Source organism: Podarcis cretensis, assembly GCF_951804945.1.
Source record: "Podarcis cretensis genome assembly, chromosome: 7".
NCBI lineage: Eukaryota > Metazoa > Chordata > Lepidosauria > Squamata > Lacertidae > Podarcis > Podarcis cretensis.
In genome coordinates, this window is record NC_137176.1 from 8,999,963 (window position 1) to 9,070,345 (window position 70,383).

Here is a 70,383-nt window from a genome sequence, read left to right on the forward strand (position 1 = left end):
AGCATTGGCATCATTTTTGAGTCAATTGCCGAAAGTCAGAGTTTTGATGGCATTGTGACCCCGGGGCTTAGGGATTTTTTCAAAAAAATATTTTTCTGCCGGTTAAGTTGTGGAGCGCTGATTTCTTTTCCTGTGATGAAAAGCATTCTGTTTCGACCGCAAAACCTTTCAGGGGAGCATTTGCAATTGTTTTGCACCATTTTTGAGTCAATTGGAGAAAGTCATATTTTTTATGAAACTGTGACCCCCCGCGGGGCTTAGGGATTTTTTCAAAAAAATCTTTTTTTGCCGGTTAAGTTGTCGAGGGCTGATTTCTTTTTCTGTGATAAAAAGCCTTCTGCTTCGACCGCCAAACCTTTCAGGGGAGCCTTTGCAAGTGTTTTGCACCATTTTTGAGTCAATTGGAGAAAGTCATATTTTTGCTGAAATTGTGACCCCGGGGCTTAGGGATTTTTTCAAAAAAATATTTTTCTGCCGGTTAAGTTGTGGAGGGCTGATTTCTTTTCCTGTGATAAAAAGGCTTCTGTTTCGACCGCCAAACCTTTCAGGGGAGCATTGGCATCATTTTTGAGTCAATTGCCGAAAGTCAGAGTTTTGATGACATTGTGACCCCGGGGCTTAGGGATTTTTTCAAAAAAATATTTTTCTGCCGGTTAAGTTGTGGAGCGCTGATTTCTTTTCGTGTGATGAAAAGCATTCTGTTTCGACCGCAAAACCTTTCAGGGGAGCATTTGCAACCGTTTGGCACCATTTTTGAGTCAATTGCCGAAAGTCAGAGTTTTGATGAAATTGTGACCCCGGGGCTTAGGGATTTTTTCAAAAAAATCTTTTTTTGCCGGTTAAGTTGTCGAGGGCTGATTTCCTTTCCTGTGATAAAAAGCCTTCTGCTTAGACCGCCAAACCTTTCAGAGGAGCCTTTGCAATGGTTTCCACCATTTTTGAGTCAATTGCCGAAAGTCAGAGTTTTGATGAATTTGTGACCCCGGGGCTTAGGGATTTTTTCAAAAAAATCTTTTTCTGCCGGTTAAGTTGTGGAGGGCTGATTTCTTTTCCTGTGATAAAAAGGCTTCTGTTTCGACCGCCAAACCTTTCAGGGGAGCATTTGCAACCGTTTGGCACCATTTTTGAGTCAATTGGAGAAAGTCATATTTTTGCTGAAATTGTGACTCCGGGGCTTTGGGATTTTTTTCAAAATAATCTTTTTCTCCCGGTTAAGTTGTCGAGGGCTGATTTCTTTTCCTGTGATGAAAAGCCTTCTCTTTCGACCGCCAAACCTTTCAGGGGAGCATTTGCAACCGTTTGGCACCATTTTTGAGTCAATTGCCGAAAGTCAGAGTTTTGATGACATTGTTACCCAGGGCCTTAGGGATTTTTTCAAAAAAATATTTTTCTGCCGGTGAAGTTTTCGACGGCTGATTTCTTTTCCTGTGATAAAAAGGCTTCTGTTTCGACCGCCAAACCTTTCAGGGGAGCATTGGCATCATTTCTGAGTCAATTGCCGAAAGTCAGGTTTTTGATGACATTGTGACCCCGGGGCTTAGGGATTTTTTCAAAAAAATATTTTTCTGCCGGTTAAGTTGTGGAGCGCTGATTTCTTTTCCTGTGATGAAAAGCATTCTGTTTCGACCGCAAAACCTTTCAGGGGAGCATTTGCAACCGTTTGGCACCATTTTTGAGTCAATTGGAGAAACTCATATTTTTTATGAAACTGTGACCCCAGGGATTAGGGATTTTTTCAAAAAAATCTTTTTTTGCCCGTTAAGTTGTCGAGGGCTGATTTCTTTTTCTGTGATAAAAAGCCTTCTGTTTCGACCGCAAAACCTTTCAGGGGAGCATTTGCAACCGTTTGGCACCATTTTTGAGTCAATTGGAGAAAGTCATATTTTTGCTGTAATTGTGACCCCGGGGCTTAGGGATTTTTTCAAAAAAATATTTTTCTGCCGGTTAAGCTGTGGAGTGCTGATTTCTTTTCCTGTGATAAATAGGCTTCTGTTTCGACCGCCAAACCTTTCAGGGGAGCATTGGCATCATTTTTGAGTCAATTGCCGAAAGTCAGAGTTTTGATGACATTGTGACCCCGGGGCTTAGGGATTTTTTCAAAAAAATATTTTTCTGCCGGTTATGTTGTGGAGCGCTGATTTCTTTTCCTGTGATGAAAAGCATTCTGTTTCGACCGCAAAACCTTTCAGGGGAGCATTTGCAACCGTTTGGCACCATTTTTTAGTCAATTGCCGAAAGTCAGAGTTTTGATGACATTGTGACCCCAGGGCTTAGGGATTTTTTCAAAAAAATCTTTTTTTGCCGGTTTAGTTGTGGAGCGCTGATTTCTTTTCCTGTGATGAAAAGCATTCTGTTTAGACCGCAAAACCATTCAGGGGAACATTTGCAATGGTTTGGCACCATTTTTGAGTCAATTGGAGAAAGTCATATTTTTTATGAAACTGTGACCCCCCGCGGGGCTTAGGGATTTTTTCAAAAAAATCTTTTTTTGCCGGTTAAGTTGTCGAGGGCTGATTTCTTTTCCTGTGATAAAAAGGCTTCTGTTTCGACCGCCAAACCTTTCCGGGGAGCATTGGCATCATTTTTGAGTCAATTGCCGAAAGTCAGAGTTTTGATGACATTGTGACCCCGGGGCTTAGGGATTTTTTCACAAAAATCTTTTTTTGCCGGTGAAGTTTTCGACGGCTGATTTCTTTTCCTGTGATAAAAAGCCTTCTCTTTCGACCGCCAAACCTTTCAGGGGAGCATTGGCATCATTTTTGAGTCAATTGCCGAAAGTCAGATTTTTGATGACATTGTGACCCCGGGGCTTAGGGATTTTTTCAAAAAATTATTTTTCTGCCGGTTAAGTTGTGGAGCGCTGATTTCTTTTCCTGTGATGAAAAGCCTTCTCTTTCGACCGCCAAACCTTTCAGGGGAGCAGCCGTTTGGCACCATTTTTGAGTCAATTGCCGAAAGTCAGAGTTTTGATGAAATTGTGACCCCGGGGCTTAGGGATTTTTTCAAAAAAATCTTTTTCTGCCGGTTAAGTTGTGGAGGGCTGATTTCTTTTCCTGTGATAAAAAGGCTTCTGTTTCGACCGCCAAACCTTTCAGGGGAGCATTGGCATCATTTTTGAGTCAATTGCCGAAAGTCAGAGTTTTGATGACATTGTGACCCCGGGGCTTAGGGATTTTTTCAAAAAAATATTTTTCTCCCCGTTAAGTTGTCGAGGGCTGATATATTTTCCTGTGAGGAAAAGCCTTCTGCTTAGACCGCCAAAACTTTCAGAGGAGCCTTTGCAAGTGTTTGGCACCATTTTTGAGTCAATTGCCGAAAGTCAGAGTTTTTATGAAATTGTGACCCTGGGGATTAGGGATTTTTTCAAAAAAATATTTTTCTGCCGGTTAAGTTGTGGAGGGCTGATTTCTTTTCCTGTGATGAAAAGCCTTCTGTTTCGACCGCCAAACCTTTCAGGGGAGCATTAGCAACCATTTGGCACCATTTTTGCGTCAATTGCCAAAAGTCAGAGTTTTGATGCAATTGTGACCCCGGGGCTTAGGAATTTTTTCAAAAAAATATTTTTCTGCCGGTTAAGTTGTCGAGGGCTGATTTCTTGTCCTGTGATAAAAAGGCTTCTGTTTCGCAACCAAACCTTTCAGGGGAGCATTTGCAACCATTTGGCACCATTTTTTAATTAATTGCCGAAAGTCAGATTTTTGATGAAATTGTGACCCCGGGGCTTAGGGATTTTTTCAAAACAATCTTTTTCTGCCGGTTAAGTTGTCGAAGGGCTGATTTCTTGTCCTTTGATAAAAAGCCTTCTGTTTCGACCGCCAAACCTTTCAGGGGAGCATTTGCAACCGTTTGGCACTATTTTTGAGTGAATTGCCGAAAGTCAGAGTTTTGATGAAATTGTGACCCCGGGGCTTAGGGATTTTTTCAAAACAATCTTTTTCTGCCGGTTAAGTTGTTGAAGGGCTGATTTCTTGTCCTTTGATAAAAAGCCTTCTGTTTCGACCGCCAAACCTTTCAGGGGAGAATTTGCAACCGTTTGGCACTATTTTTGAGTGAATTGCCGAAAGTCAGAGTTTAGATGACATTGTGACCCCGGGGCTTAGGGATTTTTTCAAAAAAATCTTTTTCTGCCGGTTAAGTTGTGGAGGGAGATTTCTTTTCCCGTGAGGAAAAGCCTTCTGCTTAGAGCGCCAAACCTTTCAGAGGAGCCTTTGCAAGTGTTTGGCACCATTTTTGAGTCAATTGCCGAAAGTCAGAGTTTTGATGAAATTGTGACCCCGGGGCTTAGGGATTTTTTGAAAAAAATATTTTTCAGCCGGTTAAGTTGTGGAGGGCTGATTTCTTTTCCTGTGATAAAAAGGCTTCTGTTTCGACCGCCAAACCTTTCAGGGGAGCATTTGCAACCGTTTGGCACCATTTTTGAGTCAATTGGAGAAAGTCAGAGTTTTGCTGAAATTGTGACCCCGGGGCTTAGGGATTTTTTTCAAAAAAATCTTTTTCTCCCGGTTAAGTTGTCGAGGGCTGATTTCTTTTCCTGTGATAAAAAGGCTTCTCTTTCGACCGCCAAACCTTTCAGGGGAGCATTTGCAACCGTTTGGCACCATTTTTGAGTCAATTGCCGAAAGTCAGAGTTTTGATGAAATTGTGACCCCGGGGCTTAGGGATTTTTTCAAAAAAATATTTTTCTGCCGGTTAGGTTGTGGAGGGCTGATTTCTTTTCCTGTGATAAAAAGGCTTCTGTTTCGACCGCCAAACCTTTCAGGGGAGCATTGGCATCATTTTTGAGTCAATTGCCGAAAGTCAGATTTTTGATGACATTGTGACCCCGGGGCTTAGGGATTTTTTCAAAAAAATATTTTTCTCCCCGTTAAGTTGTCGAGGGCTGATAAATTTTCCTGTGAGGAAAAGCCTTCTGCTTAGACCGCCAAAACTTTCAGAGGAGCCTTTGCAAGTGTTTGGCACCATTTTTGAGTCAATTGCCGAAAGTCAGAGTTTTTATGAAATTGTGACCCCGGGGATTAGGGATTTTTTCAAAAAAATATTTTTCTGCCGGTTAAGTTGTGGAGGGCTGATTTCTTTTCCTGTGATGAAAAGCCTTCTGTTTCGACCGCCAAACCTTTCAGGGGAGCATTAGCAACCATTTGGCACCATTTTTGCGTCAATTGCCAAGAGTCAGAGTTTTGATGCAATTGTGACCCCGGGGCTTAGGAATTTTTTCAAAAAAATATTTTTCTGCCGGTTAAGTTGTCGAGGGCTGATTTCTTGTCCTGTGATAAAAAGGCTTCTGTTTCGCAACCAAACCTTTCAGGGGAGCATTTGCAACCATTTGGCACCATTTTTTAATTAATTGCCGAAAGTCAGATTTTTGATGAAATTGTGACCCCGGGGCTTAGGGATTTTTTCAAAACAATCTTTTTCTGCCGGTTAAGTTGTCGAAGGGCTGATTTCTTGTCCTTTGATAAAAAGCCTTCTGTTTCGACCGCCAAACCTTTCAGGGGAGCATTTGCAACCGTTTGGCACTATTTTTGAGTGAATTGCCGAAAGTCAGAGTTTTGATGAAATTGTGACCCCGGGGCTTAGGGATTTTTTCAAAACAATCTTTTTCTGCCGGTTAAGTTGTTGAAGGGCTGATTTCTTGTCCTTTGATAAAAAGCCTTCTGTTTCGACCGCCAAACCTTTCAGGGGAGAATTTGCAACCGTTTGGCACTATTTTTGAGTGAATTGCCGAAAGTCAGAGTTTAGATGACATTGTGACCCCGGGGCTTAGGGATTTTTTCAAAAAAATCTTTTTCTGCCGGTTAAGTTGTGGAGGGAGATTTCTTTTCCCGTGAGGAAAAGCCTTCTGCTTAGAGCGCCAAACCTTTCAGAGGAGCCTTTGCAAGTGTTTGGCACCATTTTTGAGTCAATTGCCGAAAGTCAGAGTTTTGATGAAATTGTGACCCCGGGGCTTAGGGATTTTTTGAAAAAAATATTTTTCAGCCGGTTAAGTTGTGGAGGGCTGATTTCTTTTCCTGTGATAAAAAGGCTTCTGTTTCGACCGCCAAACCTTTCAGGGGAGCATTTGCAACCGTTTGGCACCATTTTTGAGTCAATTGGAGAAAGTCAGAGTTTTGCTGAAATTGTGACCCCGGGGCTTAGGGATTTTTTTCAAAAAAATCTTTTTCTCCCGGTTAAGTTGTCGAGGGCTGATTTCTTTTCCTGTGATAAAAAGGCTTCTCTTTCGACCGCCAAACCTTTCAGGGGAGCATTTGCAACCGTTTGGCACCATTTTTGAGTCAATTGCCGAAAGTCAGAGTTTTGATGAAATTGTGACCCCGGGGCTTAGGGATTTTTTCAAAAAAATATTTTTCTGCCGGTTAGGTTGTGGAGGGCTGATTTCTTTTCCTGTGATAAAAAGGCTTCTGTTTCGACCGCCAAACCTTTCAGGGGAGCATTTGCAACCGTTTGGCACCATTTTTGAGTCAATTGGAGAAAGTCAGAGTTTTGCTGAAATTGTGACCCCGGGGCTTAGGGATTTTTTTCAAAAAAATCTTTTTCTCCCGGTTAAGTTGTCGAGGGCTGATTTCTTTTCCTGTGATGAAAAGCATTCTGTTTCGACCGCAAAACCTTTCAGGGGAGCATTTGCAACCGTTTGGCACCATTTTTGAGTCAATTGCCGAAAGTCAGAGTTTTGATGAAATTGTGACCCCGGGGCTTAGGGATTTTTTTTTTAAAAAATTATTTTTTGCCAGTGTAGTTTTCGACGGCTGATTTCTTTTCCTGTGATGAAAAGCATTCTGTTTCGACCGCAAAACCTTTCAGGGGAGCATTTGCAACCGTTTGACACCATTTTTGAGTCAATTGAAGAAAGTCATATTTTTTATGAAACTGTGACCCTGGGGCTTAGGGATTTTTTCAAAAAAATCTTTTTCTGCCGGTTAAGTTGTGGAGGGCTGATTTCTTTTCCTGTGATAAAAAGGCTTCTGTTTCGACCGCCAAACCTTTCAGGGGATCATTTGCAACTGTTTGGCATCATTTTTGAGTGAATTTCCAAAAGTCAGATTTTTGCTGAAATTGTGATCCCGGGGCTTAGGGATTTTTTTCAAAAAAATCTTTTTCTCCCGGTTAAGTTGTCGAGGGCTGATTTCTTTTCCTGTGAGGAAAAGCCTTCTGCTTAGACCGCCAAACCTTTCAGAGGAGCCTTTGCAAGTGTTTGGCACCATTTTTGAGTCAATTGCCGAAAGTCAGAGTTTTGATGAAATTGTGACCCCGGGGCTTAGGGATTTTTTCAAAAAAATCTTTTTCTGCCAATTAAGTTGTAGAGAGCTGATTTCTTTTTCTGTGATAAAAAGCCTTCTGTTTCGACCGCCAAAACTTTCAGGGGAGCGTTGGCACTATTTTTGAATCAATTGCCAAAAGTCAGAGTTTTGATGAAATTGTGACCCCGGGGCTTAGGAATTTTTTCAAAAAAATATTTTTCTGCCGGTTAAGTTGTCGAGGGCTGATTTCTTGTCCTGTGATAAAAAGGCTTCTGTTTCGCAACCAAACCTTTCAGGGGAGCATTTGCAACCATTTGGCACCATTTTTTAATTAATTGCCGAAAGTCAGATTTTTGATGAAATTGTGACCCCGGGGCTTAGGGATTTTTTCAAAACAATCTTTTTCTGCCGGTTAAGTTGTCGAAGGGCTGATTTCTTGTCCTTTGATAAAAGGCCTTCTGTTTCGACAGCCAAACCTTTCAGGGGAGCATTTGCAACCGTTTGGAACTATTTTTGAGTCAATTGCCGAAAGTCAGAGTTTTGATGAAATTGTGACCCCGGGGTTTAGGGATTTTTTGAAAAAAATATTTGTCTGCCGGTTAAGTTGTGGAGGGCTGATTTCTTTTCCTGTGATAAAAAGGCTTCTGTTTCGACCGCCAAACCTTTCAGGGGAGCATTTGCAACCGTTTGGCACCATTTTTGAGTCAATTGGAGAAAGTCAGAGTTTTGATGAAGTTGTGACCCCGGGGCTTAGGGATTTTTTCAAAAAAATATTTTTCTGCCGGTTAAGTTGTGGAGCGCTGATTTCTTTTCCTGTGATAAAAAGCCTTCTCTTTCAACCGCCAAACCTTTCAGGGGAGCATTTGCAACCGTTTGACACCATTTTTGAGTCAATTGAAGAAAGTCATATTTTTTATGAAACTGTGTCCCTGGGGCTTAGGGATTTTTTCAAAAAAATCTTTTTCTGCCGGTTAAGTTGTGGAGGGCTGATTTCTTTTCCTGTGATGAAAAGCCTTCTGTTTCGACCGCCAAACCTTTCAGGGGAGCATTTGCAACTGTTTGGCATCATTTTTGAGTGAATTTCCGAAAGTCAGATTTTTGCTGAAATTGTGATCCCGGGTCTTATTGATTTTTTTCAAAAAATATTTTTCTGCCGGTTAAGTTGTCGAGGGCTAATTTCTTTTCCTGTGAGGAAAAGCCTTCTGCTTAGACCGCCAAACCTTTCAGAGGAGCCTTTGCAAGTGTTTGGCACCATTTTTGAGTCAATTGCCGAAAGTCAGAGTTTTGATGACATTGTGACCCCGGGGCTTAGGGATTTTTTCAAAAAAATCTTTTTCTGCCGGTTAAGTTGTGGAGGGCTGATTTCTTTTCCTGTGATGAAAAGCATTCTGTTTCGACCGCAAAACCTTTCAGGGGAGCATTTGCAACCGTTTGGCACCATTTTTGAGTCAATTGCCGAAAGTCAGAGTTTTGATGACATTGTGACCCCGGGGCTTAGGGATTTTTTTGAAAAAAAATCTTTTTCTGCCGGTTAAGTTGTGGAGGGCTGATTTCTTTTCCTGTGATAAAAAGGCTTCTGTTTCGACCGCCAAACCTTTCCGGGGAGCATTGGCATCATTTTTGAGTCAATTGCCGAAAGTCAGAGTTTTGATGACATTGTGACCCCGGGGCTTAGGGATTTTTTCAAAAAAATATTTTTCTGCCGGTTAAGTTGTGGAGCGCTGATTTCTTTTCCTGTGATGAAAAGCATTCTGTTTCGACCGCAAAACCTTTCAGGGGAGCATTTGCAACCGTTTGGCACCATTTTTGAGTCAATTGCCGAAAGTCAGAGTTTTGATGAAATTGTGACCCCGGGGCTTAGGGATTTTTTCAAAAAAATCTTTTTTTGCCGGTTAAGTTTTCGAGGGCTGATTTCTTTTCCTGTGATGAAAAGCCTTCTGTTTCGACCGCCAAACCTTTCAGGGGAGCATTAGCAACCGTTTGGCACCATTTTAGAGTCAATTGCCAAAAGTCAGATATTTGAGGAAATTGTGACCCCGGGGCTTTGGTATTTTTTCAAAAAAATCTTTTTCTGCCGGTTAAGTTGTTGAGGGCTGATTTCTTTTCCTGTGATAAAAAGCCTTCTGTTTCGACCGCCAAACCTTTCAGGGGAGCATTTGCAACCGTTTGGCACCATTTTTGAGTGAATTTCCGAAAGTCAGATTTTTGCTGAAATTGTGATCCCGGGACTTATTGATTTTTTTCAAAAAATATTTTTCTGCCGGTTAAGTTGTCGAGGGCTAATTTCTTTTCCTGTGAGGAAAAGCCTTCTGCTTAGACCGCCAAACCTTTCAGAGGAGCCTTTGCAAGTGTTTGGCACCATTTTTGAGTCAATTGCCGAAAGTCATAGTTTTGATGACATTGTGACCCCGGGGCTTAGGGATTTTTTTCAAAAAAATCTTTTTCTCCCGGTTAAGTTGTCGAGGGCTGATTTCTTTTCCTGTGATAAAAAGCCATCTCTTTCGACCGCCAAACCTTTCAGGGGAGCATTTGCAACCATTTGGCACCATTTCTGAGTCAATTGCCGAAAGTCAGAGTTTTGATGAAATTGTGACCCCGGGGTTTAGGGATTTTTTTCAAAAAAATCTTTTTCTCCCGGTTAAGTTGTCGAGGGCTGATTTCTTTTCCTGTGATAAAAAGCCATCTCTTTCGACCGCCAAACCTTTCAGGGGAGCATTTGCAACCGTTTGGCACCATTTTGAGTCAATTGCCGAAAGTCAGAGTTTTGATGAAATTGTGACCCCGGGGCTTAGGGATTTTTTCAAAAAAATATTTTTCTGCCGGTTAAGTTGTGGAGCGCTGATTTCTTTTCCTGTGATAAAAAGCCTTCTCTTTCGACCGCCAAACCTTTCAGGGGAGCATTTGCAACCGTTTGACACCATTTTTGAGTCAATTGAAGAAAGTCATATTTTTTATGAAACTGTGTCCCTGGGGCTTAGGGATTTTTTCAAAAAAATCTTTTTCTGCCGGTTAAGTTGTGGAGGGCTGATTTCTTTTCCTGTGATGAAAAGCCTTCTGTTTCGACCGCCAAACCTTTCAGGGGAGCATTTGCAACTGTTTGGCATCATTTTTGAGTGAATTTCCGAAAGTCAGATTTTTGCTGAAATTGTGATCCCGGGACTTATTGATTTTTTTCAAAAAATATTTTTCTGCCGGTTAAGTTGTTGAGGGCTAATTTCTTTTCCTGTGAGGAAAAGCCTTCTGCTTAGACCGCCAAACCTTTCAGAGGAGCCTTTGCAAGTGTTTGGCACCATTTTTGAGTCAATTGCCGAAAGTCAGAGTTTTGATGACATTGTGACCCCGGGGCTTAGGGATTTTTTCAAAAAAATCTTTTTCTGCCGGTTAAGTTGTGGAGGGCAGATTTCTTTTCCTGTGATAAAAAGGCTTCTGTTTCGACCGCCAAACCTTTCCGGGGAGCATTGGCATCATTTTTGAGTCAATTGCCGAAAGTCAGAGTTTTGATGACATTGTGACCCCGGGGCTTAGGGATTTTTTCAAAAAAATATTTTTCTGCCGGTTAAGTTGTGGAGCGCTGATTTCTTTTCCTGTGATGAAAAGCATTCTGTTTCGACCGCAAAACCTTTCAGGGGAGCATTTGCAACCGTTTGGCACCATTTTTGAGTCAATTGCCGAAAGTCAGAGTTTTGAGGAAATTGTGACCCCGGGGCTTAGGGATTTTTTCAAAAAAATCTTTTTTTGCCGGTTAAGTTTTCGAGGGCTGATTTCTTTTCCTGTGATGAAAAGCCTTCTGTTTCGACCGCCAAACCTTTCAGGGGAGCATTAGCAACCGTTTGGCACCATTTTAGAGTCAATTGCCAAAAGTCAGATATTTGAGGAAATTGTGACCCCGGGGCTTTGGTATTTTTTCAAAAAAATCTTTTTCTGCCGGTTAAGTTGTTGAGGGCTGAATTCTTTTCCTGTGATAAAAGGCCTTCTGTTTAGACCGCCAAACCTTTCAGGGGAGCATTTGCAACCGTTTGGCACCATTTTTGAGTGAATTTCCGAAAGTCAGATTTTTGCTGAAATTGTGATCCCGGGACTTATTGATTTTTTTCAAAAAATATTTTTCTGCCGGTTAAGTTGTCGAGGGCTAATTTCTTTTCCTGTGAGGAAAAGCCTTCTGCTTAGACCGCCAAACCTTTCAGAGGAGCCTTTGCAAGTGTTTGGCACCATTTTTGAGTCAATTGCCGAAAGTCAGAGTTTTGATGACATTGTGACCCCGGGGCTTAGGGATTTTTTCAAAAAAATCTTTTTCTGCCGGTTAAGTTGTGGAGGGCAGATTTCTTTTCCTGTGATAAAAAGGCTTCTGTTTCGACCGCCATACCATTCAGGGGAGCATTGGCACCATTTTTGAGTCAATTGCCGAAAGTCAGAGTTTTGATGACATTGTGACCCCGGGGCTTAGGGATTTTTTCAAAAAAATATTTTTCTCCCGGTTAAGTTGTGGAGCGCTGATTTCTTTTCCTGTGATGAAAAGCATTCTCTTTCGACCGCAAAACCTTTCAGGGGAGCATTTGCAACCGTTTGGCACCATTTTTGAGTCAATTGGAGAAAGTCATTTATTTATGAAACTGTGACCCCGGGGCTTAGGGATTTTTTCAAAAAAATCTTTTTTTGCCGGTTAAGTTGTCGAGGGCTGATTTCTTTTTCTGTGATAAAAAGCCTTCTGCTTCGACCGCCAAACCTTTCAGGGGAGCATTTGCAACCGTTTGGCACCATTTTTGAGTCAATTGGAGAAAGTCATATTTTTGCTGAAATTGTGACCCCGGGGCTTAGGGATTTTTTTCAAAAAAATATTTTTCTGCCGGTTAAGTTGTCGAGGGCTGATTTCTTTTCCTGTGAGGAAAAGCCTTTTGCTTAGACCGCCAAACCTTTCAGGGGAGCATTTGCAACCTTTTGGCACCATTTTTGAGTCAATTGAAGAAAGTCATATATTTTATGAAACTGTGACCCCGGGGCTTAGGGATTTTTTCAAAAAAATATTTTTCTGTCGGTTAAGTTGTGGAGCGCTGATTTCTTTTCCTGTGATGAAAAGCATTCTGTTTCGACCGCAAAACCTTTCAGGGAAGCATTTGCAACCGTTTGGCACCATTTTTGAGTCAATTGGAGAAAGTCATTTATTTATGAAACTGTGACCCCGGGGCTTAGGGATTTTTTCAAAAAAATCTTTTTTTGCCGGTTAAGTTGTCGAGGGCTGATTTCTTTTTCTGTGATAAAAAGCCTTCTGCTTAGACCGCCAAACCTTTCAGGGGAGCATTTGCAACCGTTTGGCACCATTTTTGAGTCAATTGGAGAAAGTCTTATTTTTGCTGAAATTGTGACCCCGGGGCTTAGGGATTTTTTCAGAAAAATCTTTTTTGGCCGGTTAAGTTGTGGAGGGCTGATTTCTTTTCCTGTGATAAAAAGCCTTCTCTTTCGACCGCCAAACCTTTCAGGGGAGCATTTGCAACCGTTTGGCACCATTTTTGAGTCAATTGAAGAAAGTCATATTTTTTATGAAACTGTGACCTCGGGGCTTAGGGATTTTTTCAAAAAAATATTTTTCTGCCGGTTAAGTTGTGGAGGGCTGATTTCTTTTCCTGTAAGGAGAAGCCTTCTGTTTCGACCGCCAAACCTTTCAGGGGAGCCTTTGCAAGTGTTTTGCACCATTTTTGAGTCAATTGGAGAAAGTCATATTTTTGCTGAAATTGTGACCCCGGGGCTTAGGGATTTTTTCAAGAAAATATTTTTCTCCCGGTTAAGTTGTGGAGCGCTGATTTCTTTTCCTGTGATAAAAAGGCTTCTGTTTCGACCGCCAGACCTTTCAGGGGAGCATTGGCATCATTTTTGAGTCAATTGCCGAAAGTCAGAGTTTTGATGACTTATGGATTTTTTCAAAAAAATCTTTTTCTGCCGGTTAAGTTGTGGAGGGCTGATTTCTTTTCCTGTGATAAAAAGGCTTCTGTTTCGACCGCCAAAACTTTCAGGGGAGCATTGGCATCATTTTTGAGTCAATTGCCGAAAGTCAGAGTTTTGATGACATTGTGACCCCGGGGATTAGGGATTTTTTCAAAAAAATATTTTTCTGCCGGTTAAGTTGTCGAGCGCTGATTTCTTTTCCTGTGATGAAAAGCATTCTGTTTCGACCGCAAAACCTTTCAGGGGAGCATTTGCAACCGTTTGGCACCATTTTTGAGTCAATTGAAGAAAGTCATATTTTTTATGAAACTGTGACCCCGGGGCTTAGGGATTTTTTCAAAAAAATCTTTTTTTGCCGGTTAAGTTGTCGAGGGCTGATTTCTTTTTCTGTGATAAAAAGCCTTCTGTTTCGACCGCCAAACCTTTCAGGGGAGCATTTGCAACTGTTTGGCATCATTTTTGAGTGAATTTCCGAAAGTCAGATTTTTGCTGAAACTGTGACCCCGGGGCTTAGGGATTTTTTTCAAAAAAATATTTTTCTGCCGGTTAAGTTGTCGAGGGCTGATTTCTTTTCCTGTGATGAAAAGCCTTCTGCTTAGACCGCCAAACCTTTCAGAGGAGCCTTTGCAAGTGTTTGGCACCATTTTTGAGTCAATTGCCGAAAGTCAGATTTTTGATGACATTGTGACGCCGGGGCTTAGGGATTTTTTCAAAAAAATCTTTTTCTGCCCGTTAAGTTGTGGAGGGCTGATTTCTTTTCCTGTGAGGAAAAGCCTTCTGTTTCGACCGCCAAACCTTTCAGGGGAGCATTTGCAACTGTTTGGCATCATTTTTGAGTGAATTTCCGAAAGTCAGATTTTTTGCTGAAATTGTGACCCCGGGGCTTAGGGATTTTTTCAAAAAAATATTTTTTTGCCCGTTAAGTTGTGGAGGGCTGATTTCTTTTCCTGTGAGGAAACGCCTTCTGTTTCGAACGCCAAACCTTTCAGGGGAGCATCTGCAACTGTTTGGCATCATTTTTGAGTGAATTTCCGAAAGTCAGATTTTTGCTGAAATTGTGACCCCGGGGCTTAGGGATTTTTTCAAAAAAATGTTTTTCTGCCGTTTAAGTTGTGGAGGGCTGATTTCTTTTCCTGTGATAAAAAGCCTTCTGTTTCGACCGCCAAACCTTTCAGGGGAGCATTTGCAACCGTTTGGCACCATTTTTGAGTCAATTGGAGAAAGTCATATTTTTGCTGAAATTGTGACCCCGGGGCTTAGGAATTTTTTTCAAAAAAATCTTTTTCTCCTGGTTAAGTTGTCTAGGGCTGATTTCTTTTCCTGTGATAAAAAGCCTTCTCTTTCGACCGCCAAACCTTTCAGGGGAGCCTTTGCAAGTGTTTTGCACCATTTTTGAGTCAATTGGAGAAAGTCATATTTTTGCTGAAATTGTGACCCCGGGGCTTAGGAATTTTTTTCAAAAAAATCTTTTTCTGCCGGTTAAGTTGTGGAGGGCTGATTTCTTTTCCTGTGATAAAAAGGCTTCTGTTTCGACCGCCAAACCTTTCAGGGGAGCATTGGCATCATTTTTGAGTCAATTACCGAAAGTCAGAGTTTTGATGACATTGTGACCCCGGGTTTTAGGGATTTTTTCAAAAAAAATATTTTTCTGCCGGTTAAGTTGTGGAGCGCTGATTTCTTTTCCTGTGATGAAAAGCCTTCTGTTTCGACCGCCAAACCTTTCAGGGGAGCATTTGCAACCGTTTGGCACCATTTTTGAGTCAATTGGAGAAAGTCATATTTTTTATGAAACTGTGACCCCAGGGCTTAGGGATTTTTTCAAAAAAATCTTTTTTTGCCGGTGAAGTTGTCGAGGGCTGATTTCTTTTTCTGTGATAAAAAGCCTTCTGTTTCGACCGCAAAACATTTCAGGGGAGCATTTGCAACCGTTTGGCACCATTTTTGAGTCAATTGGAGAAAGTCATATTTTTTATGAAACTGTGACCACGGGGCTTAGGGATTTTTTCAAAAAAATATTTTTCTACCGGTTAAGTTGTGGAGGGCTGATTTCTTTTCCTGTGATAAAAAGGCTTCTGTTTCGACTGCCAAACCTTTCAGGGGAGCATTGGCATCATTTTTGAGTCAATTGCCGAAAGTCAGAGTTTTGATGACATTGTGACCCCGGGGCTTAGGAATTTTTTCAAAAAAATATTTTTCTGCCGGTTAAGTTGTGGAGGGCTGATTTCTTTTCCTGTGATAAAAAGGCTTCTGTTTCGACCGCCAAACCTTTCAGGGGAGCATTGGCATCATTTTTGAGTCAATTGCCGAAAGTCAGAGTTTTGATGAAATTGTGACCCCGGGGCTTAGGGATTTTTTCAAAAAAATATTTTTCTGCCGGTTAAGTTGTGGAGGGCTGATTTCTTTTCCTGTGATAAAAAGGCTTCTGTTTCGACCGCCAAAACTTTCAGGGGAGCATTTGCAACCGTTTGGCACCATTTTTGAGTCAATTGGAGAAAGTCATATTTTTGCTGAAATTGTGACCCCGGGGCTTAGGGATTTTTTTCAAAAAAATCTTTTTCTCCCGGTTAAGTTGTCGAGGGCTGATTTCTTTTTCTGTGATAAAAAGCCTTCTGTTTCGACCGCAAAACCTTTCAGGGGAGCATTTGCAAGTGTTTTGCACCATTTTTGAGTCAATTGGAGAAAGTCATATTTTTGCTGAAATTGTGACCCCGGGGCTTAGGGATGTTTTCAAAAAAATATTTTTCTACCGGTTAAGTTGTGGAGGGCTGATTTCTTTTCCTGTGATAAAAAGGCTTCTGTTTCGACCGCCAAACCTTTCAGGGGAGCATTGGCATCATTTTTGAGTCAATTGCCGAAAGTCAGAGTTTTGATGACATTGTGACGCCGGGGCTTAGGGATTTTTTCAAAAAAATATTTTTCTGCCGGTTAAGTTGCGGAGCGCTGATTTCTTTTCCTGTGATGAAAAGCATTCTGTTTCGACCGCAAAACCTTTCAGGGGAGCATTTGCAACCGTTTGGCACCATTTTTGAGTCAATTGGAGAAAGTCATATTTTTTATGAAACTGTGACCCCGGGGCTTAGGGATTTTTTCAAAAAAATCTTTTTTTGCCGGTTAAGTTGTCGAAGGCTGATTTCTTTTTCTATGATAAAAAGCCTTCTGCTTCGACCGCAAAACCTTTCAGGGGAGCATTTGCAACCGTTTGGCACCATTTTTGAGTCAATTGGGGAAAGTCATATTTTTTATGAAACTGTGACCCCGGGGCTTAGGGATTTTTTCTCAAAAAAATCTTTTTTTGCCGGTTAAGTTGTCGAGGGCTGATTTCTTTTTCTGTGATAAAAAGCCTTCTGCATCGACGGCCAAACCTTTCAGGGGAGCATTTGCAACCGTTTGGCACCATTTTTGAGTCAATTGGAGAAAGTCATATTTTTGCTGAAATTGTGACCCCGGGGCTTAGGGATTTTTTCTCAAAAAAATATTTTTCTGCCGGTTAAGTTGTGGAGGGCTGATTTCTTTTCCTGTGAGGAAAAGCCTTTTGCTTAGACCGCCAAACCTTTCAGAGGAGCCTTTGCAATGGTTTGGCACCATTTTTGAGTCAATTGCCGAAAGTCAGAGTTTTGATGAAATTGTGACCCCGGGGCTTAGGGATTTTTTCAAAAAAATATTTTTCTGCCCGTTAAGTTGTGGAGGGCTGATTTCTTTTCCTGTGATAAAAAGGCTTCTGTTTCGACCGCCAAACCTTTCAGGGGAGCATTGGCATCATTTTTGAGTCAATTGCCGAAAGTCAGATTTTTGATGACATTGTGACCCCGGGGCTTAGGGATTTTTTCAAAAAAATATTTTTCTGCCCGTTAAGTTGTGGAGCGCTGATTTCTTTTCCTGTGATGAAAAGCATTCTGTTTCGACCGCAAAACCTTTCAGGGGAGCATTTGCAACCGTTTGGCACCATTTTTGAGTCAATTGGAGAAAGTCATATTTTTTATGAAACTGTGACCCCGGGGCTTAGGGATTTTTTCAAAAAAATCTTTTTTTGCCGGTTAAGTTGTCGAGGGCTGATTTCTTTTTCTGTGATAAAAAGCCTTCTGTTTCGACCGCCAAACCTTTCAGGGGAGCATTTGCAACCGTTTGGCACCATTTTTGAGTCAATTGAAGAAAGTCATATTTTTTATGAAACTGTGACCCCGGGGCTTAGGGATTTTTTCAAAAAAATCTTTTTCTGCCGGTTAAGTTGTGGAGGGCTGATTTCTTTTCCTGTGAGGAAAAGCCTTCTGTTTCGACCGCCAAACATTTCAGGGGAGCATTTGCAACTGTTTGGCATCATTTTTGAGTGAATTTCCGAAAGTCAGATTTTTGCTGAAATTGTGACCCCGGGGCTTAGGGATTTTTTACAAAAAAATATTTTTCTGCCGGTTAAGTTGTCGAGGGCTGATTTCTTTTCCTGTGATGAAAAGCCTTCTGCTTAGACCGCCAAACCTTTCAGAGGAGCCTTTGCAAGTGTTTGGCACCATTTTTGAGTCAATTGCCGAAAGTCAGATTTTTGATGACATTGTGACCCCGGGGGTTAGGGATTTTTTCAAAAAAATCTTTTTCTGCCCGTTAAGTTGTGGAGGGCTGATTTCTTTTCCTGTGAGGAAAAGCCTTCTGTTTCGACCGCCAAACCTTTCAGGGGAGCATTTGCAACTGTTTGGCATCATTTTTGAGTGAATTTCTGAAAGTCAGATTTTTTGCTGAAATTGTGACCCCGGGGCTTAGGGATTTTTTTCAAAAAAATCTTTTTCTCCCGGTTAAGTTGTCGAGGGCTGATTTCTTTTCCTGTGATAAAAAGCCTTCTCTTTCGACCGCCAAACCTTTCAGGGGAGCCTTTGCAAGTGTTTTGCACCATTTTTGAGTCAATTGGAGAAAGTCATATTTTTGCTGAAATTGTGACCCCGGGGCTTAGGGATTTTTTCAAAAAAATATTTTTTTGCCCGTTAAGTTGTGGAGGGCTGATTTCTTTTCCTGTGAGGAAACGCCTTCTGTTTCGAACGCCAAACCTTTCAGGGGAGCATTTGCAACTGTTTGGCATCATTTTTGAGTGAATTTCCGAAAGTCAGATTTTTGCTGAAATTGTGACCCCGGGGCTTAGGGATTTTTTTCAAAAAAATATTTTTCTGCCGGTTAAGTTGTCGAGGGCTGATTTCTTTTCCTGTGATAAAAAGGCTTCTGTTTCGACCGCCAAACTTTTCAGGGGAGCCTTTGCAAGTGTTTGGCATCATTTTTGAGTGAATTTCCGAAAGTCAGATTTTTGCTGAAATTGTGACCCCGGGGCTTAGGGATTTTTTCAAAAAAATATTTTTCTGCCGGTTAAGTTGTGGAGGGCTGATTTCTTTTCCTGTGATAAAAAGGCTTCTTTTTCGACCGCCAGACCTTTCAGGGTAGCATTGGCATCATTTTTGAGTCAATTGCCGAAAGTCAGAGTTTTGTTGACATTGTGACCCCGGGGCTTAGGGATTTTTTCAAAAAAATACTTTTCTGCCGGTTAAGTTGTGGAGCGCTGATTTCTTTTCGTGTGATGAAAAGCATTCTGTTTCGACCGCAAAACCTTTCAGGGGAGCATTCGCAACTGTTTGGCACCATTTTTGAGTCAATTGCCGAAAGTCAGAGTTTTGATGAATTTGTGACCCCGGGGCTTAGGGATTTTTTCAAAAAAATCTTTTTTTGCCGGTGAAGTTTTCGACGGCTGATTTCTTTTCCTGTGATAAAAAGCCTTCTGTTTCGACCGCCAAACCTTTCAGGGGAGCATTTGCAACCGTTTGGCACCATTTTTGAGTCAATTGAAGAAAGTCATATTTTTTATGAAACTGTGACCCCGGGGCTTAGGGATTTTTTCAAAAAAATCTTTTTTTTCCGGTTAAGTTGTCGAAGGCTGATTTCTTTTTCTGTGATAAAAAGCCTTCTGCTTCGACCGCCAAACTTTTCAGGGGAGCATTTGCAACCGTTTGGCACCATTTTTGAGTCAATTGGAGAAAGTCATATTTTTGCTGAAATTGTGACCCCGGGGCTTAGGGATTTTTTCAAAAAAATATTTTTTTGCCCGTTATGTTTTCGAGGGCTGATTTCTTTTCCTGTGAGGAAAAGCCTTCTGTTTCGACCGCCAAACCTTTCAGGGGAGCATTTGCAACTGTTTGGCACCATTTTTGAGTGAATTTCCGAAAGTCAGATTTTTGCTGAAATTGTGACCCCGGGGCTTAGGGATTTTTTACAAAAAAATATTTTTCTGCCGGTTAAGTTGTCGAGGGCTGATTTCTTTTCCTGTGATGAAAAGCCTTCTGCTTAGACCGCCAAACCTTTCAGAGGAGCCTTTGCAAGTGTTTGGCACCATTTTTGAGTCAATTGCCGAAAGTCAGATTTTTGATGACATTGTGACCCCGGGGGTTAGGGATTTTTTCAAAAAAATCTTTTTCTGCCCGTTAAGTTGTGGAGGGCTGATTTCTTTTCCTGTGAGGAAAAGCCTTCTGTTTCGACCGCCAAACCTTTCAGGGGAGCATTTGCAACTGTTTGGCATCATTTTTGAGTGAATTTCTGAAAGTCAGATTTTTTGCTGAAATTGTGACCCCGGGGCTTAGGGATTTTTTTCAAAAAAATCTTTTTCTCCCGGTTAAGTTGTCGAGGGCTGATTTCTTTTCCTGTGATAAAAAGCCTTCTCTTTCGACCGCCAAACCTTTCAGGGGAGCCTTTGCAAGTGTTTTGCACTATTTTTGAGTCAATTGGAGAAAGTCATATTTTTGCTGAAATTGTGACCCCGGGGCTTAGGGATTTTTTCAAAAAAATATTTTTTTGCCCGTTAACTTTTCGAGGGCTGATTTCTTTTCCTGTGAGGAAAAGCCTTCTGTTTCGACCGCCAAACCTTTCAGGGGAGCATTTGCACCTGTTTGGCATCATTTTTGAGTGAATTTCCGAAAGTCAGATTTTTGCTGAAATTGTGACCCCGGGGCTTAGGGATTTTTTTCAAAAAAATCTTTCTCTCCCGGTTAAGTTGTCGAGGGCTGATTTCTTTTCCTGTGATAAAAAGCCTTCTCTTTCGACCGCCAAACCTTTCAGGGGAGCCTTTGCAAGTGTTTTGCACCATTTTTGAGTCAATTGGAGAAAGTCATATTTTTGCTGAAATTGTGACCCCGGGGCTTAGGGATTTTTTCAAAAAAATATTTTTTTGCCTGTTAAGTTGTGGAGGGCTGATTTCTTTTCCTTTGAGGAAACGCCTTCTGTTTCGAACGCCAAACCTTTCAGGGGAGCATTTGCAACTGTTTGGCATCATTTTTGAGTGAATTTCCGAAAGTCAGATTTTTGCTGAAATTGTGACCCCGGGGCTTAGGGATTTTTTCAAAAAAATATTTTTCTGCCGGTTAAGTTGTGGAGGGCTGATTTCTTTTCCTGTGATAAAAAGGCTTCTTTTTCGACCGCCAGACCTTTCAGGGTAGCATTGGCATCATTTTTGTGTCAATTGCCGAAAGTCAGAGTTTTGTTGACATTGTGACCCCGGGGCTTAGGGATTTTTTCAAAAAAATATTTTTCTGCCGGTTAAGTTGTGGAGCGCTGATTTCTTTTCGTGTGATGAAAAGCCTTCTCTTTCGACCGCCAAACCTTTCAGGGGAGCATTTGCAACCGTTTGGCACCATTTTTGAGTCAATTGAAGAAAGTCATATTTTTTATGAAACTGTGACCCCGGGGCTTATGGATTTTTTCAAAAAAATCTTTTTTTTCCGGTTAAGTTGTCGAAGGCTGATTTCTTTTTCTGTGATAAAAAGCCTTCTGCTTCGACCGCCAAACTTTTCAGGGGAGCATTTGCAACCGTTTGGCACCATTTTTGAGTCAATTGGAGAAAGTCATATTTTTGCTGAAATTGTGACCCCGGGGCTTAGGGATTTTTTCAAAAAAATATTTTTTTGCCCGTTATGTTTTCGAGGGCTGATTTCTTTTCCTGTGAGGAAAAGCCTTCTGTTTCGACCGCCAAACCTTTCAGGGGAGCATTTGCAACTGTTTGGCACCATTTTTGAGTGAATTTCCGAAAGTCAGATTTTTGCTGAAATTGTGACCCCGGGGCTTAGGGATTTTTTCTCAAAAAAATATTTTTCTGCCGGTTAAGTTGTCGAGGGCTGATTTCTTTTCCTGTGAGGAAAAGCCTTTTGCTTAGACCGCCAAACCTTTCAGAGGAGCCTTTGCAATGGTTTGGCACCATTTTTGAGTCTATTGCCGAAAGTCAGAGTTTTGGTGAAATTGTGACCCCGGGGCTTAGGGATTTTTTCAAAAAAATATTTTTCTGCCGGTTAAGTTGTGGAGGGCTGATTTCTTTTCCTGTGATAAAAAGGCTTCTGTTTCGACCGCCAAACCTTTCAGGGGAGCATTGGCATCATTTTTGAGTCAATTACCGAAAGTCAGAGTTTTGATGACATTGTGACCCCGGGGCTTAGGGATTTTTTCAAAAAAATATTTTTCTGCCGGTTAAGTTGTGGAGCGCTGATTTCTTTTCGTGTGATGAAAAGGATTCTGTTTCGACCGCAAAACCTTTCAGGGGAGCATTTGCAACCGTTTGGCACCATTTTTGAGTCAATTGGAGAAAGTCAGATTTTTGCTGAAATTGTGACCCCGGGGCTTAGGGATTTTTTTTCAAAAAAATCTTTTTCTCCCGGTTAAGTTGTCGAGGGCTGATTTCTTTTCCTGTGATAAAAAGCCTTCTCTTTCGACCGCCAAACCTTTCAGGGGAGCCTTTGCAAGTGTTTTGCACCATTTTTGAGTCAATTGGAGAAAGTCATATTTTTGCTGAAATTGTGACCCCGGGGCTTAGGGATTTTTTCAAAAAAATATTTTTTTGCCCGTTAAGTTGTGGAGGGCTGATTTCTTTTCCTTTGAGGAAACGCCTTCTGTTTCGAACGCCAAACCTTTCAGAGGAGCATTTGCAACTGTTTGGCATCATTTTTGAGTGAATTTCCGAAAGTCAGATTTTTGCTGAAATTGTGACCCCGGGGCTTAGGGATTTTTTTCAAAAAAATATTTTTCTGCCGGTTAAGTTGTCGAGGGCTGATTTCTTTTCCTGTGAGGAAAAGCCTTTTGCTTAGACCGCCAAACCTTTCAGAGGAGCCTTTGCAATGGTTTGGCACCATTTTTGAGTCTATTGCCGAAAGTCAGAGTTTTGATGAATTTGTGACCCCGGGGCTTAGGGATTTTTTCAAAAAAATCTTTTTCTGCCGGTTAAGTTGTGGAGGGCTGATTTCTTTTCCTGTGATAAAAAGGCTTCTGTTTCGACCGCCAGACCTTTCAGGGTAGCATTGGCATCATTTTTGAGTCAATTGCCGAAAGTCAGAGTTTTGATGACATTGTGACCCCGGGGCTTAGGGATTTTTTCAAAAAAATATTTTTCTGCCGGTTAAGTTGTGGAGCGCTGATTTCTTTTCGTGTGATGAAAAGCATTCTGTTTCGACCGCAAAACCTTTCAGGGGAGCATTCGCAACTGTTTGGCACCATTTTTGAGTCAATTGCCGAAAGTCAGAGTTTTGATGAAATTGTGACCCCGGGGCTTAGGGATTTTTTCAAAAAAATCTTTTTTTGCCGGTGAAGTTTTCGACGGCTGATTTCTTTTCCTGTGATAAAAAGCCTTCTCTTTCGACCGCCAAACCTTTCAGGGGAGCATTTGCAACCGTTTGGCACCATTTTTGAGTCAATTGAAGAAAGTCATATTTTTTATGAAACTGTGACCCCGGGGCTTAGGGATTTTTTCAAAAAAATCTTTTTTTTCAGGTTAAGTTGTCGAAGGCTGATTTCTTTTTCTGTGATAAAAAGCCTTCTGCTTCGACCGCCAAACTTTTCAGGGGAGCATTTGAAACCGTTTGGCACCATTTTTGAGTCAATTGGAGAAAGTCATATTTTTGCTGAAATTGTGACCCCGGGGCTTAGGGATTTTTTCAAAAAAATATTTTTTTGCCCGTTATGTTTTCGAGGGCTGATTTCTTTTCCTGTGAGGAAAAGCCTTCTGTTTCGACCGCCAAACCTTTCAGGGGAGCATTTGCAACTGTTTGGCACCATTTTTGAGTGAATTTCCGAAAGTCAGATTTTTGCTGAAATTGTGACCCCGGGGCTTAGGGATTTTTTCTCAAAAAAATATTTTTCTGCCGGTTAAGTTGTCGAGGGCTGATTTCTTTTCCTGTGAGGAAAAGCCTTTTGCTTAGACCGCCAAACCTTTCAGAGGAGCCTTTGCAATGGTTTGGCACCATTTTTGAGTCTATTGCCGAAAGTCAGAGTTTTGATGAAATTGTGACCCCGGGGCTTAGGGATTTTTACAAAAAAATATTTTTCTGCCGTTTAAGTTGTGGAGGGCTGATTTCTTTTCCTGTGATAAAAAGCCTTCTGTTTCGACCGCCAAACCTTTCAGGGGAGCATTTGCAACCGTTTGGCACCATTTTTGAGTCAATTGGAGAAAGTCATATTTTTGCTGAAATTGTGACCCCGGGGCTTAGGAATTTTTTAAAAAAAATATTTTTCTGCCGGTTAAGTTGTGGAGGGCTGATTTCTTTTCCTGTGATAAAAAGGCTTCTGTTTCGACCGCCAAACCTTTCAGGGGAGCATTGGCATCATTTTTGAGTCAATTACCGAAAGTCATATTTTTTATGAAACTGTGACCCCGGGGCTTAGGGATTTTTTCAAAAAAATCTTTTTTTGCCGGTTAAGTTGTCGAGGGCTGATTTCTTTTTCTGTGATAAAAAGCCTTCTGTTTCGACCGCAAAACATTTCAGGGGAGCATTTGCAACCGTTTGGCACCATTTTTGAGTCAATTGGAGAAAGTCATATTTTTGCTGAAATTGTGACCCCGGGGCTTAGGGATTTTTTCAAAAAAATATTTTTCTACCGGTTAAGTTGTGGAGGGCTGATTTCTTTTCCTGTGATAAAAAGGCTTCTGTTTCGACTGCCAAACCTTTCAGGGGAGCATTGGCATCATTTTTGAGTCAATTGCCGGAAGTCAGAATTTTGATGAAATTGTGACCCCGGGGCTTAGGGATTTTTTCAAAAAAATATTTTTCTGCCGGTTAAGTTGTGGAGGGCTGATTTCTTTTCCTGTGATAAAAAGGCTTCTGTTTCGACCGCCAAATCTTTCAGGGGAGCATAGGCATCATTTTTGAGTCAATTGCCGGAAGTCAGAGATTTGATGACATTGTGACGCCGGGGCTTAGGGATTTTTTCAAAAAAATATTTTTCTGCCGGTTAAGTTGTGGAGCACTGATTTCTATTCCTGTGAAAAAAAGCCTTCTGTTTCGACCGCCAAACCTTTCAGGGGAGCATTTGCAACCGTTTGGCACCATTTTTGAGTCAATTGGAGAAAGTCATATTTTTGCTGAAATTGTGACCCCGGGGCTTAGGGATTTTTTTCAAAAAAATCTTTTTCTCCCAGTTAAGTTGTCGAGGGCTGATTTCTTTTTCTGTGATAAAAAGCCTTCTGTTTCGACCGCAAAACCTTTCAGGGGAGCATTTGCAAGTGTTTTGCACCATTTTTGAGTCAATTGGAGAAAGTCATATTTTTGCTGAAATTGTGACCCCGGGGCTTAGGGATTTTTTCAAAAAAATATTTTTCTACCGGTTAAGTTGTGGAGGGCTGATTTTTTTTCCTGTGATAAAAAGGCTTCTCTTTCGACCGCCAAACCTTTCAGGGGAGCCTTTGCAAGTGTTTTGCACCATTTTTGAGTGAATTTCCGAAAGTCAGATTTTTGCTGAAATTGTGACCCCGGGGCTTAGGGATTTTTTCAAAAAAATATTTTTCTGCCGGTTAAGTTGTGGAGGGCTGATTTCTTTTCCTGTGATAAAAAGGCTTCTGTTTCGACCGCCAAACCTTTCAGGGGAGCATTTGCAACCGTTTGGCACCATTTTTGAGTCAATTGCCGAAAGTCAGAGTTTTGATGACATTGTGACCCCGGGGCTTAGGGATTTTTTTCAAAAAAATATTTTTCTGCCGGTTAAGTTGTGGAGCGCTGATTTCTTTTCCTGTGATGAAAAGCATTCTGTTTCGACCGCAAAACCTTTCAGGGGAGCATTTGCAACCGTTTGGCACCATTTTTGAGTCAATTGGAGAAAGTCATATTTTTTATGAAACCGTGACCCCGGGGCTTTGGGATTTTTTCAAAAAAATCTTTTTCTGCCGGTTAAGTTGTGGAGGGCTGATTTCTTTTCCTGTGATAAAAAGGCTTCTGTTTCGACTGCCAAACCTTTCAGGGGAGCATTGGCATCATTTTTGAGTCAATTGCCGAAAGTCAGAGTTTTGATGACATTGTGACCGCGGGGCTTAGGAATTTTTTTCAAAAAAATCTTTTTTTGCCGGTTAAGTTGTTGAGGGCTGATTTCTTTTCCTGTGATAAAAAGCCTTCTGCTTCGACCGCCAAACCTTTCAGGGGAGCATTTGCAACCGTTTGGCACCATTTTTGAGTCAATTGCCGAAAGTCAGAGTTTTGATGAAATTGTGACCCCGGGGCTTAGGGATTTTTTCAAAAAAATCTTTTTTTGCCGGTTAAGTTGTCGAAGGCTGATTTCTTTTTCTATGATAAAAAGCCTTCTGCTTCGACCGCAAAACCTTTCAGGGGAGCATTTGCAACCGTTTGGCACCATTTTTGAGTCAATTGGAGAAAGTCATATTTTTTATGAAACTGTGTCCCCGGGGCTTAGGGATTTTTTCAAAAAAGTCTTTTTTTGCCGGTTAAGTTGTCGAGGGCTGATTTCTTTTTCTGTGATAAAAAGCCTTCTGCATCGACGGCCAAACCTTTCAGGGGAGCATTTGCAACCGTTTGGCACCATTTTTGAGTCAATTGGAGAAAGTCATATTTTTGATGAAATTGTGACCCCGGGGCTTAGGGATTTTTTCTCAAAAAAATATTTTTCTGCCGGTTAAGTTGTGGAGGGCTGATTTCTTTTCCTGTGAGGAAAAGCCTTTTGCTTAGACCGCCAAACCTTTCAGAGGAGCCTTTGCAATGGTTTGGCACCATTTTTGAGTCTATTGCCGAAAGTCAGAGTTTTGATGACATTGTGATGCCGGGGCTTAGGGATTTTTTCAAAAAAATATTTTTCTGCCGGTTAAGTTGTGGAGCGCTGATTTCTATTCCTGTGATAAAAAGCCTTCTGTTTCGACCGCCAAACCTTTCAGGGGAGCCTTTGCAACCGTTTGGCACCATTTTTGAGTCAATTGGAGAAAGTCATATTTTTGCTGAAATTGTGACGCCGGGGCTTAGGGATTTTTTTCAAAAAAATATTTTTCTGCCGGTTAAGTTGTCGAGCGCTGATTTCTTTTCCTGTGAGGAAAAGCCTTTTGCTTAGACCGCCAAACCTTTCAGAGGAGCCTTTGCAATGGTTTGGCACCATTTTTGAGTCTATTGCCGAAAGTCAGAGTTTTGATGAATTTGTGACCCCGGGGCTTAGGGATTTTTTCAAAAAAATCTTTTTCTGCCGGTTAAGTTGTGGAGGGCTGATTTCTTTTCCTGTGATGAAAAGCATTCTGTTTAGACCGCCAAACCTTTCAGGGGAGCATTTGCAACCGTTTGGCACCATTTTTGAGTCAATTGCCGAAAGTCAGATTTTTGATGACATTGTGACCCCGGGGCTTAGGGATTTTTTCAAAAAAATATTTTTTTGCCCGTTATGTTTTCGAGGGCTGATTTCTTTTCCTGTGAGGAAAAGCCTTTTGCTTAGACCGCCAAACCTTTCAGAGGAGCCTTTGCAATGGTTTGGCACCATTTTTGAGTCTATTGCCGAAAGTCAGAGTTTTGATTAATTTGTGACCCCGGGGCTTAGGATTTTTTCAAAAAAATATTTTTCTGCCGGTTAAGTTGTGGAGGGCTGATTTCTTTTCCTGTGATAAAAAGGCTTCTGTTTCGACCGCCAAACCTTTCAGGGGAGCATTTGCAACCGTTTGGCAGCATTTTTGAGTCAATTGGAGAAAGTCATATTTTTGCTGAAATTGTGACCCCGGGGCTTAGGGATTTTTTCAAAAAAATATTTTTCTGCCGGTTAAGTTGTGGAGCGCTGATTTCTATTCCTGTGATAAAAAGCCTTCTGTTTCGACCGCCAAACCTTTCAGGGGAGCATTTGCAACCGTTTGGCACCATTTTTGAGTCAATTGGAGAAAGTCATTTTTTTTATGAAACTGTGACCCCGGGGCTTAGGGATTTTTTTCAAAAAAATCTTTTTTTGCCGGTTAAGTTGTCGAGGGCTGATTTCTTTTTCTGTGATAAAAAGCCTTCTGCTTCGACCGCCAAACCTTTCAGGGGAGCATTTGCAACCGTTTGGCACCATTTTTGAGTCAATTGGAGAAAGTCATATTTTTGCTGAAATTGTGACCCCGGGGCTTAGGGATTTTTTCAAAAAAATATTTTTCTACCGGTTAAGTTGTGGAGGGCTGATTTTTTTTCCTGTGATAAAAAGGCTTCTCTTTCGACCGCCAAACCTTTCAGGGGAGCCTTTGCAAGTGTTTTGTACCATTTTTGAGTCAATTTCCGAAAGTCAGATTTTTGCTGAAATTGTGACCCCGGGGCTTAGGGATTTTTTCAAAAAAATCTTTTTTTGCCGGTTAAGTTGTCGAGGGCTGATTTCTTTTTCTGTGATAAAAAGCCTTCTGCTTCGACCGCCAAACCTTTCAGGGGAGCATTTGCAACCGTTTGGCACCATTTTTGAGTCAATTGCCGAAAGTCAGAGTTTTGATGAAATTGTGACCCCGGGGCTTAGGGATTTTTTCAAAAAAATCTTTTTTTGCCGGTTAAGTTGTCAAAGGCTGATTTCTTTTTCTATGATAAAAAGCCTTCTGCTTCGACCGCAAAACCTTTCAGGGGAGCATTTGCAACCGTTTGGCACCATTTTTGAGTCAATTGGAGAAAGTCATATTTTTTATGAAACTGTGACCCCGGGGCTTAGGGATTTTTTCAAAAAAATCTTTTTTTGCCTGTTAAGTTGTCGAGGGCTGATTTCTTTTTCTGTGATAAAAAGCCTTCTGCATCGACGGCCAAACCTTTCAGGGGAGCATTTGCAACCGTTTGGCACCATTTTTGAGTCAATTGGAGAAAGTCATATTTTTGATGAAATTGTGACCCCGGGGCTTAGGGATTTTTTCTCAAAAAAATATTTTTCTGCCGGTTAAGTTGTGGAGGGCTGATTTCTTTTCCTGTGAGGAAAAGCCTTTTGCTTAGACCGCCAAACCTTTCAGAGGAGCCTTTGCAATGGTTTGGCACCATTTTTGAGTCTATTGCCGAAAGTCAAAGTTTTCATGAATTTGTGACCCCGGGGCTTAGGATTTTTTCCAAAAAATCTTTTTTTGCCGGTTAAGTTGTGGAGGGCTAATTTCTTTTCCTGTGATAAAAAGGCTTCTGTTTCGACCGCCAAACCTTTCAGGGGAGCATTTGCAACCGTTTGGCACCATTTTTGAGTCAATTGGAGAAAGTCATTTTTTTTATGAAACTGTGACCCCGGGGCTTAGGGATTTTTTTCAAAAAAATCTTTTTTTGCCGGTTAAGTTGTCGAGGGCTGATTTCTTTTTCTGTGATAAAAAGCCTTCTGCTTCGACCGCCACACCTTTCAGGGGAGCATTTGCAACCGTTTGACACCATTTTTGAGTCAATTGGAGAAAGTCATATTTTTGCTGAAATTGTGACTCCGGGGCTTAGGGATTTTTTTCAAAATAATCTTTTTCTCCCGGTTAAGTTGTCGAGGGCTGATTTCTTTTCCTGTGATAAAAAGTCTTCTGTTTTGACCGCCAAAACTTTCAGGGGAGCATTGGCATCATTTTTGAGTCAATTGCCGAAAGTCAGAGTTTTGATGACATTGTGATGCCGGGGCTTAGGGATTTTTTCAAAAAAATCTTTTTTTGCCGGTTAAGTTGTCGAGGGCTGATTTCTATTCCTGTGATAAAAAGCATTCTGTTTAGACCGCCAAACCTTTCAGGGGAGCATTTGCAACCGTTTGGCACCATTTTTGAGTCAATTGCCGAAAGTCAGATTTTTGATGACATTGTGACCCCGGGGCTTAGGGATTTTTTCAAAAAAATATTTTTTTGCCCGTTATGTTTTCGAGGGCTGATTTCTTTTCCTGTGAGGAAAAGCCTTTTGCTTAGACCGCCAAACCTTTCAGAGGAGCCTTTGCAATGGTTTGGCACCATTTTTGAGTCTATTGCCGAAAGTCAGAGTTTTGATTAATTTGTGACCCCGGGGCTTAGGATTTTTTCAAAAAAATATTTTTCTGCCGGTTAAGTTGTGGAGGGCTGATTTCTTTTCCTGTGATAAAAAGGCTTCTGTTTCGACCGCCAAACCTTTCAGGGGAGCATTTGCAACCGTTTGGCAGCATTTTTGAGTCAATTGGAGAAAGTCATATTTTTGCTGAAATTGTGACCCCGGGGCTTAGGGATTTTTTCAAAAAAATATTTTTCTGCCGGTTAAGTTGTGGAGCGCTGATTTCTATTCCTGTGATAAAAAGCCTTCTGTTTCGACCGCCAAACCTTTCAGGGGAGCATTTGCAACCGTTTGGCACCATTTTTGAGTCAATTGGAGAAAGTCATTTTTTTTATGAAACTGTGACCCCGGGGCTTAGGGATTTTTTTCAAAAAAATCTTTTTTTGCCGGTTAAGTTGTCGAGGGCTGATTTCTTTTTCTGTGATAAAAAGCCTTCTGCTTCGACCGCCAAACCTTTCAGGGGAGCATTTGCAACCGTTTGGCACCATTTTTGAGTCAATTGGAGAAAGTCATTTTTTTAATGAAACTGTGACCCCGGGGCTTAGGGATTTTTTTCAAAAAAATATTTTTCTGCCGGTTAAGTTGTGGAGGGCTGATTTCTTTTCCTGTGATAAAAAGGCTTCTGCTTCGACTGCCAAACCTTTCAGGGGAGCCTTTGAAGTGTTTGGCACCATTTTTGAGTCAATTGCCGAAAGTCAGAGTTTTGATGAAATTGTGACCCCGGGGCTTAGGGATTTTTTCAAAAAAATATTTTTCTGCCGGTTAAGTTGTGGAGCGCTGATTTCTATTCCTGTGATAAAAAGCCTTCTGTTTCGACCGCCAAACCTTTCAGGGGAGCATTTGCAACCGTTTGGCACCATTTTTGAGTCAATTGGAGAAAGTCATTTTTTTTATGAAACTGTGACCCCGGGGCTTAGGGATTTTTTTCAAAAAAATCTTTTTCTCCCGGTTAAGTTGTCGAGGGCTGATTTCTTTTTCTGTGATAAAAAGCCTTCTGTTTCGACCGCAAAACCTTTCAGGGGAGCATTTGCAAGTGTTTTGCACCATTTTTGAGTCAATTGGAGAAAGTCATATTTTTGCTGAAATTGTGACCCCGGGGCTTAGGGATTTTTTCAAAAAAATATTTTTCTACCGGTTAAGTTGTGGAGGGCTGATTTTTTTCCCTGTGATAAAAAGGCTTCTCTTTCGACCGCCAAACCTTTCAGGGGAGCCTTTGCAAGTGTTTTGTACCATTTTTGAGTCAATTTCCGAAAGTCAGATTTTTGCTGAAATTGTGACCCCGGGGCTTAGGGATTTTTTCAAAAAAATCTTTTTCTGCCGGTTAAGTTGTGGAGCGCTGATTTCTTTTCCTGTGATGAAAAGCATTCTGTTTCGACCGCAAAACCTTTCAGGGGAGCATTTGCAACCGTTTGGCACCATTTTTGAGTCAATTGGAGAAAGTCATATTTTTTATGAAACTGTGACGCCGGGGCTTAGGGATTTTTTCAAAAAAAACTTTTTTTGCCGGTTAAGTTGTCGAGGGCTGATTTCTTTTTCTGTGATAAAAAGCCTTCTGTTTCGACCGCAAAACATTTCAGGGGAGCATTTGCAACCGTTTGGCACCATTTTTGAGTCAATTGGAGAAAGTCATATTTTTTATGAAACCGTGACCCCGGGGCTTTGGGATTTTTTCAAAAAAATCTTTTTCTCCCGGTTAAGTTGTGGAGGGCTGATTTCTTTTCCTGTGATAAAAAGGCTTCTGTTTCGACTGCCAAACCTTTCAGGGGAGCATTGGCATCATTTTTGAGTCAATTGCCGAAAGTCAGAGTTTTGATGACATTGTGACCCCGGGGCTTAGGAATTTTTTTCAAAAAAATCTTTTTCTCCCGGTTAAGTTGTCGAGGGCTGATTTCTTTTCCTGTGATAAAAAGCCTTCTGCTGCGACCGCCAAACCTTTCAGGGGAGCATTTGCAACCGTTTGGCACCATTTTTGAGTCAATTGCCGAAAGTCAGAGTTTTGATGAAATTGTGACCCCGGGGCTTAGGGATTTTTTCAAAAAAATATTTTTCTGCCGGTTAAGTTGTGGAGGGCTGATTTCTTTTCCTGTGATAAAAAGTCTTCTGTTTCGACCGCCAAATCTTTCAGGGGAGCATAGGCATCATTTTTGAGTCAATTGCCGGAAGTCAGAGATTTGATGACATTGTGACGCCGGGGCTTAGGGATTTTTTCAAAAAAATATTTTTCTGCCGGTTAAGTTGTGGAGCACTGATTTCTATTCCTGTGAAAAAAAGCCTTCTGTTTCGACCGCCAAACCTTTCAGGGGAGCATTTGCAACCGTTTGGCATCATTTTTGAGTCAATTGCCGAAAGTCAGAGTTTTGATGACATTGTGACGCCGGGGCTTAGGGATTTTTTCAAAAAAAAAAATATTTTTCTGCCGGTTAAGTTGTGGAGCGCTGATTTCTTTTCCTGTGATGAAAAGCATTCTGTTTCGACCGCAAAACCTTTCAGGGGAGCATTTGCAACCGTTTGGCACCATTTTTGAGTCAATTGGAGAAAGTCATATTTTTTATGAAACTGTGACCCCGGGGCTTAGGGATTTTTTCAAAAAAATCTTTTTTTGCCGGTTAAGTTGTCGAAGGCTGATTTCTTTTTCTATGATAAAAAGCCTTCTGCTTCGACCGCAAAACCTTTCAGGGGAGTATTTGCAACCGTTTGGCACCATTTTTGAGTCAATTGCCGAAAGTCATATTTTTTATGAAACTGTGACCCCGGGGCTTAGGGATTTTTTCAAAAAAATCTTTTTTTGCCGGTTAAGTTGTCGAGGGCTGATTTCTTTTTCTGTGATAAAAAGCCTTCTGCATCGACGGCCAAACCTTTCAGGGGAGCATTTGCAACCGTTTGGCACCATTATTGAGACAATTGGAGAAAGTCATATTTTTGATGAAATTGTGACCCCGGGGCTTAGGGATTTTTTCTCAAAAAAATATTTTTCTGCCGGTTAAGTTGTGGAGGGCTGATTTCTTTTCCTGTGATAAAACGGCTTCTGTTTCGACCGCCAAACCTTTCAGGGGAGCATTTGCAACCGTTTGGCAGCATTTTTGAGTCAATTGGAGAAAGTCATATTTTTGCTGAAATTGTGACCCCGGGGCTTAGGGATTTTTTCAAAAAAATATTTTTCTGCCGGTTAAGTTGTGGAGCGCTGATTTCTATTCCTGTGATAAAAAGCCTTCTGCTTCGACCGCCAAACCTTTCAGGGGAGCATTGGCATCATTTTTGAGTCAATTGCCGAAAGTCAGATTTTTGATGACATTGTGACCCCTGGGCTTAGGGATTTTTTCAAAAAAATATTTTTCTGCCGGTTAAGTTGTGGAGCGCTGATTTCTTTTCCTGTGATGAAAAGCATTCTGTTTCGACCGCAAAACCTTTCAGAGGAGAATTTGCAACCGTTTGGCACCATTTTTGAGTCAATTGGAGAAAGTCATATTTTTGCTGAAATTGTGACCCCGGGGCTTAGGGATTTTTTTGAAAAAAATATTTTTCTGCCGGTTAAGTTGTGGAGGGCTGATTTCTTTTCCTGTGATAAAAAGGCTTCTGTTTCGACCGCCAAACCTTTCAGGGGAGCATTGGCATCATTTTTGAGTCAATTGCCGAAAGTCAGAGTTTTGATGACATTGTGATGCCGGGGCTTAGGGATTTTTTCAAAAAAATCTTTTTCTGCCGGTTAAGTTGTGGAGCGCTGATTTCTATTCCTGTGATAAAAAGCCTTCTGTTTCGACCGCAAAACCTTTCAGAGGAGCATTTGCAACCGTTTGGCACCACTTTTGAGTCAATTGGAGAAAGTCATATTTTTGCTGAAATTGTGACCCCGGGGCTTAGGGATTTTTTTCAAAAAAATCTTTTTTTGCTGGTTAAGTTGTCGAGGGCTGATTTCTTTTCCTGTGATAAAAAGCCTTCTCTTTCGACCGCCAAACCTTTCAGGGGAGCCTTTGCAAGTGTTTTGCACCATTTTTGAGTCAATTGGAGAAAGTCATATTTTTGCTGAAATTGTGACGCCGGGGCTTAGGGATTTTTTTCAAAAAAATCTTTTTCTCCCGGTTAAGTTGTCGAGGGCTGATTTCTTTTCCTGTGATAAAAAGCATTCTGTTTCGACCGCCAAACCTTTCAGGGGAGCCTTTGCAACCGTTTGGCACCATTTTTGAGTCAATTGGAGAAAGTCATATTTTTTATGAAACCGTGACCCCGGGGCTTTGGGATTTTTTCAAAAAAATCTTTTTTTGCCGGTTAAGTTGTCGAGGGCTGATTTCTTTTTCTGTGATAAAAAGCCTTCTCTTTCGACCGCCAAACCTTTCAGGGGAGCCTTTGCAAGTGTTTTGCACCATTTTTGAGTCAATTGGAGAAAGTCATATTTTTGCTGAAATTGTGACGCCGGGGCTTAGGGATTTTTTTCAAAAAAATATTTTTCTGCCGGTTAAGTTGTGGAGCGCTGATTTCTTTTCCTGTGATGAAAAGCATTCTGTTTCGACCGCAAAACCTTTCAGGGGAGCATTTGCAACCGTTTGGCACCATTTTTGAGTCAATTGGAGAAAGTCATATTTTTTATGAAACCGTGACCCCGGGGCTTTGGGATTTTTTCAAAAAAATCTTTTTTTGCCGGTTAAGTTGTGGAGGGCTGATTTCTTTTTCTGTGATAAAAAGCATTCTGCTTCGACCGCCAAACCTTTCAGGGGAGCATTTGCAACCGTTTGGCACCATTTTTGAGTCAATTGGAGAAAGTCATATTTTTGCTGAAATTGTGACCCCGGGGCTTAGGGATTTTTTCAAAAAAATATTTTTCTGCCGGTTAAGTTGTGGAGGGCTGATTTCTTTTCCTGTGATAAAAAGGCTTCTGTTTCGACCGCCAAACCTTTCAGGGGAGCATTGGCATCATTTTTGAGTCAATTGCCGAAAGTCAGATTTTTGATGACATTGTGACCCCGGGGGTTAGGGATTTTTTCAAAAAAATATTTTTCGGCCGGTTAAGTTGTGGAGCGCTGATTTCTTTTCCTGTGATGAAAAGCCTTCTCTTTCGACCGCCAAACCTTTCAGGGGAGCCTTTGCAAGTGTTTTGCACCATTTTTGAGTCAATTGGAGAAAGTAATATTTTTGCTGAAACTGTGACCCCGGGGCTTAGGGATTTTTTCAAAAAAATCTTTTTTTGCCCGTTAAGTTGTGGAGGGCTGATTTCTTTTCCTGTGAGGAAACGCCTTCTGTTTCGATCGCCAAACCTTTCAGGGGAGCATTTACAACTGTTTGGCATCATTTTTGAGTGAATTTCCGAAAGTCAGATTTTTGCTGAAATTGTGACCCCGGGGCTTAGGGATTTTTTCAAAAAAATCTTTTTCTGCCGGTTAAGTTGGGGAGGGCTGATTTCTTTTCCTGTGATAAAAAGCCTTCTCTTTCGACCGCCAAACCTTTCAGGGGAGCCTTTGAAATGTTTGGCACCATTTTTGAGTCAATTTCCGAAAGTCAGAGTTTTGATGAAATTGTGACCCCGGGGCTTAGGGATTTTTTCAAAAAAATATTTTTCTGCCGGTTAAGTTGTGGAGGGCTGATTTCTTTTCCTGTGATAAAAAGGCTTCTGTTTCGACCGCAAAACCTTTCAGGGGAGAATTTGCAACCGTTTGGCACCATTTTTGAGTCAATTGGAGAAAGTCATATTTTTGCAGAAATTGTGACCCCGGGGCTTAGGGATTTTTTCAAAAAAATATTTTTTTGCCCGTTAAGTTGTGGAGCGCTGATTTCTTTTCCTGTGAGGAAAAGCCTTCTGTTTCGACCGCCAAACCTTTCAGGGGAGCATTTGCAACTGTTTGGCATCATTTTTGAGTGAATTTCCGAAAGTCAGATTTTTGCTGAAATTGTGACCCCGGGGCTTAGGGATTTTTTCTCAAAAAAATATTTTTCTGCCGGTTAAGTTGTCGAGGGCTGATTTCTTTTCCTGTGAGGAAAAGCCTTTTGCTTAGACCGCCAAACCTTTCAGAGGAGCCTTTGCAATGGTTTGGCACCATTTTTGAGTCTATTGCCGAAAGTCAGAGTTTTGATGAATTTGTGACCCCGGGGCTTAGGGATTTTTTCAAAAAAATCTTTTTCTCCCGCTTAAGTTGTCGAGGGCTGATTTCTTTTCCTGTGATGAAAAGCATTCTGTTTCGACCGCAAAACCTTTCAGGGGAGCATTTGCAACCGTTTGGCACCATTTTTTAGTCAATTGCCGAAAGTCAGAGTTTTGATGAAATTGTGACCCCGGGGCTTAGGGATTTTTTCAAAAAAATATTTTTCTGCCGGTTAAGTTGTGGAGCGCTGATTTCTTTTCCTGTGATGAAAAGCATTCTGTTTCGACCGCAAAACCTTTCAGAGGAGCATTTGCAACCGTTTGGCACCATTTTTGAGTCAATTGGAGAAAGTCATATTTTTGCTGAAATTGTGACCCCGGGGCTTAGGGATTTTTTCAAAAAAATCTTTTTTTGCCTGTTAAGTTGTCGAGGGCTGATTTCTTTTTCTGTGATAAAAAGCCTTCTCTTTTGACCGCCAAACCTTTCAGGGGAGCCTTTGCAAGTGTTTTGCACCATTTTTGAGTCAATTGGAGAAAGTCATATTTTTGCTGAAATTGTGACCCCGGGGCTTAGGGATTTTTTCAAAAAAATATTTTTCTGCCGTTTCAGTTGTGGAGGACTGATTTCTTTTCCTGTGAGGAAAAGCCTTCTGTTTCGACCGCAAAACCTTTCAGGGGAGCATTTGCAACCGTTTGGCACCATTTTTGAGTCAATTGGAGAGAGTCATATTTTTGCTGAAATTGTGACCCCGGGGCTTAGGGATTTTTTCAAAAAAATATTTTTCTGCCGATTAAGTTGTGGAGGGCTGATTTCTTTTCCTGTGATAAAAAGGCTTCTGTTTCGACCGCCAAACCTTTCAGGGGAGCATTGGCATCATTTTTGAGTCAATTGCCGAAAGTCAGATTTTTGATGACATTGTGACCCCGGGGCTTAGGGATTTTTTCAAAAAAATATTTTTTTGCCCGTTATGTTTTCGAGGGCTGATTTCTTTTCCTGTGAGGAAAAGCCTTTTGCTTAGACCGCCAAACCTTTCAGAGGAGCCTTTGCAATGGTTTGGCACCATTTTTGAGTCTATTGCCGAAAGTCAGAGTTTTGAATAATTTGTGACCCCGGGGCTTAGGATTTTTTCAAAAAAATATTTTTCTGCCGGTTAAGTTGTGGAGGGCTGATTTCTTTTCCTGTGATAAAAAGGCTTCTGTTTCGACCGCCAAACCTTTCAGGGGAGCATTTGCAACCGTTTGGCAGCATTTTTGAGTCAATTGGAGAAAGTCATATTTTTGCTGAAATTGTGACCCCGGGGCTTAGGGATTTTTTCAAAAAAATATTTTTCTGCCGGTTAAGTTGTGGAGCGCTGATTTCTATTCCTGTGATAAAAAGCCTTCTGTTTCGACCGCCAAACCTTTCAGGGGAGCATTTGCAACCGTTTGGCACCATTTTTGAGTCAATTGGAGAAAGTCATTTTTTTTATGAAACTGTGACCCCGGGGCTTAGGGATTTTTTTCAAAAAAATCTTTTTTTGCCGGTTAAGTTGTCGAGGGCTGATTTCTTTTTCTGTGATAAAAAGCCTTCTGCTTCGACCGCCAAACCTTTCAGGGGAGCATTTGCAACCGTTTGGCACCATTTTTGAGTCAATTGGAGAAAGTCATATTTTTGCTGAAATTGTGACCCCGGGGCTTAGGGATTTTTTCAAAAAAATATTTTTCTACCGGTTAAGTTGTGGAGGGCTGATTTTTTTTCCTGTGATAAAAAGGCTTCTCTTTCGACCGCCAAACCTTTCAGGGGAGCCTTTGCAAGTGTTTTGTACCATTTTTGAGTCAATTTCCGAAAGTCAGATTTTTGCTGAAATTGTGACCCCGGGGCTTAGGGATTTTTTCAAAAAAATCTTTTTTTGCCGGTTAAGTTGTCGAGGGCTGATTTCTTTTTCTGTGATAAAAAGCCTTCTGCTTCGACCGCCAAACCTTTCAGGGGAGCATTTGCAACCGTTTGGCACCATTTTTGAGTCAATTGCCGAAAGTCAGAGTTTTGATGAAATTGTGACCCCGGGGCTTAGGGATTTTTTCAAAAAAATCTTTTTTTGCCGGTTAAGTTGTCGAAGGCTGATTTCTTTTTCTATGATAAAAAGCCTTCTGCTTCGACCGCAAAACCTTTCAGGGGAGCATTTGCAACCGTTTGGCACCATTTTTGAGTCAATTGGAGAAAGTCATATTTTTTATGAAACTGTGACCCCGGGGCTTAGGGATTTTTTCAAAAAAATCTTTTTTTGCCTGTTAGGTTGTCGAGGGCTGATTTCTTTTTCTGTGATAAAAAGCCTTCTGCATCGACGGCCAAACCTTTCAGGGGAGCATTTGCAACCGTTTGGCACCATTTTTGAGTCAATTGGAGAAAGTCATATTTTTGATGAAATTGTGACCCCGGGGCTTAGGGATTTTTTCTCAAAAAAATATTTTTCTGCCGGTTAAGTTGTGGAGGGCTGATTTCTTTTCCTGTGAGGAAAAGCCTTTTGCTTAGACCGCCAAACCTTTCAGAGGAGCCTTTGCAATGGTTTGGCACCATTTTTGAGTCTATTGCCGAAAGTCAGAGTTTTCATGAATTTGTGACCCCGGGGCTTAGGATTTTTTCCAAAAAATATTTTTCTGCCGGTTAAGTTGTGGAGGGCTAATTTCTTTTCCTGTGATAAAAAGGCTTCTGTTTCGACCGCCAAACCTTTCAGGGGAGCATTTGCAACCGTTTGGCACCATTTTTGAGTCAATTGGAGAAAGTCATTTTTTTTATGAAACTGTGACCCCGGGGCTTAGGGATTTTTTTCAAAAAAATCTTTTTTTGCCGGTTAAGTTGTCGAGGGCTGATTTCTTTTTCTGTGATAAAAAGCCTTCTGCTTCGACCGCCACACCTTTCAGGGGAGCATTTGCAACCGTTTGACACCATTTTTGAGTCAATTGGAGAAAGTCATATTTTTGCTGAAATTGTGACTCCGGGGCTTAGGGATTTTTTTCAAAATAATCTTTTTCTCCCGGTTAAGTTGTCGAGGGCTGATTTCTTTTCCTGTGATAAAAAGTCTTCTGTTTTGACCGCCAAAACTTTCAGGGGAGCATTGGCATCATTTTTGAGTCAATTGCCGAAAGTCAGAGTTTTGATGACATTGTGATGCCGGGGCTTAGGGATTTTTTCAAAAAAATCTTTTTTTGCCGGTTAAGTTGTCGAGGGCTGATTTCTATTCCTGTGATAAAAAGCATTCTGTTTAGACCGCCAAACCTTTCAGGGGAGCATTTGCAACCGTTTGGCACCATTTTTGAGTCAATTGCCGAAAGTCAGATTTTTGATGACATTGTGACCCCGGGGCTTAGGGATTTTTTCAAAAAAATATTTTTTTGCCCGTTATGTTTTCGAGGGCTGATTTCTTTTCCTGTGAGGAAAAGCCTTTTGCTTAGACCGCCAAACCTTTCAGAGGAGCCTTTGCAATGGTTTGGCACCATTTTTGAGTCTATTGCCGAAAGTCAGAGTTTTGATTAATTTGTGACCCCGGGGCTTAGGATTTTTTCAAAAAAATATTTTTCTGCCGGTTAAGTTGTGGAGGGCTGATTTCTTTTCCTGTGATAAAAAGGCTTCTGTTTCGACCGCCAAACCTTTCAGGGGAGCATTTGCAACCGTTTGGCAGCATTTTTGAGTCAATTGGAGAAAGTCATATTTTTGCTGAAATTGTGACCCCGGGGCTTAGGGATTTTTTCAAAAAAATATTTTTCTGCCGGTTAAGTTGTGGAGCGCTGATTTCTATTCCTGTGATAAAAAGCCTTCTGTTTCGACCGCCAAACCTTTCAGGGGAGCATTTGCAACCGTTTGGCACCATTTTTGAGTCAATTGGAGAAAGTCATTTTTTTTATGAAACTGTGACCCCGGGGCTTAGGGATTTTTTTCAAAAAAATCTTTTTTTGCCGGTTAAGTTGTCGAGGGCTGATTTCTTTTTCTGTGATAAAAAGCCTTCTGCTTCGACCGCCAAACCTTTCAGGGGAGCATTTGCAACCGTTTGGCACCATTTTTGAGTCAATTGGAGAAAGTCATTTTTTTTATGAAACTGTGACCCCGGGGCTTAGGGATTTTTTTCAAAAAAATATTTTTCTGCCGGTTAAGTTGTGGAGGGCTGATTTCTTTTCCTGTGATAAAAAGGCTTCTGCTTCGACTGCCAAACCTTTCAGGGGAGCCTTTGAAGTGTTTGGCACCATTTTTGAGTCAATTGCCGAAAGTCAGAGTTTTGATGAAATTGTGACCCCGGGGCTTAGGGATTTTTTCAAAAAAATATTTTTCTGCCGGTTAAGTTGTGGAGCGCTGATTTCTATTCCTGTGATAAAAAGCCTTCTGTTTCGACCGCCAAACCTTTCAGGGGAGCATTTGCAACCGTTTGGCACCATTTTTGAGTCAATTGGAGAAAGTCATTTTTTTTATGAAATTGTGACCCCGGGGCTTAGGGATTTTTTTCAAAAAAATCTTTTTCTCCCGGTTAAGTTGTCGAGGGCTGATTTCTTTTTCTGTGATAAAAAGCCTTCTGTTTCGACCGCAAAACCTTTCAGGGGAGCATTTGCAAGTGTTTTGCACCATTTTTGAGTCAATTGGAGAAAGTCATATTTTTGCTGAAATTGTGACCCCGGGGCTTAGGGATTTTTTCAAAAAAATATTTTTCTACCGGTTAAGTTGTGGAGGGCTGATTTTTTTTCCTGTGATAAAAAGGCTTCTCTTTCGACCGCCAAACCTTTCAGGGGAGCCTTTGCAAGTGTTTTGTACCATTTTTGAGTCAATTTCCGAAAGTCAGATTTTTGCTGAAATTGTGACCCCGGGGCTTAGGGATTTTTTCAAAAAAATCTTTTTCTGCCGGTTAAGTTGTGGAGCGCTGATTTCTTTTCCTGTGATGAAAAGCATTCTGTTTCGACCGCAAAACCTTTCAGGGGAGCATTTGCAACCGTTTGGCACCATTTTTGAGTCAATTGGAGAAAGTCATATTTTTTATGAAACTGTGACGCCGGGGCTTAGGGATTTTTTCAAAAAAATCTTTTTTTGCCGGTTAAGTTGTCGAGGGCTGATTTCTTTTTCTGTGATAAAAAGCCTTCTGTTTCGACCGCAAAACATTTCAGGGGAGCATTTGCAACCGTTTGGCACCATTTTTGAGTCAATTGGAGAAAGTCATATTTTTTATGAAACCGTGACCCCGGGGCTTTGGGATTTTTTCAAAAAAATATTTTTCTGCCGGTTAAGTTGTGGAGGGCTGATTTCTTTTCCTGTGATAAAAAGGCTTCTGTTTCGACTGCCAAACCTTTCAGGGGAGCATTGGCATCATTTTTGAGTCAATTGCCGAAAGTCAGAGTTTTGATGACATTGTGACCCCGGGGCTTAGGAATTTTTTTCAAAAAAATCTTTTTCTCCCGGTTAAGTTGTCGAGGGCTGATTTCTTTTCCTGTGATAAAAAGCCTTCTGCTTCGACCGCCAAACCTTTCAGGGGAGCATTTGCAACCGTTTGGCACCATTTTTGAGTCAATTGCCGAAAGTCAGAGTTTTGATGAAATTGTGACCCCGGGGCTTAGGGATTTTTTCAAAAAAATATTTTTCTGCCGGTTAAGTTGTGGAGGGCTGATTTCTTTTCCTGTGATAAAAAGTCTTCTGTTTCGACCGCCAAATCTTTCAGGGGAGCATAGGCATCATTTTTGAGTCAATTGCCGGAAGTCAGAGATTTGATGACATTGTGACGCCGGGGCTTAGGGATTTTTTCAAAAAAATATTTTTCTGCCGGTTAAGTTGTGGAGCACTGATTTCTATTCCTGTGAAAAAAAGCCTTCTGTTTCGACCGCCAAACCTTTCAGGGGAGCATTTGCAACCGTTTGGCATCATTTTTGAGTCAATTGCCGAAAGTCAGAGTTTTGATGACATTGTGACGCCGGGGCTTAGGGATTTTTTCAAAAAAAAAATATTTTTCTGCCGGTTAAGTTGTGGAGCGCTGATTTCTTTTCCTGTGATGAAAAGCATTCTGTTTCGACCGCAAAACCTTTCAGGGGAGCATTTGCAACCGTTTGGCACCATTTTTGAGTCAATTGGAGAAAGTCATATTTTTTATGAAACTGTGACCCCGGGGCTTAGGGATTTTTTCAAAAAAATCTTTTTTTGCCGGTTAAGTTGTCGAAGGCTGATTTCTTTTTCTATGATAAAAAGCCTTCTGCTTCGACCGCAAAACCTTTCAGGGGAGTATTTGCAACCGTTTGGCACCATTTTTGAGTCAATTGCCGAAAGTCATATTTTTTATGAAACTGTGACCCCGGGGCTTAGGGATTTTTTCAAAAAAATCTTTTTTTGCCGGTTAAGTTGTCGAGGGCTGATTTCTTTTTCTGTGATAAAAAGCCTTCTGCATCGACGGCCAAACCTTTCAGGGGAGCATTTGCAACCGTTTGGCACCATTATTGAGACAATTGGAGAAAGTCATATTTTTGATGAAATTGTGACCCCGGGGCTTAGGGATTTTTTCTCAAAAAAATATTTTTCTGCCGGTTAAGTTGTGGAGGGCTGATTTCTTTTCCTGTGATAAAAAGGCTTCTGTTTCGACCGCCAAACCTTTCAGGGGAGCATTTGCAACCGTTTGGCAGCATTTTTGAGTCAATTGGAGAAAGTCATATTTTTGCTGAAATTGTGACCCCGGGGCTTAGGGATTTTTTCAAAAAAATATTTTTCTGCCGGTTAAGTTGTGGAGCGCTGATTTCTATTCCTGTGATAAAAAGCCTTCTGCTTCGACCGCCAAACCTTTCAGGGGAGCATTGGCATCATTTTTGAGTCAATTGCCGAAAGTCAGATTTTTGATGACATTGTGACCCCTGGGCTTAGGGATTTTTTCAAAAAAATATTTTTCTGCCGGTTAAGTTGTGGAGCGCTGATTTCTTTTCCTGTGATGAAAAGCATTCTGTTTCGACCGCAAAACCTTTCAGAGGAGAATTTGCAACCGTTTGGCACCATTTTTGAGTCAATTGGAGAAAGTCATATTTTTGCTGAAATTGTGACCCCGGGGCTTAGGGATTTTTTTGAAAAAAATATTTTTCTGCCGGTTAAGTTGTGGAGGGCTGATTTCTTTTCCTGTGATAAAAAGGCTTCTGTTTCGACCGCCAAACCTTTCAGGGGAGCATTGGCATCATTTTTGAGTCAATTGCCGAAAGTCAGAGTTTTGATGACATTGTGATGCCGGGGCTTAGGGATTTTTTCAAAAAAATCTTTTTCTGCCGGTTAAGTTGTGGAGCGCTGATTTCTATTCCTGTGATAAAAAGCCTTCTGTTTCGACCGCAAAACCTTTCAGGGGAGCATTTGCAACCGTTTGGCACCACTTTTGAGTCAATTGGAGAAAGTCATATTTTTGCTGAAATTGTGACCCCGGGGCTTAGGGATTTTTTTCAAAAAAATCTTTTTTTGCTGGTTAAGTTGTCGAGGGCTGATTTCTTTTCCTGTGATAAAAAGCCTTCTCTTTCGACCGCCAAACCTTTCAGGGGAGCCTTTGCAAGTGTTTTGCACCATTTTTGAGTCAATTGGAGAAAGTCATATTTTTGCTGAAATTGTGACGCCGGGGCTTAGGGATTTTTTTCAAAAAAATCTTTTTCTCCCGGTTAAGTTGTCGAGGGCTGATTTCTTTTCCTGTGATAAAAAGCATTCTGTTTCGACCGCCAAACCTTTCAGGGGAGCCTTTGCAACCGTTTGGCACCATTTTTGAGTCAATTGGAGAAAGTCATATTTTTTATGAAACCGTGACCCCGGGGCTTTGGGATTTTTTCAAAAAAATCTTTTTTTGCCGGTTAAGTTGTCGAGGGCTGATTTCTTTTTCTGTGATAAAAAGCCTTCTCTTTCGACCGCCAAACCTTTCAGGGGAGCCTTTGCAAGTGTTTTGCACCATTTTTGAGTCAATTGGAGAAAGTCATATTTTTGCTGAAATTGTGACGCCGGGGCTTAGGGATTTTTTTCAAAAAAATATTTTTCTGCCGGTTAAGTTGTGGAGCGCTGATTTCTTTTCCTGTGATGAAAAGCATTCTGTTTCGACCGCAAAACCTTTCAGGGGAGCATTTGCAACCGTTTGGCACCATTTTTGAGTCAATTGGAGAAAGTCATATTTTTTATGAAACCGTGACCCCGGGGCTTTGGGATTTTTTCAAAAAAATCTTTTTTTGCCGGTTAAGTTGTGGAGGGCTGATTTCTTTTTCTGTGATAAAAAGCATTCTGCTTCGACCGCCAAACCTTTCAGGGGAGCATTTGCAACCGTTTGGCACCATTTTTGAGTCAATTGGAGAAAGTCATATTTTTGCTGAAATTGTGACCCCGGGGCTTAGGGATTTTTTCAAAAAAATATTTTTCTGCCGGTTAAGTTGTGGAGGGCTGATTTCTTTTCCTGTGATAAAAAGGCTTCTGTTTCGACCGCCAAACCTTTCAGGGGAGCATTGGCATCATTTTTGAGTCAATTGCCGAAAGTCAGATTTTTGATGACATTGTGACCCCGGGGGTTAGGGATTTTTTCAAAAAAATATTTTTCGGCCGGTTAAGTTGTGGAGCGCTGATTTCTTTTCCTGTGATGAAAAGCCTTCTCTTTCGACCGCCAAACCTTTCAGGGGAGCCTTTGCAAGTGTTTTGCACCATTTTTGAGTCAATTGGAGAAAGTAATATTTTTGCTGAAACTGTGACCCCGGGGCTTAGGGATTTTTTCAAAAAAATCTTTTTTTGCCCGTTAAGTTGTGGAGGGCTGATTTCTTTTCCTGTGAGGAAACGCCTTCTGTTTCGATCGCCAAACCTTTCATGGGAGCATTTACAACTGTTTGGCATCATTTTTGAGTGAATTTCCGAAAGTCAGATTTTTGCTGAAATTGTGACCCCGGGGCTTAGGGATTTTTTCAAAAAAATCTTTTTCTGCCGGTTAAGTTGGGGAGGGCTGATTTCTTTTCCTGTGATAAAAAGCCTTCTCTTTCGACCGCCAAACCTTTCAGGGGAGCCTTTGAAATGTTTGGCACCATTTTTGAGTCAATTTCCGAAAGTCAGAGTTTTGATGAAATTGTGACCCCGGGGCTTAGGGATTTTTTCAAAAAAATATTTTTCTGCCGGTTAAGTTGTGGAGGGCTGATTTCTTTTCCTGTGATAAAAAGGCTTCTGTTTCGACCGCAAAACCTTTCAGGGGAGAATTTGCAACCGTTTGGCACCATTTTTGAGTCAATTGGAGAAAGTCATATTTTTGCAGAAATTGTGACCCCGGGGCTTAGGGATTTTTTCAAAAAAATATTTTTTTGCCCGTTAAGTTGTGGAGCGCTGATTTCTTTTCCTGTGAGGAAAAGCCTTCTGTTTCGACCGCCAAACCTTTCAGGGGAGCATTTGCAACTGTTTGGCATCATTTTTGAGTGAATTTCCGAAAGTCAGATTTTTGCTGAAATTGTGACCCCGGGGCTTAGGGATTTTTTCTCAAAAAAATATTTTTCTGCCGGTTAAGTTGTCGAGGGCTGATTTCTTTTCCTGTGAGGAAAAGCCTTTTGCTTAGACCGCCAAACCTTTCAGAGGAGCCTTTGCAATGGTTTGGCACCATTTTTGAGTCTATTGCCGAAAGTCAGAGTTTTGATGAATTTGTGACCCCGGGGCTTAGGGATTTTTTCAAAAAAATCTTTTTCTCCCGCTTAAGTTGTCGAGGGCTGATTTCTTTTCCTGTGATGAAAAGCATTCTGTTTCGACCGCAAAACCTTTCAGGGGAGCATTTGCAACCGTTTGGCACCATTTTTTAGTCAATTGCCGAAAGTCAGAGTTTTGATGAAATTGTGACCCCGGGGCTTAGGGATTTTTTCAAAAAAATATTTTTCTGCCAGTTAAGTTGTGGAGCGCTGATTTCTTTTCCTGTGATGAAAAGCATTCTGTTTCGACCGCAAAACCTTTCAGAGGAGCATTTGCAACCGTTTGGCACCATTTTTGAGTCAATTGGAGAAAGTCATATTTTTGCTGAAATTGTGACCCCGGGGCTTAGGGATTTTTTCAAAAAAATCTTTTTTTGCCTGTTAAGTTGTCGAGGGCTGATTTCTTTTTCTGTGATAAAAAGCCTTCTCTTTTGACCGCCAAACCTTTCAGGGGAGCCTTTGCAAGTGTTTTGCACCATTTTTGAGTCAATTGGAGAAAGTCATATTTTTGCTGAAATTGTGACCCCGGGGCTTAGGGATTTTTTCAAAAAAATATTTTTCTGCCGTTTCAGTTGTGGAGGACTGATTTCTTTTCCTGTGAGGAAAAGCCTTCTGTTTCGACCGCAAAACCTTTCAGGGGAGCATTTGCAACCGTTTGGCACCATTTTTGAGTCAATTGGAGAGAGTCATATTTTTGCTGAAATTGTGACCCCGGGGCTTAGGGATTTTTTCAAAAAAATATTTTTCTGCCGATTAAGTTGTGGAGGGCTGATTTCTTTTCCTGTGATAAAAAGGCTTCTGTTTCGACCGCCAAACCTTTCAGGGGAGCATTGGCATCATTTTTGAGTCAATTGCCGAAAGTCAGAGTTTTGATGACATTGTGACCCCGGGGCTTAGGGATTTTTTCAAAAAAATCTTTTTTTGCCGTTTAAGTTGTCGAGGGCTGATTTCTTTTTCTGTGATAAAAAGCCTTCTGTTTCGACCGCAAAACCTTTCAGGGGAGCATTTGCAACCGTTTGGCACCATTTTTGAGTCAATTGGAGAAAGTCATATTTTTGCTGAAATTTTGACCCCGGGGCTTAGGGATTTTTTCAAAAAAATATTTTTCTGCCGGTTAAGTTGTGGAGGGCTGATTTCTTTTCCTGTGATAAAAAGGCTGCTGTTTCGACCGCCAGACCTTTCAGGGTAGCATTGGCATCATTTTTGAGTCAATTGCCGAAAGTCAGAGTTTTGATGACATTGTGACCCCGGGGCTTAGGGATTTTTTCAAAAAATATTTTTCTGCCGGTTAAGTTGTGGAGGGCTGATTTCTTTTCGTGTGATGAAAAGCATTCTGTTTCGACTGCAAAACCTTTCAGGGGAGCATTTGCAACCGTTTGGCACCATTTTTGAGTCAATTGCCGAAAGTCAGAGTTTTGATGAAATTGTGACCCCGGGGCTTAGAGATTTTTTCAAAAAAATCTTTTTTTGCCGGTGAAGTTTTCGACGGCTGATTTCTTTTCCTGTGATAAAAAGCCTTCTCTTTCGACCGCCAAACCTTTCAGGGGAGCATTTGCAACCGTTTGGCACCATTTTTGAGTCAATTGGAGAAAGTCATATTTTTTATGAAACTGTGACCCCGGGGCTTAGGGATTTTTTCAAAAAAATCTTTTTCTGCCCGTTAAGTTGTGGATGGCTGATTTCTTTTCCTGTGATAAAAAGGCTTCTGTTTCGACCGCCAGACCTTTCAGGGTAGCATTGGCATCATTTTTGAGTCAATTGCCGAAAGTCAGAGTTTTGATGACATTGTGACGCCGGGGCTTAGGGATTTTTTCAAAAAAATATTTTTCTGCCGGTTAAGTTGTGGAGCGCTGATTTCTTTTCCTGTGATGAAAAGCATTCTGTTTCGACCGCAAAACCTTTCAGGGGAGCATTTGCAACCGTTTGGCACCATTTTTGAGTCAATTGCCGAACGTCAGAGTTTTGATGAAATTGTGACCCCGGGGCTTAGGGATTTTTTCAAAAAAATCTTTTTTTGCCGGTGAAGTTTTCGACGGCTGATTTCTTTTCCTGTGATAAAAAGCCTTCTCTTTCGACCGCCAAACCTTTCAGGGGAGCATTTGCAACCGTTTGGCACCATTTTTGAGTCATTTGAAGAAAGTCATATTTTTTATGAAACTGTGACCCCGGGGCTTAGGGATTTTTTCAAAAAAATCTTTTTCTGCCGGTTAAGTTGTGGAGGGCTGATTTCTTTTCCTGTGATAAAAGGCTTCTGTTTCGACCGCCAAACCTTTCAGGGGAGCATTGGCATCATTTTTGAGTCAATTGCCGAAAGTCAGATTTTTGATGACATTGTGACCCCGGGGCTTAGGGATTTTTTCAAAAAAATATTTCTCTGCCGTTTAATTGTGGAGGGCTGATTTCTTTTCCTGTGATGAAAAGCATTCTGTTTCGACCGCAAAACCTTTCAGGGGAGCATTTGCAACCGTTTGGCACCATTTTTGAGTCAATTGGAGAAAGTCATATTTTTTATGAAACTGTGACCCCGGGGCTTAGGGATTTTTTCAAAAAAATATTTTTCTGCCGGTTAAGTTGTGGAGCGCTGATTTCTTTTCGTGTGATGGAAAGCATTCTGTTTCGACTGCAAAACCTTTCAGGGGAGCATTTCCAACCGTTTGGCACCATTTTTGAGTCAATTGGAGAAAGTCATATTTTTGCTGAAATTGTGACCCCGGGGCTTAGGGATTTTTTCAAAAAAATATTTTTTTGCCCGTTATGTTTTCGAGGGCTGATTTCTTTTCCTGTGAGGAAAAGCTTTTTGCTTAGACCGCCAAACCTTTCAGAGGAGCCTTTGCAATGGTTTGGCACCATTTTTGAGTCTATTGCCGAAAGTCAGAGTTTTGATGAATTTGTGACCCCGGGGCTTAGGATTTTTTCAAAAAAATATTTTTCTGCCGGTTAAGTTGTGGAGGGCTGATTTCTTTTCCTGTGATAAAAAGGCTTCTGTTTCGACCGCCAAACCTTTCAGGGGAGCATTTGCAACCGTTTGGCAGCATTTTTGAGTCAATTGGAGAAAGTCAGAGTTTTGATGAAATTGTGACCCCGGGGCTTAGGGATTTTTTCAAAAAAATATTTTTCTGCCGGTTAAGTTGTGGAGGGCTGATTTCTTTTCCTGTGATAAAAAGGCTTCTGTTTCGACCGCCAGACCTTTCAGGGTAGCATTGGCATCATTTTTGAGTCAATTGCCGAAAGTCAGAGTTTTGATGACATTGTGACGCCGGGGCTTCGGGATTTTTTCAAAAAATATTTTTCTGCCGGTTAAGTTGTGTAGCGCTGATTTCTTTTCGTGTCATGAAAAGCATTCTGTTTCGACTGCAAAACCTTTCAGGGGAGCATTTGCAACCGTTTGGCACCATTTTTGAGTCAATTGCCGAAAGTCAGAGTTTTGATGAAATTGTGACCCCGGGGCTTAGGGATTTTTTCAAAAAAATCTTTTTTTGCCGGTGAAGTTTTCGACGGCTGATTTCTTTTCCTGTGATAAAAAGCCTTCTCTTTCGACCGCCAAACCTTTCAGGGGAGCATTTGCAACCGTTTGGCACCATTTTTGAGTCAATTGCCCAAAGTCAGAGTTTTGATGACATTGTGACCCCGGGGCTTAGGGATTTTTTCAAAAAAATATTTTTCTGCCGGTTAAGTTGTGGAGCGCTGATTTCTTTTCCTGTGAGGAAAAGCATTCTGTTTCGACCGCAAAACCTTTCAGGGGAGCATTTGCAACCGTTTGGCACCATTTTTGAGTCAATTGGAGAAAGTCATATTTTTTATGAAACTGTGACCCCGGGGCTTAGGGATTTTTTCAAAAAAATCTTTTTCTGCCAGTTAAGTTGTGGAGGGCTGATTTCTTTTCCTGTGCGGAAAAGCCTTCTGTTTCGACCACCAAACCTTTCAGGGGAGCATTTGCAACTGTTTGGCATCATTTTTGAGTTAATTTCCGAAAGTCAGATTTTTTATGAAACTGTGACCCCGGGGCTTAGGGATTTTTTCAAAAAAAATATTTTTCTGTCGGTTAAGTTGTGGAGCGCTGATTTCTTTTCCTGTGATGAAAAGCATTCTGTTTCGACCGCAAAACCTTTCAGGGGAGCATTTGCAACCGTTTGGCACCATTTTTGAGTCAATTGGAGAAAGTCATTTATTTATGAAACTGTGACCCCGGGGCTTAGGGATTTTTTCAAAAAAATCTTTTTTTGCCGTTTAAGTTGTGGAGGGCTGCTTTCTTTTTCTGTGATAAAAAGCCTTCTGCTTAGACCGCCAAACCTTTCAGGGGAGCATTTGCAACCGTTTGGCACCATTTTTGAGTCAATTGGAGAAAGTCTTATTTTTGCTGAAATTGTGACCCCGGGGCTTAGGGATTTTTTCAAAAAAATCTTTTTCTGCCGGTTAAGTTGTGGAGGGCTGATTTCTTTTCCTGTGATAAAAAGGCTTCTGTTTCGACCGCCAGACCTTTCAGGGTAGCATTGGCATCATTTTTGAGTCAATTGCCGAAAGTCAGAGTTTTGATGACATTGTGACCCCGGGGCTTAGGGATGTTTTCAAAAAAATATTTTTCTGCTGGTTAAGTTGTGGAGGGCTGATTTCTTTTCGTGTGATGAAAAGCATTCTGTTTCGACCGCAAAACCTTTCAGGGGAGCATTTGCAACCGTTTGGCACCATTTTTGAGTCAATTGCCGAAAGTCAGAGTTTTGATGAAATTGTGACCCCGGGGCTTAGGGATTTTTTCAAAAAAATCTTTTTTTGCCGGTGAAGTTTTCGACGGCTGATTTCTTTTCCTGTGATAAAGAGCCTTCTCTTTCGACCGCCAAACCTTTCAGGGGAGCATTTGCAACCGTTTGGCACCATTTTTGAGTCAATTGGAGAAAGTCATTTTTTTATGAAACTGTGACCCCGGGGCTTAGGGATTTTTTCAAAAAAATCTTTTTTTGCCGGTTAAGTTGTCAAGGGCTGATTTCTTTTTCTGTGATAAAAAGCCTTCTGCTTTGACCGCCAAACCTTTCAGGGGAGCATTTGCAACCGTTTGGCACCATTTTTGAGTCAATTGGAGAAAGTCATATTTTTTATGAAACTGTGAACCCGGGGCTTAGGGATTTTTTCAAAAAAATCTTTTTCTGCCGGTTAAGTTGTGGAGGGCTGATTTCTTTTCCTGTGATAAAAAGGCTTCTGTTTCGACCGCCAAACCTTTCAGGGGAGCATTGGCAACATTTTTGAGTCAATTGCCGAAAGTCAGATTTTTGATGACATTGTGACCCCGGGGCTTAGGGATTTTTTCAAAAAAATATTTTTCTGCCGGTTAAGTTGTGGAGGGCTGATTTCTTTTCCTGTGATAAAAAGGCTTCTGTTTCGACCGCCAAACCTTTCAGGGGAGCATTTGCAACCGTTTGGCACCATTTTTGAGTCAATTGGAGAAAGTCATATTTTTTATGAAACTGTGACCCCGGGGCTTAGGGATTTTTTCAAAAAAATCTTTTTTTGCCGGTTAAGTTGTCGAGGGCTGATTTCTTTTTCTGTGATAAAAAGCCTTCTGTTTCGACCGCCAAACCTTTCAGGGGAGCATTTGCAACCGTTTGGCACCATTTTTGAGTCAATTGAAGAAAGTCATATTTTTTATGAAACTGTGACCCCGGGGCTTAGGGATTTTTTCAAAAAAATCTTTTTCTGCCGGTTAAGTTGTGGAGGGCTGATTTCTTTTCCTGTGAGGAAAAGACTTCTGTTTCGACCGCCAAACATTTCAGGGGAGCATTTGCAACTGTTTGGCATCATTTTTGAGTGAATTTCCGAAAGTCAGATTTTTGCTGAAATTGTGACCCCGGGGCTTAGGGATTTTTTTCAAAAAAATATTTTTCTGCCGGTTAAGTTGTCAAGGGCTGATTTCTTTTCCTGTGATGAAAAGCCTTCTGCTTAGACCGCCAAACCTTTCAGAGGAGCATTTGCAAGTGTTTGGCACCATTTTTGAGTCAATTGCCGAAAGTCAGATTTTTGATGACATTGTGACCCCGGGGGTTAGGGATTTTTTCAAAAAAATCTTTTTCTGCCCGTTAAGTTGTGGAGGGCTGATTTCTTTTCCTGTGAGGAAAAGCCATCTGTTTCGACCGCCAAACCTTTCAGGGGAGCATTTGCAACTGTTTGGCATCATTTTTGAGTGAATTTCCGAAAGTCAGATTTTTTGCTGAAATTGTGACCCCGGGGCTTAGGGATTTTTTTCAAAAAAATCTTTTTCTCCCGGTTAAGTTGTCGAGGGCTGATTTCTTTTCCTGTGATAAAAAGCCTTCTCTTTCGACCGCCAAACCTTTCAGGGGAGCCTTTGCAAGTGTTTTGCACCATTTTTGAGTCAATTGGAGAAAGTCATATTTTTGCTGAAATTGTGACCCCGGGGCTTAGGGATTTTTTCAAAAAAATATTTTTTTGCCCGTTAAGTTGTGGAGGGCTGATTTCTTTTCCTGTGAGGAAAAGCCTTTTGCTTAGACCGCCAAACCTTTCAGAGGAGCCTTTGAAGTGTTTGGCACCATTTTTGAGTCAATTGGAGAAAGTCATATTTTTTATGAAACTGTGACCCCGGGGCTTAGGGATTTTTTCAAAAAAATCTTTTTTTGCCCGTGAAGTTTTCGACGGCTGATTTCTTTTCCTGTGATAAAAAGCCTTCTCTTTCGACCGCCAAACCTTTCAGGGGAGCATTGGCATCATTTTTGAGTCAATTGCCAAAAGTCAGAGTTTTGATGACATTGTGACGCCGGGGCTTATGGATTTTTTCAAAAAAATATTTTTCTGCCGGTTAAGTTGTCAAGGGCTGATTTCTTTTCCTGTGATGAAAAGCCTTCTGCTTAGACCGCCAAACCTTTCAGAGGAGCCTTTGCAAGTGTTTGGCACCATTTTTGAGTCAATTGCCGAAAGTCAGATTTTTGATGACATTGTGACCCCGGGGGTTAGGGATTTTTTCAAAAAAATCTTTTTCTGCCCGTTAAGTTGTGGAGGGCTGATTTCTTTTCCTGTGAGGAAAAGCCTTCTGTTTCGACCGCCAAACCTTTCAGGGGAGCCTTTGCAATGGTTTGGCACCATTTTTGAGTCTATTGCCGAAAGTCAGAGTTTTGATGAATTTGTGACCCCGGGGCTTAGGGATTTTTTCAAAAAAATCTTTTTCTGCCGGTTAAGTTGTGGAGGGCTGATTTCTTTTCCTGTGATAAAAAGGCTTCTGTTTCGACCGCCAAACCTTTCAGGGGAGCATTCGCAACTGTTTGGCACCATTATTGAGTCAATTGGAGAAAGTCAGAGTTTTGATGACATTGTGACTCCGGGGCTTAGGGATTTTTTCAAAAAAATATTTTTCTGCCGGTTAAGTTGTGGAGCGCTGATTTCTTTTCGTGTGATGAAAAGCATTCTGTTTCGACCGCAAAACCTTTCAGGGGAGCATTCGCAACTGTTTGGCACCATTATTGAGTCAATTGCCGAAAGTCAGAGTTTTGATGAAATTGTGACCCCGGGGCTTAGGGATTTTTTCAAAAAAATCTTTTTTTGCCCGTGAAGTTTTCGACGGCTGATTTCTTTTCCTGTGATAAAAAGCCTTCTCTTTCGACCGCCAAACCTTTCAGGGGAGCATTTGCAACCGTTTGGCACCATTTTTGAGTCAATTGAAGAAAGTCATATTTTTTATGAAACTGTGACCCCGGGGCTTAGGGGTTTTTTCAAAAAAATCTTTTTTTTCCGGTTAAGTTGTCGAAGGCTGATTTCTTTTTCTGTGATAAAAAGCCTTCTGCTTCGACCGCCAAACTTTTCAGGGGAGCATTTGCAACCGTTTGGCACCATTTTTGAGTCAATTGGAGAAAGTCATATTTTTGCTGAAATTGTGACCCCGGGGCTTAGGGATTTTTTCAAAAAAATATTTTTTTGCCCGTTAACTTTTCGAGGGCTGATTTCTTTTCCTGTGAGGAAAAGCCTTCTGTTTCGACCGCCAAACCTTTCAGGGGAGCATTTGCAACTGTTTGGCACCATTTTTGAGTGAATTTCCGAAAGTCAGATTTTTGCTGAAATTGTGACCCCGGGGCTTAGGGATTTTTTCTCAAAAAAATATTTTTCTGCCGGTTAAGTTGTCGAGGGCTGATTTCTTTTCCTGTGAGGAAAAGACTTTTGCTTAGACCGCCAAACCTTTCAGAGGAGCCTTTGCAATGGTTTGGCACAATTTTTGAGTCTATTGCCGAAAGTCAGAGTTTTGATGAAATTGTGACCCCGGGGCTTAGGGATTTTTTCAAAAAAATATTTTTCTGCCGTTTAAGTTGTGGAGGGCTAATTTCTTTTCCTGTGATAAAAAGCCTTCTGTTTCGACCGCCAAACCTTTCAGGGGAGCATTTGCAACCGTTTGGCACCATTTTTGAGTCAATTGGAGAAAGTCATATTTTTGCTGAAACTGTGACCCCAGGGCTTAGGGGTTTTTTCAAAAAAATCTTTTTTTTCCGGTTAAGTTGTCGAAGGCTGATTTCTTTTTCTGTGATAAAAAGCCTTCTGCTTCGACCGCCAAACTTTTCAGGGGAGCATTTCCAACCGTTTGTCACCATTTTTGAGTCAATTGGAGAAAGTCATATTTTTGCTGAAATTGTGACCCCGGGGCTTAGGGATTTTTTCAAAAAAATATTTTTTTGCCCGTTAACTTTTCGAGGGCTAATTTCTTTTCCTGTGAGGAAAAGCCTTCTGTTTCGACCGCCAAACCTTTCAGGGGAGCATTTGCAACTGTTTGGCACCATTTTTGAGTGAATTTCCGAAAGTCAGATTTTTGCTGAAATTGTGACCTCGGGGCTTAGGGATTTTTTCTCAAAAAAATATTTTTCTGCCGGTTAAGTTGTCGAGGGCTGATTTCTTTTCCTGTGAGGAAAAGCCTTTTGCTTAGACCGCCAAACCTTTCAGAGGAGCCTTTGCAATGGTTTGGCACAATTTTTGAGTCTATTGCCGAAAGTCAGAGTTTTGATGAAATTGTGACCCCGGGGCTTAGGGATTTTTTCAAAAAAATATTTTTCTGCCGTTTAAGTTGTGGAGGGCTAATTTCTTTTCCTGTGATAAAAAGCCTTCTGTTTCGACCGCCAAACCTTTCAGGGGAGCATTTGCAACCGTTTGGCACCATTTTTGAGTCAATTGGAGAAAGTCATATTTTTGCTGAAATTGTGACCCCGGGGCTTAGGAATTTTTTTCAAAAAAATCTTTTTCTCCTGGTTAAGTTGTCGAGGGCTGATTTCTTTTCCTGTGATAAAAAGCCTTCTCTTTCGACCGCCAAACCTTTCAGGGGAGCCTTTGCAAGTGTTTTGCACCATTTTTGAGTCAATTGGAGAAAGTCATATTTTTGCTGAAATTGTGACCCCGGGGCTTAGGGATTTTTTCAAAAAAATCTTTTTCTGCCGGTTAAGTTGTGGAGGGCTGATTTCTTTTTCTGTGATAAAAAGGCTTCTGTTTCGACCGCCAAACCTTTCAGGGGAGCATTGGCATCATTATTGAGTCAATTACCAAAAGTCAGAGTTTTGATGACATTGTGACCCCGGGGCTTAGGGATTTTTTCAAAAAAATATTTTTCTGCCGGTTAAGTTGTGGAGCGCTGATTTCTTTTCCTGTGATGAAAAGCATTCTCTTTCGACCGCAAAACCTTTCAGGGGAGCATTTGCAACCGTTTGGCACCATTTTTGAGTCAATTGGAGAAAGTCATTTATTTATGAAACTGTGACCCCGGGGCTTAGGGATTTTTTCAAAAAAATCTTTTTTTGCCGGTTAAGTTGTCGAGGGCTGATTTCTTTTTCTGTGATAAAAAGCCTTCTGCTTCGACCGCCAAACCTTTCAGGGGAGCATTTGCAACCGTTTGGCACCATTTTTGAGTCAATTGGAGAAAGTCATATTTTTGCTGAAATTGTGACCCCGGGACTTAGGGATTTTTTTCAAAAAAATATTTTTCTGCCGGTTAAGTTGTCGAGGGCTGATTTCTTTTCCTGTGAGGAAAAGCCTTTTGCTTAGACCGCCAAACCTTTCAGGGGAGCATTTGCAACCTTTTGGCACCATTTTTGAGTCAAGTGAAGAAAGTCATATTTTTTATGAAACTGTGACCCCGGGGCTTAGGGATTTTTTCAAAAAAATATTTTTCTGTCGGTTAAGTTGTGGAGCGCTGATTTCTTTTCCTGTGATGAAAAGCATTCTGTTTCTACCGCAAAACCTTTCAGGGGAGCATTTGCAACCGTTTGGCACCATTTTTGAGTCAATTGGAGAAAGTCATTTATTTATGAAACTGTGACCCCGGGGCTTAGGGATTTTTTCAAAAAAATCTTTTTTTGCCGGTTAAGTTGTGGAGGGCTGATTTCTTTTTCTGTGATAAAAAGCCTTCTGCTTAGACCGCCAAACCTTTCAGGGGAGCATTTGCAACCGTTTGGCACCATTTTTGAGTCAATTGGAGAAAGTCTTATTTTTGCTGAAATTGTGACCCCGGGGCTTAGGGATTTTTTCAAAAAAACTTTTTTTGCCGGTTAAGTTGTGGAGGGCTGATTTCTTTTCCTGTGATAAAAAGCCTTCTGCTTCGACCGCCAAACCTTTCAGGGGAGCATTTGCAACCGTTTGGCACCATTTTTGAGTCAATTGGAGAAAGTCATATTTTTGCTGAAATTGTGACCCCGGGGCTTAGGGATTTTTTCAAAAAAATATTTTTCTGCCGGTTAAGTTGTGGAGCGCTGATTTCTTTTCCTGTGATAAAAAGGCTTCTGTTTCGACCGCCAAACCTTTCAGGGGAGCATTGGCATCATTTTTGAGTCAATTGCCGAAAGTCAGAGTTTTGATGACATTGTGACGCCGGGGCTTATGGATTTTTTCAAAAAAATATTTTTCTGCCGGTTAAGTTGTGGAGGGCTGATTTCTTTTCCTGTGATAAAAAGGCTTCTGTTTCGACCGCCAAAACTTTCAGGGGAGCATTGGCATCATTCTTGAGTCAATTGCCGAAAGTCAGAGTTTTGATGACATTGTTACCCCGGGGCTTAGGGATTTTTTCAAAAAAATATTTTTCTGCCGGTGAAGTTGTCGAGGGCTGATTTCTTTTCCTGTGATAAAAAGCCTTCTGCTTAGACCGCCAAACCTTTCAGAGGAGCCTTTGCAATGGTTTGGCACCATTTTTGAGTCTATTGCCGAAAGACAGAGTTTTGATGAATTTGTGACCCCGGGGCTTAGGGATTTTTTCAAAAAAATCTTTTTCTGCCGGTTAAGTTGTGGAGGGCTGATTTCTTTTCCTGTGATAAAAAGGCTTCTGTTTCGACCGCCAAACCTTTCAGGGGAGCATTGGCAACATTTTTGAGTCAATTGCCGAAAGTCAGATTTTTGATGACATTGTGACCCCGGGGCTTAGGGATTTTTTCAAAAAAATATTTTTCTGCCGGTTAAGTTGTGGAGGGCTGATTTCTTTTCCTGTGATAAAAAGGCTTCTGTTTCGACCGCCAAACCTTTCAGGGGAGCATTTGCAACCGTTTGGCACCATTTTTGAGTCAATTGGAGAAAGTCATATTTTTTATGAAACTGTGACCCCGGGGCTTAGGGATTTTTTCAAAAAAATCTTTTTTTGCCGGTTAAGTTGTCGAGGGCTGATTTCTTTTTCTGTGATAAAAAGCCTTCTGTTTCGACCGCCAAACCTTTCAGGGGAGCATTTGCAACCGTTTGGCACCATTTTTGAGTCAATTGAAGAAAGTCATATTTTTTATGAAACTGTGACCCCGGGGCTTAGGGATTTTTTCAAAAAAATCTTTTTCTGCCGGTTAAGTTGTGGAGGGCTGATTTCTTTTCCTGTGAGGAAAAGCCTTCTGTTTCGACCGCCAAACCTTTCAGGGGAGCATTTGCAACTGTTTGGCAGCATTTTTGAGTGAATTTCCGAAAGTCAGATTTTTGCTGAAATTGTGACCCCGGGGCTTAGGGATTTTTTTCAAAAAAATATTTTTCTGCTGGTTAAGTTGTCGAGGGCTGATTTCTTTTCCTGTGAGGAAAAGACTTTTGCTTAGACCGCCAAACCTTTCAGAGGAGCCTTTGCAATGGTTTGGCACCATTTTTGAGTCAATTGCCGAAAGTCAGAGTTTTGATGAATTTGTGACCCCGGGGCTTAGGGATTTTTTCAAAAAAATATTTTTCTGCCGGTTAAGTTGTGGAGGGCTGATTTCTTTTCCTGTGATAAAAAGGCTTCTGTTTCGACCGCCAGACCTTTCAGGGTAGCATTGGCATCATTTTTGAGTCAATTGCCGAAAGTCAGAGTTTTGATGACATTGTGACCCCGGGGCTTAGGGATTTTTTCAAAAAAATATTTTTCTGCCGGTTAAGTTGTGGAGCGCTGATTTCTTTTCGTGTGATGAAAAGCATTCTGTTTCGACCGCAAAACCTTTCTGGGGAGCATTCGCAACTGTTTGGCACCATTATTGAGTCAATTGCCGAAAGTCAGAGTTTTGATGAAATTGTGACCCCGGGGCTTAGGGATTTTTTCAAAAAAATCTTTTTTTGCCCGTGAAGTTTTCGACGGCTGATTTCTTTTCCTGTGATAAAAAGCCTTCTCTTTCGACCGCCAAACCTTTCAGGGGAGCATTTGCAACCGTTTGGCACCATTTTTGAGTCAATTGAAGAAAGTCATATTTTTTATCAAACTGTGACCCCGGGGCTTAGGGATTTTTTCAAAAAAATCTTTTTTTTCCGGTTAAGTTGTCGAAGGCTGATTTCTTTTTCTGTGATAAAAAGCCTTCTGCTTCGACCGCCAAACTTTTCAGGGGAGCATTTGCAACCGTTTGGCACCATTTTTGAGTCAATTGGAGAAAGTCATATTTTTGCTGAAATTGTGACCCCGGGGCTTAGGGATTTTTTCAAAAAAATATTTTTTTGCCCGTTAACTTTTCGAGGGCTGATTTCTTTTCCTGTGAGGAAAAGCCTTCTGTTTCGACCGCCAAACCTTTCAGGGGAGCATTTGCAACTGTTTGGCACCATTTTTGAGTGAATTTCCGAAAGTCAGATTTTTGCTGAAATTGTGACCCCGGGGCTTAGGGATTTTTTCTCAAAAAAATATTTTTCTGCCGGTTAAGTTGTCGAGGGCTGATTTCTTTTCCTGTGAGGAAAAGCCTTTTGCTTAGACCGCCAAACCTTTCAGAGGAGCCTTTGCAATGGTTTGGCACCATTTTTGAGTCTATTGCCGAAAGTCAGAGTTTTGATGAAATTGTGACCCCGGGGCTTAGGGATTTTTTCAAAAAAATATTTTTCTACCGTTTAAGTTGTGGAGGGCTAATTTCTTTTCCTGTGATAAAAAGCCTTCTGTTTCGACCGCCAAACCTTTCAGGGGAGCATTTGCAACCGTTTGGCACCATTTTTGAGTTAATTGGAGAAAGTCATATTTTTGCTGAAATTGTGACCCCGGGGCTTAGGGATTTTTTTCAAAAAAATATTTTTCTGCCGGTTAAGTTGTCGAGGGCTGATTTCTTTTCCTGTGAGGAAAAGCCTTTTGCTTAGACCGCCAAACCTTTCAGGGGAGCATTTGCAACCTTTTGGCACCATTTTTGAGTCAAGTGAAGAAAGTCATATTTTTTATGAAACTGTGACCCCGGGGCTTAGGGATTTTTTCAAAAAAATATTTTTCTGTCGGTTAAGTTGTGGAGCGCTGATTTCTTTTCCTGTGATGAAAAGCATTCTGTTTCTACCGCAAAACCTTTCAGGGGAGCATTTGCAACCGTTTGGCACCATTTTTGAGTCAATTGGAGAAAGTCATTTATTTATGAAACTGTGACCCCGGGGCTTAGGGATTTTTTCAAAAAAATCTTTTTTTGCCGGTTAAGTTGTGGAGGGCTGATTTCTTTTTCTGTGATAAAAAGCCTTCTGCTTAGACCGCCAAACCTTTCAGGGGAGCATTTGCAACCGTTTGGCACCATTTTTGAGTCAATTGGAGAAAGTCTTATTTTTGCTGAAATTGTGACCCCGGGGCTTAGGGATTTTTTCAAAAAAACTTTTTTTGCCGGTTAAGTTGTGGAGGGCTGATTTCTTTTCCTGTGATAAAAAGCCTTCTGCTTCGACCGCCAAACCTTTCAGGGGAGCATTTGCAACCGTTTGGCACCATTTTTGAGTCAATTGGAGAAAGTCATATTTTTGCTGAAATTGTGACCCCGGGGCTTAGGGATTTTTTCAAAAAAATATTTTTCTGCCGGTTAAGTTGTGGAGCGCTGATTTCTTTTCCTGTGATAAAAAGGCTTCTGTTTCGACCGCCAAACCTTTCAGGGGAGCATTGGCATCATTTTTGAGTCAATTGCCGAAAGTCAGAGTTTTGATGACATTGTGACGCCGGGGCTTATGGATTTTTTCAAAAAAATATTTTTCTGCCGGTTAAGTTGTGGAGGGCTGATTTCTTTTCCTGTGATAAAAAGGCTTCTGTTTCGACCGCCAAAACTTTCAGGGGAGCATTGGCATCATTCTTGAGTCAATTGCCGAAAGTCAGAGTTTTGATGACATTGTTACCCCGGGGCTTAGGGATTTTTTCAAAAAAATATTTTTCTGCCGGTGAAGTTGTCGAGGGCTGATTTCTTTTCCTGTGATAAAAAGCCTTCTGCTTAGACCGCCAAACCTTTCAGAGGAGCCTTTGCAATGGTTTGGCACCATTTTTGAGTCTATTGCCGAAAGACAGAGTTTTGATGAATTTGTGACCCCGGGGCTTAGGGATTTTTTCAAAAAAATCTTTTTCTGCCGGTTAAGTTGTGGAGGGCTGATTTCTTTTCCTGTGATAAAAAGGCTTCTGTTTCGACCGCCAAACCTTTCAGGGGAGCATTGGCAACATTTTTGAGTCAATTGCCGAAAGTCAGATTTTTGATGACATTGTGACCCCGGGGCTTAGGGATTTTTTCAAAAAAATATTTTTCTGCCGGTTAAGTTGTGGAGGGCTGATTTCTTTTCCTGTGATAAAAAGGCTTCTGTTTCGACCGCCAAACCTTTCAGGGGAGCATTTGCAACCGTTTGGCACCATTTTTGAGTCAATTGGAGAAAGTCATATTTTTTATGAAACTGTGACCCCGGGGCTTAGGGATTTTTTCAAAAAAATCTTTTTTTGCCGGTTAAGTTGTCGAGGGCTGATTTCTTTTTCTGTGATAAAAAGCCTTCTGTTTCGACCGCCAAACCTTTCAGGGGAGCATTTGCAACCGTTTGGCACCATTTTTGAGTCAATTGGAGAAAGTCATATTTTTGCTGAAATTGTGACCCCGGGGCTTAGGGATTTTTTTCAAAAAAATCTTTTTCTCCCAGTTAAGTTGTCGAGGGCTGATTTCTTTTTCTGTGATAAAAAGCCTTCTGTTTCGACCGCAAAACCTTTCAGGGGAGCATTTGCAAGTGTTTGGCACCATTTTTGAGTCAATTGGAGAAAGTCAGAGTTTTGATGAAATTGTGACCCCGGGGCTTAGGGATTTTTTCAAAAAAATATTTTTCTGCCCGTTAAGTTGTGGAGGGCTGATTTCTTTTCCTGTGATAAAAAGGCTTCTGTTTCGACCGCCAAACCTTTCAGGGGAGCATTGGCATCATTTTTGAGTCAATTGCCGAAAGTCAGAGTTTTGATGAAATTGTGACCCCGGGGCTTAGGGATTTTTTCAAAAAAATATTTTTCTGCCCGTTAAGTTGTGGAGCGCTGATTTCTTTTCCTGTGATGAAAAGCCTTCTCTTTCGACCGCCAAACATTTCAGGGGAGCATTTGCAACCGTTTGGCACCATTTTTGAGTCAATTGGAGAAAGTCATATTTTTTATGAAACTGTGACCCCAGGGCTTAGGGATTTTTTCAAAAAAATCTTTTTCTGCCGGTTAAGTTGTGGAGGGCTGATTTCTTTTCCTGTGAGGAAAAGCCTTCTGTTTCGACTGCCAAACATTTCAGGGGAGCATTTGCAACTGTTTGGCATCATTTTTGAGTGAATTTCCGAAAGTCAGATTTTTGCTGAAATTGTGACCCCGGGGCTTAGGGATTTTTTTCAAAAAAATATTTTTCTGCCGGTTAAGTTGTCGAGGGCTGATTTCTTTTCCTGTGATGAAAAGCCTTCTGCTTAGACCGCCAAACCTTTCAGAGGAGCCTTTGCAAGTGTTTGGCACCATTTTTGAGTCAATTGCCGAAAGTCAGATTTTTGATGACATTGTGACCCCGGGGGTTAGGGATTTTTTCAAAAAAATCTTTTTCTGCCCGTTAAGTTGTGGAGGGCTGATTTCTTTTCCTGTGAGGAAAAGCCTTCTGTTTCGACCGCCAAACCTTTCAGGGGAGCATTTGCAACTGTTTGGCATCATTTTTGAGTGAATTTCCGAAAGTCAGATTTTTTGCTGAAATTGTGACCCCGGGGCTTAGGGATTTTTTTCAAAAAAATCTTTTTCTCCCGGTTAAGTTGTCGAGGGCTGATTTCTTTTCCTGTGATAAAAAGCCTTCTCTTTCGACCGCCAAACCTTTCAGGGGAGCCTTTGCAAGTGTTTTGCACCATTTTTGAGTCAATTGGAGAAAGTCATATTTTTGCTGAAATTGTGACCCCGGGGCTTAGGGATTTTTTCAAAAAAATATTTTTTTGCCCGTTAAGTTGTGGAGGGCTGATTTCTTTTCCTGTGAGGAAACGCCTTCCGTTTCGAACGCCAAACCTTTCAGGGGAGCATTTGCAACTGTTTGGCATCATTTTTGAGTGAATTTACGAAAGTCAGATTTTTGCTGAAATTGTGACCCCGGGGCTTAGGGATTTTTTTCAAAAAAATCTTTTTCTCCCGGTTAAGTTGTCGAGGGCTGATTTCTTTTCCTGTGATAAAAAGCCTTCTCTTTCGACCGCCAAACCTTTCAGGGGAGCCTTTGCAAGTGTTTTGCACCATTTTTGAGTCAATTGGAGAAAGTCATATTTTTGCTGAAATTGTGACCCCGGGGCTTAGGGATTTTTTCAAAAAAATATTTTTTTGCCCGTTAAGTTGTGGAGGGCTGATTTCTTTTCCTTTGAGGAAACGCCTTCTGTTTCGAACGCCAAACCTTTCAGGGGAGCATTTGCAACTGTTTGGCATCATTTTTGAGTGAATTTCCGAAAGTCAGATTTTTGCTGAAATTGTGACCCCGGGGGCTTAGGGATTTTTTTCAAAAAAATATTTTTCTGCCGGTTAAGTTGTCGAGGGCTGATTTCTTTTCCTGTGAGGAAAAGTCTTTTGCTTAGACCGCCAAACCTTTCAGAGGAGCCTTTGCAATGGTTTGGCACCATTTTTGAGTCTATTGCCGAAAGTCAGAGTTTTGATGAATTTGTGACCCCGGGGCTTAGGGATTTTTTCAAAAAAATCTTTTTCTGCCGGTTAAGTTGTGGAGGGCTGATTTCTTTTTCTGTGATAAAAAGGCTTCTGTTTCGACCGCCAGACCTTTCAGGGTAGCATTGGCATCATTTTTGAGTCAATTGCCGAAAGTCAGAGTTTTGATGACATTGTGACCCCGGGGCTTAGGGATTTTTTCAAAAAAATATTTTTCTGCCGGTTAAGTTGTGGAGCGCTGATTTCTTTTCGTGTGATGAAAAGCATTCTGTTTCGACCGCAAAACCTTTCAGGGGAGCATTCGCAACTGTTTGGCACCATTTTTGAGTCAATTGCCGAAAGTCAGAGTTTTGATGAAATTGTGACCCCGGGGCTTAGGGATTTTTTCAAAAAAATCTTTTTTTGCCGGTGAAGTTTTCGACGGCTGATTTCTTTTCCTGTGATAAAAAGCCTTCTCTTTCGACCGCCAAACCTTTCAGGGGAGCATTTGCAACCGTTTGGCACCATTTTTGAGTCAATTGAAGAAAGTCATATTTTTTATGAAACTGTGACCCCGGGGCTTAGGGATTTTTTCAAAAAAATCTTTTTTTTCCGGTTAAGTTGTCGAAGGCTGATTTCTTTTTCTGTGATAAAAAGCCTTCTGCTTCGACCGCCAAACTTTTCAGGGGAGCATTTGCAACCGTTTGGCACCATTTTTGAGTCAATTGGAGAAAGTCATATTTTTGCTGAAATTGTGACCCCGGGGCTTAGGGATTTTTTCAAAAAAATATTTTTTTGCCCGTTAAGTTTTCGAGGGCTGATTTCTTTTCCTGTGAGGAAAAGCCTTCTGTTTCGACCGCCAAACCTTTAAGGGGAGCATTTGCAACTGTTTGGCAGCATTTTTGAGTGAATTTCCGAAAGTCAGATTTTTGCTGAAATTGTGACCCCGGGGCTTAGGGATTTTTTCTCAAAAAAATATTTTTCTGCCGGTTAAGTTGTCGAGGGCTGATTTCTTTTCCTGTGAGGAAAAGCCTTTTGCTTAGACCGCCAAACCTTTCAGAGGAGCCTTTGCAATGGTTTGGCACCATTTTTGAGTCTATTGCCGAAAGTCAGAGTTTTGATTAAATTGTTACCCCGGGGCTTAGGGATTTTTACAAAAAAATGTTTTTCTGCCGTTTAAGTTGTGGAGGGCTGATTTCTTTTCCTGTGATAAAAAGCCTTCTGTTTCGACCGCCAAACCTTTCAGGGGAGCATTTGCAACCGTTTGGCACCATTTTTGAGTCAATTGGAGAAAGTCATATTTTTGCTGAAATTGTGACCCCGGGGCTTAGGGATTTTTTCAAAAAAATCTTTTTCTGCCGGTTAAGTTGTGGAGGGCTGATTTCTTTTCCTGTGATAAAAAGGCTTCTGTTTCGACCGCCAAACCTTTCAGGGGAGCATTGGCATCATTTTTGAGTCAATTACCGAAAGTCAGAGTTTTGATGACATTGTGACCCCGGGGCTTAGGGATTTTTTCAAAAAAATATTTTTCTGCCGGTTAAGTTGTGGAGCGCTGATTTCTTTTCCTGTGATGAAAAGCATTCTGTTTCGACCGCAAAACCTTTCAGGGGAGCATTTGCAACCGTTTGGCACCATTTTTGAGTCAATTGGAGAAAGTCATATTTTTTATGAAACTGTGACCCCGGGGCTTAGGGATTTTTTCAAAAAAATCTTTTTTTGCCGGTTAAGTTGTCGAGGGCTGATTTCTTTTTCTGTGATAAAAAGCCTTCTGTTTCGACCGCAAAACATTTCAGGGGAGCATTTGCAACCGTTTGGCACCATTTTTGAGTCAATTGGAGAAAGTCATATTTTTGCTGAAATTGTGACCCCGGGGCTTAGGGATTTTTTCTCAAAAAAATATTTTTCTGCCGGTTAAGTTGTGGAGGGCTGATTTCTTTTCCTGTGAGGAAAAGCCTTTTGCTTAGACCGCCAAACCTTTCAGAGGAGTCTTTGCAATGGTTTGGCACCATTTTTGAGTCTATTGCCGAAAGTCAGAGTTTTGATGAATTTGTGACCCCGGGGCTTAGGGATTTTTCCAAAAAAATATTTTTCTGCCGGTTAAGTTGTGGAGGGCTGATTTCTTTTCCTGTGATAAAAAGGCTTCTGTTTCGACCGCCAAACCTTTCAGGGGAGCATTGGCATCATTTTTGAGTCAATTGCCGAAAGTCAGAGTTTTGATGACATTGTGATGCCGGGGCTTAGGGATTTTTTCAAAAAAATCTTTTTCTGCCGGTTAAGTTGTGGAGCGCTGATTTCTATTCCTGTGATAAAAAGCCTTCTGTTTCGACCGCCAAACCTTTCAGGGGAGCATTTGCAACCGTTTGGCACCATTTTTGAGTCAATTGGAGAAAGTCATATTTTTGCTGAAATTGTGACCCCGGGGCTTAGGGATTTTTTTCAAAAAAATCTTTTTCTCCCGGTTAAGTTGTCGAGGGCTGATTTCTTTTTCTGTGATAAAAAGCCTTCTCTTTCGACCGCCAAACCTTTCAGGGGAGCCTTTGCAAGTGTTTTGCACCATTTTTGAGTCAATTGGAGAAAGTCATATTTTTGCTGAAATTGTGACGCCGGGGCTTAGGGATTTTTTTCAAAAAAATCTTTTTCTCCCGGTTAAGTTGTCGCGGGCTGATTTCTTTTCCTGTGATAAAAAGCCTTCTCTTTCGACCGCCAAACCTTTCAGGGGAGCCTTTGCAAGTGTTTTGCACCATTTTTGAGTCAATTGGAGAAAGTCATATTTTTGCTGAAATTGTGACCCCGGGGCTTAGGGATTTTTTCAAAAAAATATTTTTCTGCCGGTTAAGTTGTGGAGGGCTGATTTCTTTTCCTGTGATAAAAAGGCTTCTGTTTCGACCGCCAAACCTTTCAGGGGAGCATTTGCAACCGTTTGGCACCATTTTTGAGTCAATTGCCGAAAGTCAGAGTTTTGATGACATTGTGACCCCGGGGCTTAGGGATTTTTTTCAAAAAAATATTTTTCTGCCGGTTAAGTTGTGGAGCGCTGATTTCTTTTCCTGTGATGAAAAGCATTCTGTTTCGACCGCAAAACCTTTCAGGGGAGCATTTGCAACCGTTTGGCACCATTTTTGAGTCAATTGGAGAAAGTCATATTTTTTATGAAACCGTGACCCCGGGGCTTAGGGATTTTTTCAAAAAAATCTTTTTTTGCCGGTTAAGTTGTCGAGGGCTGATTTCTTTTCCTGTGATGAAAAGCGTTCTGTTTCGACCGCAAAACCTTTCAGGGGAGCATTTGCAACCGTTTGGCACCATTTTTGAGTCAATTGCCGAAAGTCAGAGTTTTGATGACATTGTGATGCCGGGGCTTAGGGATTTTTTCAAAAAAATATTTTTCTGCCGGTGAAGTTGTGGAGCGCTGCTTTCTATTCCTGTGATAAAAAGCCTTCTGCTTCGACCGCCAAACCTTTCAGCGGAGCATTTGCAACCGTTTGGCACCATTTTTGAGTCAATTGGAGAAAGTCATATTTTTGCTGAAATTGTGACCCCGGGGCTTAGGGATTTTTTCAAAAAAATATTTTTCTGCCAGTTAAGTTGTGGAGGGCTGATTTCTTTTCCTGTGATAAAAAGGCTTCTGTTTCGACCGCCAAACCTTTCAGGGGAGCATTGGCATCATTTTTGAGTCAATTGCCGAAAGTCAGAGTTTTGATGACATTGTGACCCCGGGGCTTAGGGATTTTTTCAAAAAAATATTTTTCTGCCGGTTAAGTTGTGGAGCGCTGATTTCTATTCCTGTGATAAAAAGCCTTCTGTTTCGACCGCTAAACCTTTCAGGGGAGCATTTGCAACCGTATGGCACCATTTTTGAGTCAATTGGAGAAAGTCATATTTTTGCTGAAATTGTGACCCCGGGGCTTAGGGATTTTTTTCAAAAAAATCTTTTTCTCCCGGTTAAGTTGTGGAGGGCTGATTTCTTTTCCTGTGATAAAAAGCCTTCTCTTTCGACCGCCAAACCTTTCAGGGGAGCCTTTGCAAGTGTTTTGCACCATTTTTGAGTCAATTGGAGAAAGTCATATTTTTGCTGAAATTGTGACCCCGGGTCTTAGGGATTTTTTTTCAAAAAAATCTTTTTCTCCCGGTTAAGTTGTCGAGGGCTGATTTCTTTTCCTGTGATAAAAAGCCTTCTCTTTCGACCGCCAAACCTTTCAGGGGAGCCTTTGCAAGTGTTTTGCACCATTTTTGAGTCAATTGGAGAAAGTCATATTTTTGCTGAAATTGTGACCCCGGGGCTTAGGGATTTTTTTCAAAAAAATCTTTTTCTCCCGGTTAAGTTGTGGAGGGCTGATTTCTTTTTCTGTGATAAAAAGCCTTCTGCTTCGACCGCCAAACCTTTCAGGGGAGCATTTGCAACCGTTTGGCACCATTTTTGAGTCAATTGGAGAAAGTCATATTTTTGCTGAAATTGTGACCCCGGGGCTTAGGGATTTTTTCAAAAAAATCTTTTTCTGCCGGTTAAGTTGTGGAGGGCTGATTTCTTTTCCTGTGATAAAAAGGCTTCTGTTTCGACCGCCAAACCTTTCAGGGGAGCATTGGCATCATTTTTGAGTCAATTACCGAAAGTCAGAGTTTTGATGACATTGTGACCCCGGGGCTTAGGGATTTTTTCAAAAAAATATTTTTCTGCCGGTTAAGTTGTGGAGCGCTGATTTCTTTTCCTGTGATGAAAAGCATTCTGTTTCGACCGCCAAACCTTTCAGGGGAGCATTTGCAACCGTTTGGCACCATTTTTGAGTCAATTGGAGAAAGTCATATTTTTTATGAAACTGTGACCCCGGGGCTTAGGGATTTTTTCAAAAAAATCTTTTTCTGCCGGTTAAGTTGTGGAGGGCTGATTTCTTTTCCTGTGAGGAAAAGCCTTTTGCTTAGACCGCCAAACCTTTCAGAGGAGCCTTTGCAATGGTTTGGCACCATTTTTGAGTCTATTGCCGAAAGTCAGAGTTTTGATGAATTTGTGACCCCGGGGCTTAGGGATTTTTTCAAAAAAATATTTTTCTGCCGGTGAAGTTGTGGAGCGCTGCTTTCTATTCCTGTGATGAAAAGCCTTCTGTTTCGACCGCCAAACCTTTCAGGGGAGCATTGGCATCATTTTTGAGTCAATTGCCGAAAGTCAGATTTTTGATGACATTGTGACCCCGGGGCTTAGGGATTTTTTTGAAAAAAATATTTTTCTGCCGGTTAAGTTGTGGAGGGCTGATTTCTTTTCCTGTGATAAAAAGGCTTCTGTTTCGACCGCCAAACCTTTCAGGGGAGCATTGGCATCATTTTTGAGTCAATTGCCGAAAGTCAGAGTTTTGATGACATTGTGATGCCGGGGCTTAGGGATTTTTTCAAAAAAATCTTTTTCTGCCGGTTAAGTTGTGGAGCGCTGATTTCTATTCCTGTGATAAAAAGCCTTCTGTTTCGACCGCAAAACCTTTCAGGGGAGCATTTGCAACCGTTTGACACCATTTTTGAGTCAATTGGAGAAAGTCATATTTTTGCTGAAATTGTGACCCCGGGGCTTAGGGATTTTTTTCAAAAAAATCTTTTTCTCCCGGTTAAGTTGTCGAGGGCTGATTTCTTTTTCTGTGATAAAAAGCCTTCTCTTTCGACCGCCAAACCTTTCAGGGGAGCCTTTGCAAGTGTTTTGCACCATTTTTGAGTCAATTGGAGAAAGTCATATTTTTGCTGAAATTGTGACGCCGGGGCTTAGGGATTTTTTTCAAAAAAATCTTTTTCTCCCGGTTAAGTTGTCGAGGGCTGATTTCTTTTCCTGTGATAAAAAGCCTTCTCTTTCGACCGCCAAACCTTTCAGGGGAGCCTTTGCAAGTGTTTTGCACCATTTTTGAGTCAATTGGAGAAAGTCATATTTTTGCTGAAATTGTGACCCCAGGGCTTAGGGATTTTTTCAAAAAAAAATTTTTCTGCCGGTTAAGTTGTGGAGGGCTGATTTCTTTTCCTGTGATAAAAAGGCTTCTGTTTCGACCGCCAAACCTTTCAGGGGAGCATTTGCAACCGTTTGGCACCATTTTTGAGTCAATTGCCGAAAGTCAGAGTTTTGATGACATTGTGACCCCGGGGCTTAGGGATTTTTTTCAAAAAAATATTTTTCTGCCGGTTAAGTTGTCGAGGGATGATTTCTTTTTCTGTGATAAAAAGCCTTCTGTTTCGACCGCAAAACCTTTCAGGGGAGCATTTGCAACCGTTTGGCACCATTTTTGAGTCAATTGGAGAAAGTCATATTTTTGCTGAAATTGTGACCCCGGGGCTTAGGGATTTTTTCAAAAAAATCTTTTTTTGCCTGTTAAGTTGACGAGGGCTGATTTCTTTTTCTGTGATAAAAAGCCTTCTGCTTCGACCGCCAAACCTTTCAGGGGAGCATTGGCATCATTTTTGAGTCAATTGCCGAAAGTCAGAGTTTTGATGACATTGTGACCCCGGGGCTTAGGGATATTTCAAAAAAATATTTTTCTGTCGCTTAAGTTGTGGAGCGCTGATTTCTTTTCCTGTGATGAAAAGCATTCTGTTTCGACCGCAAAACCTTTCAGGGGAGCATTTGCAACCGTTTGGCACCATTTTTGAGTCAATTGGAGAAAGTCATATTTTTGCTGAAATTGTGACCCCGGGGCTTAGGGATTTTTTCAAAAAAATCTTTTTTTCCCGGTTAAGTTGTCGAGGGCTGATTTCTTTTTCTGTGATAAAAAGCCTTCTGTTTCGACCGCAAAACCTTTCAGGGGAGCATTTGCAACCGTTTGGCACCATTTTTGAGTCAATTGGAGAAAGTCATATTTTTGCTGAAATTGTGACCCCGGGGCTTAGGGATTTTTTCAAAAAAATCTTTTTTTGCCGGTTAAGTTGTCGAGGGCTGATTTCTTTTTCTGTGATAAAAAGCCTTCTGTTTCGACCGCAAAACCTTTCAGGGGAGCATTTGCAACCGTTTGGCACCATTTTTGAGTCAATTGGAGAAAAGTCATATGTTTGCTGAAATTGTGACCCCGGGGCTTAGGGATTTTTTCAAAAAAATCTTTTTCTGCCGGTTAAGTTGTGGAGGGCTGATTTCTTTTCCTGTGATAAAAAGGCTTCTGTTTCGACCGCCAAACCTTTCAGGGGAGCATTGGCATCATTTTTGAGTCAATTGCCGAAAGTCAGAGTTTTGATGACACTGTGACGCCGGGGCTTAGGGATTTTTTCAAAAAAATATTTTTCTGCCGGTTAAGTTGTGGAGCGCTGATTTCTATTCCTGTGATAAAAAGCCTTCTGTTTCGACCGCCAAACCTTTCAGGGGAGCATTTGCAACTGTTTGGCATCATTTTTGAGTGAATTTCCGAAAGTCAGATTTTTGCTGAAATTGTGACCCCGGGGCTTAGGGATTTTTTCAAAAAAATTTTTTTTGCCGGTTGTCTAGGGCTGATTTCTTTTTCTGTGATAAAAAGCCTTCTGCTTCGACCGCCAAAACTTTCAGGGGAGCATTGGCATCATTTTTGAGTCAATTGCCGAAAGTCAGAGTTTTGATGACATTGTGACCCCGGGGCTTAGGGATTTTTTCAAAAAAATATTTTTCTGTCGCTTAAGTTGTGGAGCGCTGATTTCTTTTCCTGTGATGAAAAGCATTCTGTTTTGACCGCAAAACCTTTCAGGGGAGCATTTGCAACCGTTTGGCACCATTTTTGAGTCAATTGGAGAAAGTCATATTTTTGCTGAAATTGTGACCCCGGGGCTTAGGGATTTTTTCAAAAAAATCTTTTTTTCCCGGTTAAGTTGTCGAGGGCTGATTTCTTTTTCTGTGATAAAAAGCCTTCTGTTTCGACCGCAAAACCTTTCAGGGGAGCATTTGCAACCGTTTGGCACCATTTTTGAGTCAATTGGAGAAAGTCATATTTTTGCTGAAATTGTGACCCCGGGGCTTAGGGATTTTTTCAAAAAAATCTTTTTTTGTCGGTTAAGTTGTCGAGGGCTGATTTCTTTTTCTGTGATAAAAAGCCTTCTGTTTCGACCGCAAAACCTTTC